We start from the raw sequence: 72,089 nt of genomic DNA on the forward strand, positions 1-72,089 counted from the left end.
GTGCAAGATTATTAGTATGTGTGCGTGTGGAAAACCACGTTTCTAAAACTCAACTGTATACACATAAGCAGCTATGTTACCAAACACTCTATTGGCCGTTATGTCATGCATTAGCTCCTTTAGTTTTGCATGGAATACCCTCGCCACCAAATCGGGCCTGTCGTTTGCCTTCAACCAACATGGAATGTTGTCTACTATTTCTGGCCACTTGGGGTTACATGTAAACGTTATGAATATATCAGGTTTTCCATACTTACGCACAATAGCCATTGCGTCGTGGTAACATTGTTTCATGTACCGAGGACCACCTACAAACGTCGATGGTAAAATCGTCCTGCGGCCTACAGGGTTGATTTCGTCAACGTGGAGCTGTTGGTTTATGTGGTCCACAAGGCCCCGATATGCATCAGCAAAAATCGCTCTCTGATTGTCTCGAGTGTAGCGCAGATTGTTCGCTTCCATTCGGACGTATTGATCACACACAAACTGCTGCAATAAAAAACCACCTGCATGCAATAAACTAAATGTATTACCTTCATTCCCATTGCTATTGTTTCCAGTGTATCTAATGGCCAGACGGTAACATACAAACTCCCTCATGGTGTTACGAACCCGAACCGTGTTTCGGCGGTTGCCCTCTTGTAGTAAGTTGTAATGCCATCCGGTTTCTCCGTACGGGAAGAACAGTGGATACAACATTGGATCCGCATGAGACGAACCTGCTGATATGCTTTGCATCCGGTGATTTGGGTTAACCGGGTTGGAGTCATAGATAACCAGATCTAGGTTCCCTGGTGGTTGACCATCTTCACCAACAAAGACGACAGCTACCTCGTTCACATGAGCAGCTGGTTGATTGTATCGCCGTGGATCATTGTTTGGGTCGGCAATTATGTGCATGGTCACCCTTCTCTGTTGTAACATGGGATTGGCAGCAGCAGCATCTTGTTCCCTCTGCCATACTTGTCGCATGTTTCTGTAACAAAATAATATTAAAGCATGTGTGTATCTTGTATATATATTCACGTAATATGTGTACAGTATATATATGAACATTTTCATGTAAATAATTAATAATATAATTATAGTTATTATCTGTATGCTTGGTTGTATTGTATGTATGGTGTATAGTTAAGGTTAGTTTATAGTGTACATCATGTTTTATGAAATTTGTTCAATCATACACTTGAATTTTCGGTATTTTCGCTAAATATTCTTATTAGAATTGTGGATGCAATATTAAAAATTGTAAGTATTGTAAGGTAAAGTCACTCAAAGCCATATGATGTATCACTTGCATGAAAAATAACTCAATAACACTTAATATAGTTAACCATATGCAAGTGTAACCTGAACAACAGTACAGCATAGTATTAATTATGTTATGTATCATTGTTGAATGGTAAATTTTGTTAAAAAAATATATTACTTGGTATAATAAAAAATTAAAAGTAAAAAAATAAGTATAGAGGTATTAAGTCAAAGTTTTTTTTTTGGTACAACACACACTGTATATATATAATAATAAAAGTAAAATAAAATAAACAAAATATTAATCAACTACATTACACAAGTGTATTAAGTCTTGTTACGATATCATAATATGATATGGGAATAGTTTGAAATAATTAAATTAAAACTTAAAAAATTGGTTTCTTAATGAGTGGTAATGTAAACTACAAATATATATAAAATGTTACACTACAATTTACACGAATGTTGTGTTTTCAATGAAATATTAACTACACATGACTACAATAATTATTAATATTATTACTTATTAATTAATTAATTAATGTGATATGTGTTTATTTAACTAAATATATATTATTAATATATTACTCAAAAGCCACTGCGAATGGATTGATTTGCCGTAATAGACTGTAATTTTAATATATTATATAACTTTTACATTTACTTATTAAAAAATAATTCAAATATAGTATAATATATTGTAATATACTATTATACTTAAAAAAAAATTAAAATGTGTAATTACTAAATGATAAATAAAAATTATTATCAACATAACATAATATATGATGTTATATATGCATCAAATTGCTAAACCTACTATTTGAATGTAAAATAAAAACCTATTATTTAATAAAATTCTGTTATAATAAAACTATAATAGAACCATATAATAAAAATATAAACTTTATATAATATATTATTATAGTGTAAAGTGTAATGTATAATTTATTGTTGTCTTGCATAACATTTAAAGTGTTATTGGAACTGTTCATAATAACAGCTAACACACACACACACACACATATATATCTATCTTAATATATATAAATCTCGTGTCACAATGTTTGTCCTCAATGGACTCCTAAACCACTTAACCGATTTTGATGAAATTTTTTACACCGCGTGTAATTTGGTCCAACTTAAAAGATAGGATAGTTTTTTTTCAATATGTATTATTAATAATATATTAATATGTGCTCAAACAGGAATATTGAGATTTAAGATAGAAATTTTTGTTTATAAATGGTTGCTATGGGGGTTATAAGATTTGAGAATAATATTTATTTATTTGTGGTTGCTATGGTAATATATAAAATTAATATAATGAATTACGGATTTTGATAACATTTGGTAACCATTTAATAGGTAATATGAATATAATATAATATAATATAATATAATCCTCTTATTGGTCGCAGGAAAATGTGCTTATGTAATACAATTTTAGGAAAATACACCAGAAAAGTTCAGAATCTAGGTGTTAAAAAAACAACAACAACTGTCACTGCAGTTGTTCAGCAAGAAAATAAACTATATTAAGGTCGCTATTGATTATGATTGAATATAATAGTTATAGACCTGATGTTATATTTTGTTAAAACCATAACAACAAAAATAAGAATTAGCGAAATAAGTCAATGGCCACAGTAAATTTAAAATTCACAGCAATAGTTAAATTTAAATTAAATTAAACTTGCCAATCGCGTGAATGCACGTTGTGACTACAATAACCTTGATTATTTTTTTTCCAGACGCATCATCGGCGAGCTGGACGCTCTCATCGGATTTTAGTGCGTTAAGGTTGGGTTAGGATTATGTATTAATTGATTAATATAATCCACCGTACTATGTCAAACTTGGTATAACTTTGATATTTATTAGAGTTAAATCATACACTTACATACAAACAGCACTAGGTCCGCGATCTACCGCAGATAGATTGCCTACCTGATAAATGATCCAACGACCCGGCAGGGTCGCGCTAAGTATAAAAAAAAAAACGCCTTAAAATGAACGCATCGGCAATCACAACGCGCGACAACTGCCGGGTATAATTACAGGAAGCATCTGAAATCACGAAAATAAATAGTTGACAATGCATACCTAATTTCTTGTACAATAATTTAGGTTGACAATGCACCAATCTTATTGGAAATGTTCCGTAGAAGTGCATGCTGCACTTTTTAATCCGATCTGAACATTATAAATGGAGTTATAGCCAAATATATTATGAATTTTTATGGCAAAAAAAGAAAATGTTATTCGATAATATTCCCTGCGGCCCGCATGAAGTTCCCCGCCCACTGAGGAGATACACATTACACACACACACTTACCATACGCGCGTGCTTTGTCACAGCGCTGGCGGTGTTTTCAGTTAATACGTAACGGCTCGCGTATATTATCATTTATCAATATTGTTCTTTCAATATATATATGTAATGCTACAAGTATTACTCTGGTCCAACAATTTCCAAAATAAAATTAATAACCTAATAATTAATCAAGTTCCAACTACAAAATTAAAAATTAATTCAATCTATTATCGAGTGCATTCAGTTATATGTCATCATGGGGAACAAATGACCGAGGGCCATTATACAAACTTAATAAGGCATCAAAATAATTGAGTAAGGTGTAATGATACTCAAATAAAGTATGAACGGTGGCCTCGGGGGGGGGGGGGGGGGGAAGATATTTACATTATATTAATGGAAAAAAATAATTAAAAACTTAAATGTTTGATATATAATAATACATATATGACATTATAATATTTAATAATAATGATTACAACAACAACAATAATAATAATAATAATAATAATAACATAAAAAAAATTAGTGATATCCCAACAAAAACACTACGCCAAACTCCGTGTAAAAAAACGCTCAGTATAAAAAAAAATCCACCTCAAAAAGTTGTGATATCATTTTATAGCTATGTATTTAAACTATATAGGAATAGATATATTATTATAATTTATGTTAAAATTCATTGCTTATAAATTGAACTTAGCTGGTGACTTTAAAATTATAACACTTAATTAGTAATTTATAACAATTAATTTATATAACACTTAATTTGTATCACTCATTTTCAAAGATAACATAATATATACTCAATACGAAATGAATTCTCATAAGTTTTAAATAATGTCACCAGCTAAGTTCAATTTATAAGCAATGAATTTTAACATAAATTATAATAATATATCTATTCCTATATAGTTTAAATACATAGCTATAAAATGATATCACAACTTTTTGAGGTGGATTTTTTTTTATACTGAGCGTTTTTTTACACGGAGTTTGGCGTAGTGTTTTTGTTGGGATAATAATATACTTCAGCAGTTCAGCGAATCAGAATTTTTATTCCAGGCAACAGAAAACTTAAGATAAATCTAGAACATAATCCACCGAATATTAAATAATGAATTGAACAAAGTTTGAGTCATATAGAGTTGGTATATTTAACGAGCAAGATAAATATTAGTTAGTAACATTATAAACATAGATCATTCTTATATTAATTATTTTGAAAATAGTGCTGGGATAATACACAATATAGTAGGGCTGGCGGTATTTCAAATTTTGATACCGGTATCCGGTATTTGTTCACTACCGGTATCTACGGTACTACCGGTTATACGGTATTTTCGGTAATAACCGAAATTACCTTATCCCGGTAAATACCGAAAATACCGTGTCCCAGTAATTACCGAAAATATCGTATCCCGGTAATTACCGAAAATTTCATACTTCGAAATACATATCGGATCATTCGGATCTCGGTGCATTTATAAGTATTCCTAAATTTCCAATCAAGGAAAATTGACCTTTAACATCTATTTTAAAAATCATGTTCATTATTGTTCAAGTTTCAAAATGTTTTGTTATACGGTGAAAAGGGGAGGGAGGAGTTTTTAGAGGTTCTAATGGTTCTACATCTACAAACAATGGGGAGGGGTCGTTAGTTCATGAGACATGAGGTGACTGATTTTATTTTAATCTATTTTGGGGGCCATGACGTTATAAAGGTTGAAAAACGCTGATTTAGATGACAGGCAAACAGTTCGCAAACTGGTAATTTAAATTGTTTTTGACTCTTGTATCTAAAAGTTATAACATGTCGCGTCATGACCCACATGTAGATATGATATGACTGATATCAGTCATCCGACATGTATAGAAAAAAATGAATAAACAAACAAATAAGAAATTTTAAATTAATTAATTTTACATAATATAAATATTTAAAAATTAAAATAGTAAAATGGAGAAAATTGCATCTGAAGATGTTTTAATAAGAGTTACTTTTATCATTGAGTTGGATTAATTTTTAAAGTCAGTAAGAAAGTAACAATAAACTATAAAGTCTAATTAAATGAAACTGTTAATTTATAATTTTATGAGCTATAATATTTATTTATGATTTAATCATGGCACAATGTATGTTCTGTCATGGGACATGGGTCATAGACTATGCCGCTATGGAGTCATGTATTAACATAATCTAAAAATCCTTAATCATAAAATACTTTTTTTAGATTCAAATTTAAAGGTATACAAATAAGAATTGTATTTATTTGTTTAAATGACTTAACATTCAACATTATTAGATAAACTTTTTTTACATAATACTTATATGTATAATTTGAAATCTTAACTTTTAATTAAAAATAATAACAATTTTAAGGTTAAAGAAACTGAGAATTTTTTGATAGAAAAATCAATTGCTCTGCATGACCTGGAGCGAGCGATGCACGATTATCGGTACATATGTTACCACCGGTACTGAAAAGTCGTTCACAGGGTACACTAGTTCCAGGTATACATAAGTATTTTTTGGCCAAAGTATCAAGTCTTGGGAATTCAGTGCCATATTTTTCCCACCAATTTTTTGGACTTGCAGACAAATATACAATTGGCATCTGCAAGTATCCTTGTATTTCTTTGTTAATACTTTCTACTTCAGATTCGGCAGTTGAAACTTCATGTGACGTTGGTAAAGAAGTTGAGTTGTCTAAAAATGCTGCTATACCTTAAAAACAAATATAATAATACAAAAATTAAATAAATTACAAAACTAATGATAATGTTTAGTCTTAGTATATTATTGTGTTAAATTAATATTTATTAAAATAAATTGAAGATAAGATAAAAGTAAATGTTTTAAATGTTTCCTAATGTTATATATTTTTAACATAACATTCAATTTTAATATGTTTTTTAAAACTTTTATTTTTAATCCATTTTAATGATTTTTACAATTTTACCTGTATATTGATGATTTTTTTTCAAGAAATTTTCATTCACTGGTTCCAAATTATTAATTTGTTCCATTTCTAATTTTATTTCGTCATGAATAACACTTATTTGGTTTTGGTCTCCAAGATGTTTGTTTCTGTACCGAGGATCTAAAAATGAAGCCTTTTGTAATAATTGCATGGTATGTTCGTTATAATAGTATCTTTTTGACAAAGTTTCTAAAATTTCTGAAACAACTAATTGTTCAACATGTTTAAGAGCTTGAGATAATGAATTTTTTTCTGAAGTTTCTTCTTCATTATCTTCACCACCTGAATCATCTTGATTTCTTGGTTGTGTGAATATTTCTGTATAGTCACTGTCATCACTATTTGGAAATAATGGAGCCGAGTATTCATTATCACTGAGATTATTACAATCAACATCATTTCTTTGACTAAGTGGCTTATACATTAAGTTCAATTTTTGATATATTGGCCATAAATCAGAAATTGTTATGTTCTTTTCAGATGCCATTGATTCACCCAACATTTTCAATGGTTCAATTATTTTTAATAAATGGTTTATAAGCTTCATTTGATTACGTGTTGGCAATGAATTATAATGCTTTGGTATGGTAAAAATTTGTAAAAGAGCCGAATATTGAGTCTTGACAAAATAAAGGCAAGGCATAACACTCCACCACCTAGTTTCTGATGATGACGGTGCAACCAATGTGGGAAGTTTCAACTCATTTTGGGCTTCTAACAACAATCTCTTCATTTTATTACTATAATGGAAAATTGAACGTATTCTTGTTGCATTTGTAATGCAAACTTTTATAGGTTGGATATTAAATGCACGAGTAACTCCTGTGTTTAACGCATGACCAAAGCAAGCAACATGATTAAAATTCATTAAACCGACTGCTTTTACAATATTTGCGCCACAATCTGTTGTAATTGCTGTAATTTTTTCATTGTCAATTTTCCATTCAAGTAGTATCTCTTTTATTGATCGTTGAAGATTCTGGGCCGTATGGTCAACATCTAATGAAGTACAGGCTAAACAAAAAGTTTCCAATTTCCACTCATTAGAAATTGCATGTGCTGTCAAACCAATAAAAGGATGCCCATTGTTAGATGTCCAGCAGTCTGTTGTAAGAGCTATGAATTTTACTGAAGAAAGTTTAGTTTGTATTATAAGCTTTATCTCACCATACATTTTTGGTATTTTATGATCTGAAAAATACTTCCGACTTGGTATCTTAAAACTTGGACATAAAGTATTCATAAGTTGTTTAAAACCTGGCTTCTCAACAGACCTTTAAGGTTGCATATCCATACACACCCAAGTTGCTATAGCATTTTTATATTTTTCTTCTGTTTGTTTGTCCAGGGGTCTTATAATTCTAAGTGTAGATTGTACTTTAGGCTTACTAATAAAATTTGATGATATAGATTTTTGATCTAGCTTTAGAACAGGACTCACTATACTAGACGTAGTAGTAGTTGATAATGTTTCTGTAGTTAGGTTAGATTCCTCTTGTATCATTTCATCAGTACTATCACTGAAAAAATACATATATAATATATATATATATAAAATATTATAATTGCTATTTTAATAAATAATAAGGCATTATTATTATCCAATGTTGGGCAAAGAGCAAGTTAATGTCTTTAGTTGAAATTTAAAAGTTAACAAAGAAAACATTTAACTCAATAAGTTGTAAGTTATATGTATATCATCTTAATAATTATATAATATTGTTGGAAATCAATAAATTATTATTATTATTATAAGTTTGAAGTTAAGATAGTAAACAAAATTAACCCAACTTAAGTAGTTAAAAATAAGTTCAACTACTAATTCAAGCTACCTATAATATTTTTAAGTCATTAAATGCACTATTTTTGATTTACACATACATTTAACAAAATAATAAAGTATTCAACATTGTGAAAACGTCAGATTATTATGATAAATTTATATTATTAGAAAATTGAAAAAGAGTTAACAAATATGTATTGTATAAGGGTTTTGCATGAAACAAAAATACTATTAACTTAATAAAAAAAGTTAATAAGTTAAAAACAAAAATAATTAACAATTAAGTTAATACCCACCTTTGTTATTATCAAATATGTGTAATGACCATGATATTTTATTATTTAATAAAACTTATCTTATAGGTGTAGGTATATTTAAATTCATATTACCTAATAATTAAAAAATTGTTCTTAATATTTTGACAAACTTTAAAGAAACATTTAAAGATTAAATATATGTAGGTATATATATTTACTTCACTTAATACTATGTACCCATTTTAATTTAATATCATTATGTGGAAACTGTACATAGGTATTAGAGATGTAGTATATACTTTAGAGTTTAGGTATACTATGTAGTGTGTACTATTGTATCACTTTCAAGTTTGTACCTAACTATAATTGTATTTTTGTATTAATTTTCATCTACTTATTTTATACCTACATTATAAATTAATATATAATAAAAAAAATTTAAAAACTTACCTATTAATCAAATTGTTCATTTTAATGAATTCATTATAAATTCCAGGATGCATAAACCGTAAATGAGCTATAAGATTACTTGTATTTCCGCCTTTACAAGTCTTAGTCTGACCACATTTTTTACAAACTCCTTCATCTTTTGATTTATTGAAAAATAACCACACTTTAGATTTTACTCTACCCATTAAACTTCCTACAAAACATATTATAAATAAAATTGTTGACACGTATTATGTAGTTATTCATATTAGAAGTACTAAGTAATGTAACTTACCTGTTACCTACGACGTTAGAATCTCAGGCCAACAGATACACAGCCACGGTACCGATATTAATTAGGGATTTTTTATTAGTATATTACAGAAGTAATAACATGTATTACAGTATAACAGTTAAACAGTATGACACTATAACTATAACAATATAATGTGACGTGATATCAATGACAAGGTACTATAACAGTATAACATGCAAGATGCAGTTCCTAACATATCGATATACTATTGAGTATTGACCATTTAAAAATAATCATAACAATATAATATCATAATCATCAGCAAATGGGAATTCTAAAAATAGTTGTTTTAACCCTATAATCGAGTAACTCTTTGGTCCCGAGTGATATGATATTAAATAACAGATAACGAAAATGACAATAATATATTATAATATCGTATCATTAATATTTATGGTTTTATAAAAATAATAAATATTTAAATATAAATGTAGGTATTTTCGGTAATTACCGTGACACTGTATTTTCGGTAATTACCGAATCACGGTATACCGGTATACTAAAATATCGAAAATACCGGATACCGGTCTAATTTAAATACCGGTAATTATAGGTATACCGAAAATACCGCCAGCCCTACAATATAGTATGGTGTATCACATAGTAGGTACATAGGTATTTAAATGCAATATTAATATAAAATTTTCATATCTCCGTGATAAACCATATTTATATGTTTTATTAAATTTTCTCACATAATAACACTAATACATGGCCTACAAAAATGCAAAAAAAACCAACTAATACGCGGGCAACGCCGTGTCGGGACAGCTTGATTATAATATATATATTTAATATACATTTTTTTACAGCAATAGACTAACATAACAAGTTATACTAAGTTTTACCAACAGGCAACAATACAAAAACCACGAGATGACACATTATTGTATTTAACCCACTGTAGTAAAAAAAAAAAATGACATAACTTTGAAACTTAAGTGTTAGAAATTATAAAATTCTTAAACACATCTCGCGGGGTCCGCAATCTACCATGTGTGGATTGCCTACATGATAATATACTGCTCTCATAATCATAACTCATAAGAGAGTCTCATGGCAACGGTAAGCAGAATGACTATAATATTATGACTTGAGTAACTCACTGACTGATAAACGTAGAGCCTGAACAATGATAGATCGATCGATGCTTACAATTTACACGGTACATTCGTAAAATCGTATCACAAATTTAGTGTGTAATAAGAAAGCATTTTACAAAATTCGCATATTAAAGTGGTGCTTTCACAAGATTTTTGAGAATCAAAACAGTCAATGAAAATGTCTAAGTTTTGAACACCGTTAAACCGAATAGTAAATAACAAATTAATCAAAATTCGAATCTATATATATAGAATTTGCATTTTTAACGGGCAACGAAGTGCACGGGGTCAGCTAGTATATATATATAATAATATATAATAAATTATTTAACTCACTAAAGATGGTACTACTCTTGGTAATAGACGGCGACGAATTCTGCCCAAAGCGTAGTCACGACCAGGGACAAAATGTCTCGAACACAGTTTTGAGTTGACAAATATCTGTTGAGCATACAAACCATTGATCTCGGCGAACAACACCCATTGACGTCTCTGCTCGTCATTCAGTGGAAACCTAATGTAATCAATTTATGAATATTCACAGTGTATGGCTAGAGTAGTAATAAAACATTATTGTTATTTATTAGTTGTCACCTGTGCACAGACACTCCATCAAGACCACTGACGTTACCACAGATCACACATATTTTCACCATGGTGATGTGACTAAAAAGTGACATTTTAATGTTAATCGAAAATGTTATAACTAATAATTAAATGTATTAATTAATATATGTATATATAAGTAGTATAGGTAGGTAGTATAAAACGTAAGTTTATACACTCGGCGTAATTATATCGTACCTATGTTATCAGTGGTGATAATAGATTAACACGGGAATCCCATTAGTTTTGTGTTATTTTTAGAAAAACTTTGAATATTAACGGTACATAATGTACATTGAAAATAATTTTTACGAAATGTCATAAATGAAACGCATAAAGAAAATGAGAAAAAAAATCAAATAGGAATACGACAAATATTCACATTGAAAAAGTGCGAGGTACGAACGTAATGAGGATGTCGTTGACCACATCGACCGACGATCCCGGAAAAGAACTTGAAAATAATAGAACACATTAAGTTGTAAATAAAAAAAAAAGCGGCATCCTCGAAATCACATCCGGACTTAGTGGGAACACGGCCTGGTAGTAATTCGCGTTGCATTCTGAATTGAACGACTATAATGCATATCCTTGTAATACTCGGGGCGAATGCGCTAATTAATTAGCTTATATGAATGATAGAAATTGTACTTACCGGTCTGTAAAACGTCCAACGAAGTTAAAAAAAAAAAATTATATATATGTACTAAAAAAAGTACAGAAAAAAGTGCAAATTTTTGTGTACGTAAAAACAAACGTGTTGCATGAACGTCAAAGAAAAGTTGCTTGATGCAGGCGCACCGGACCCAGGTCCTCAACGCTTTTCGCTCTCCACTCCGCCACAACATGGCACCAGTATTACCAAATATTAAATACCGCACATTATATAATTTAATTAATATTACAAAGGATATTATTAAATATTAATTGTCAATCGTCACTGATGGATAGACTGATGGACCAGACTTGCGGTTATTTATAGTACCAATAATACCAACCATAAATGCGTAATATGCAATGGAATAACGAATGTCTTACGGACGCCATTCAATTTGAATTGTTCATTCGAAGTGAGTACACGTATTAGTTATTATAACCTTTTCGTGTGTATTTTTTGTTTGTTTTTAGGTTAATTGAAATATGTCATTTTACTTAATTAATAATTTAAAATATTAAATGTTATAGATAATGTTCAACATTAATATCAATATTAATAAAATAGTAAACAACCTTAACGACGGCCAAAAAAGCGGTCAAAAAAGTATGAATATCAAAAATAATGAACATTTACAACGTTACCTATACACTTTTATTTTTCATGGCTGTGGCAAAAAGGGCCATTTGGCCCGTGATTGTACGTATATTTTGTAATTATATATATTATTAGTATTATTGGACGTAAGCAACAAATCTTCCTAAATTATTAATAATAAGATCTGTATTTTTGATACTTGTTGTCCAGGCAAAAAGCAGAAGAGGGATAAACGCCCGAAGACCATAAAGGGCAGTGATGGCCGGTCGGGCGGTAGTGATCGCGGGGGGGAGGGCTATAAAAAAGCACCCCGATCACCCGAACGACGGTCCGGGGCGTCGTCTCGCGAGCGGTCCGAGGTTCGTCGCTCGCGCCGCAGCTTACCAGCACCGGCACGCGAGCGGCGATCCGCGGCATCGTCTCGCGGGCGGCGATCCCCGGCGCCGTCACCACAACGGAGGCCCTGGTCCGTACCGAGAAGTCGGAGCTCGGTGGTGGCGGACCGTGTGGCCGCTATGGTCATCGACGTAAGTAGTACTTATTTATTATTATTAATTAATATTTGTTAAAAATATAATTTAAATACATTGTTTACAGGACAAAAAAGGATGTCTAAACAGTAAGCAATAATTTTTTTTTTGTTTGCATTTTTATTATTATTTTTCTAAATTCTAAATTTGTTATATTTATTTTTTCAGAATAAATAAAATATAATCAATATATTTGTATGTGTTTTTCTTTAAGAGTTTTCCTGGTGTATATATTTATATTAATATATGAGTATCTAATAATTAAATAATAGTATCAGTTGTAGAAGTGCAACTTAAATGTATCATGTTTGTAAAGGAAAGTATAAGTTCGATCAAATTACTTACATTACAATTACAGGTATTTGTGCAGCTAATAGGTTAACCTAATAATAATAATAAACATGTATTTTAAGTACCATTATTATTATGTTGAGTGTTGGCACCGTTGGTATTGTTATAGGTATTTTTATTTTTTGGTTAGTAGCTTAAATAATTAAAACATTTATGTATGCTTATTCAGCTTATTGTAATCTTAAGTATATTATATATATTAATTAATTTTAAAATATATAATGCAATAAAATATTAAAATGTAAAAAAAATAAATTAAGCAGTATAATAGGTAATAGGTATTGGTTAATCTACATGAGCTATTGCGTATAATACATTTAATTTTTTTTTTTTTAATTTCATTTTCACATAAAAATGATGAAAATAGAAGAATTTTTGTAAATTTATTTAATATTAATAAGAATATAAATAACATAATACATTTAATAAATTCATATTTACCATATTAAGTTACTATAATAACATGTCCAATGTCCATCCAACATATTATATTCAGTCATAACAATTCTGCTTTAGTATACACACACAGTAATATAAGTAAGTATATATATATATATATATATTGGTATACCTCATACCAGTGTATGTATTGAAATGTCACACTTATAATCATAATCATAACTACATATATATATATGTACCTAATTTATTTGTATATACATTAATTCATAATTTTAATTACTTTATTTATTAATTATTAATTCATACTACAATTTATATCTGGTGATATTATTATTCATTAAATTATATATTATTGATTACAAATTACAATGATAGTTAGGTACTCAATTAATAAAATTACATTTTATACTAATCCTATTATAGTTATGTCGTATAAAAAACAGTCAAACCTAAGTAGCCGATCTAAGAGAAGAAGAGTTGAAGATGAACTTAGAAACATAGCTTCATTTATTTCAAACCCCACGATTGATCATAATCTTATGCCAGTGTCCTATTCATTAAAAATCAATGTAGTCCCAGGAGGAAACTTAAATTCAAATGTGTCTACTCTTAATATTTCTAATGATAATTTTAATTTTATACTACCACAAACAAGTTCAAATGAATCAATTTTTCAAGATTTTTCAAATAATGAAGCTTTAGATTTTTTTTCAGAAATTAATAGTAATAGTAATAGTGAAAGTGAGTCTTCATCAGATGAACACAATAATGACTATACATCAAGTAATTATAAATATGGTAAAATATCAATTTTTGTATCGTTATTAGCTGAATGGGCTGTCAATTTTAAAATAACACAGTGTGCTCTTAATAGTTAACTTGTTGTTTTGAGACAACACACCTGTTTTGAAAATTTACCTAAAGATTCTAGAACAATTTTACAAACTCAAGCATTAGATACCTCAAATTTTCATACCGTAGAACCTGGTAATTATTACCATTTTGGTTTAGCTAATGGTATTCAACAAAATTTTTCATCTAGTTTACAGAATAATACTTCAGTTATTAAAATAGTAGCAGGTTTAGATGGTCTACCATTATTTAAATCAACAGCAGAAGAATTTTGGCCAATACTTGCCTATATTCGACCACATAATAATAATGTCTTTCCAATAGGAATATATTGTGGGAATAGAAAACCTTATGACAGCAATGTATTTTTAAAATATTTTGTAGATGACATAAATGAATTACATAACAATGGTATTAAGATAAATGGAAAACGGTTTCAAGTTATAATAGATGTTCTATGTTGTGATGCCCCGGCTAAGTCATTTATACTACAAACTAAGGGCCATGCCGGTTTTTCTTCTTGTTCAAGGTGTGAACATGAAGGAACATATTTATTAAATCGTATAACTTTTCCATATACATCAAGTAATCAACCCTCCAAGAGAACACATCAAAATTATATTTCTCGATCTGATGAAGAATATCATATTGGAAATACTTCCATTTTAGTTACTATACCATATTTTGATGTTGTTGCTGATTTTTCTATGGATCATCAACATTTAGTTTGTTTAGGTGTGACACGGTACGCAACGGCTGCCAGTACAAAGTACAGGCATCGCAGCGACCGGTCTGCACCTTTATCAACCGCCATCACGGACGACGACAAGACAGTTCTGTCGACTCTCCCACCAACGCCCCAAAGGCTAGGCAGGACGGGAAGACAGGTCGTGCCGAACGAGTACCGGCCGCCGGCGATCGGGCTCTCTGGCGTTAACCGTCGAACAGCGTACACCAAAAAGTTCAACCACTCACCGAAACGGTACAGCCACGTTATTGGCTTGTTTCTTGTTTTTTTTTTCTTTTTACTTTCTTTTGTTTTTTTTTTCTTTGTGCTTTGTAATAAAACACACCCCCCACACATTCGTGTAGCAGAAACCGTGTGTTATTTCTTTCTGTTTGCATTGTGTCTCTCCTACACATAACCGAGACCGGTGAACCGCGGTCGCCAACAATCGCACTACCGTCGTCACCGCGTTAGGTGTCGTTCGAAAAATGATATATTTATGGATGAAAGGCCCTGTGACTGTTCGATATCCATCTTGAAAAATAGAAGAAATATCTAAAACACTAGTAGGCTTAAGAAAAAACATACCTTGTGAAATAAATAGAAAACCTCGAAGCTTAGCTTTATTAAAAAATTGGAAAGCTACTTAGTTTAGGACATTTTTATTATATTTGGGTTCTTTTGCAACTAAGTCAATCATATCAAAGGAACATTGGAAAAACTTTTTTGACTTAAGCTTAGATATGATAATATTATAAAGTCCTGACTATGGACATTATATTGATATTGCAAGGAAAATATTGGATAACTTTATTAAACAATTTGAAATATTGTATGGACGTCGTCTTATATCACATAATGTGCATGGGTTAAACCATATATGTGATGACTATATTAAATTTGGTCCACTAGATAATTGCTCTACGTTTTCGAAAACTACATGAGTACTTTGAAAAATTTGATTAGAAAACCAGACAAGCCGCTTATCCAAGTGGTTAAGAGATGTAATGAAATAAATTTGTTGAAACCCCAATTTCAAAATGAAACACCTGCAGATTTCCATTTTTCTGGATCTCATGAACGTGGACCACTTACAGAAAATATGCAAGGATCCCAGTTCACCACATTAAAAACGAAACAGTTTACAATTAAAACAAATATAGAAGCCGACTGTTTCCTATTAACACGCAATAAAATGTTGGTTAAAGTTTTCAATATTGTTTAAGAAAAAAATGATACAGTGTGTTTAATTTGTAAGAAATTTCAAAACAACAATTTTTTATTTAATAAACCAATTGTATCTTCTGAGTTAGATATTTATACTGTTAATACATTAAGCGATGAATTTTATTGTTACTCGATTAATGAGATTAAAAATAAAATGATAGTTTTTCCTTCTAGTGATCAATTTATAGCCTTACCATTACTGCATACTTCTTGTAAGTAATTTATTTATAATTATTAATTTTGTGTATAAAAGTAATTTTATATATTTATTTGTACTTAACATTGTTTTTAGGGTAGAGTTAGAAGACAGTTATAATATTTTTTAAGTTGTAGAGAGTATAATAATATGTATTATTTTAAAATTATTATTTGATATAAATAATTTATGTTTATTTTAAGTTAATTATAATAATATGTAGTATAACGGTTAATTATTATTCAAATCATCAGTGTTATTAAGTTTGAAAATAAAATTCGATAAATGTTTAAAAATCATTTTGCATCAATCTTGATTACAATTTTTTGTCAGTTGTATTTCTTAAATAAAATTAGGTACATACATAATTAATTCTTCTTTTAGTCAATTTTTAACTATTTTATTATTGTTATTACAGTAGAATATTTTAAAATATGTGGTCAGTAGTAGAATTTGTGGATGACAAAACTGTTGAAGCTGTACCAAATTATTGGTTTAAAAACCAGAAATGTGCCTGGTCGAAAAAGAACATAAAAAAAATGATTCAAACTAGAGTTCATCCTAATGTATTGGATTTTAATTTCTATGCTGCACGTAAAATGGGTAAAGACATAGGTATATATTTATTGAAATAATATGCTATTGTGTTTACTGTAAGAGATATTTTATTAAAATTAGTTTTTATTTATAGAAAGTTATAGTACTGCTTTACAAAAAGCTATGAAGGTTTTGTACACATCAGATTTGTCTACCAATGAGTCTTCATCTCAAATAAATGAATTTGAAAATAGATGTACCAGCAATAAAACTAAAAGAAAAATTACATTCAAAGGGAAAAAAGCTGATAATACTTTATTGTGGAGTCCTGCATCTTGTGATGTTTTAAGTAAATCTTATAATTATTGCTAACATTTTAAGCATGATTTAATATCTGTTTTTGTTTTATCATTTATTAGATGATGAAATTGATGATAGTGATGAAGATCCGAATTATAGTCCACGTCATATAGAAAATATTACTCATGGTAAGTAAAACTAATATTTTATTAATAGTAAGTCGTATATCATTATATATTATATAGCGATTTTTAATTGTTTAAATATTTTGTAGAAACTCCAACTAAAACCATTGCTGAGAAAATTAATATTTCAAATTCTTGTCCACTTACATTTTTAAATGTAAAAAACGTTTGGCTTTTGATATTCCTGAGCGCCATAGTTCTGTTAGTCCAAGTGTGTTTAGTGGTGTCAAGAAATTAAAAAATACTGGTAAGTTATGTTATTATTGCAAATAAATTTTTAAAAAATAAGTTCTAAATTACTAGACGTGTTAAGACTATGTTCAAGTTTAAGGATTAAATAGATAGCATTAATAAATATTATCATAATAAGATGAATAATTTGTTATGAAAATATAAGTAATAACACTTATAAAATACCACTCTTTGTGATAAAAAAATAAAAATAAATTCTCTACTAGTCCACACAATAGTTATATTCACACATATATTTTCTTCATTAGTTCCAGATACTAGAGTTTTATCTTCAAATAAATTAATAAATAAATCTTCCGAAATAATACATACATCTCATCGCCCTTCAAAGTAACAATGGACCAACCTATAGAGTCATTTGATACAAATACTTCTTCAGCAGTTAATAATTCTGTACTAGGTAACTTTTTTTCATAATTTTCTATTCAAATAGGTCAACTTAATATCAGTATATATATTATATTTTTTTAAATTTCAGATTATCTTCAAAAAATGAACAGAACAATTTGTAACATTAAGTATGACCTGAACATGGTGTCTGATAAAATTAATAATATAGAAGGTATGTTGTTAAATGATTTCAAAAGTGGAGGTCAAAGTAGTATACATTGTGAAGATACATTTCAAACAGAGTTCAATAATCTTTTGCCTCTTGAAACAGAGGAAAACTTGCAAACCTTTGAAAATAAACTTTCAAATAATGCGTTTAGAGCTAAAATGGTAATTCATTTTAATTTTTAACAACATAAATATATTAAAATGTCGAATTTAAATTTTTTTGTAGGTTGAAGAAATTAAACGATACTCCCGAAACACATTACCGTGCACCGTACGAGCAATTATGCGTATTATTTTCAAAGATAGACTACTAGAAGAGTATAGCTATAAAGGAATAGGAAATAAAAAAGTTTTTTACACATTGGCAACATGTTCTATTATATTTGTTAACTTTGATTACCTAATTATATTAATATTATTTTGTTTTTTATTATAGGTATAATAAAATGTACCTATTCACTATTCATCTCAATTAAATATTTATTAAATTATAATGATTTACCTACCTATGTATTTAATATAATATATATATTATAAATTATATAATTTTATTACATTTTTATTTTATAACAGAGGCAATCAAGAAAATGAAAAAAATCAGCAAGTTTGATACTATAGATGTTGAAAATCCTCTAAGAATATTTATAGCTGGTGCCAAATTCAGAGATTCTACACGCAAAAATCCAAATCCTGAAACTTGTCTATCAGATAATAATGTATCAGCTGATATATAAATTAAATATTTATTATATATATTTCATAATTTTTTTTAATGTATAAAATAAAAGTTACAATAATGATACAATGAATGAATATAATACTTTTCATTATGTTTATATTTCTATTATTTCTTACAGCTCCTCTATTATGATGTTATTATGATTTTAATATTAAATATTATTAGTTATACAGTACTCATAGGTTTTTGAGGAGGATGCTTAGGATCGTAGTAAGTGGAAATTGAGGACCAGGGTGGTCGACCCCAAATAGTTGCGAGAGAAGGCGAATGACAAGAAGAAGATATAGTACTCATAGGTCATATAACAATTCAATTAATTGATATATTTTTTACTGATATTTCATAATATTGAAACATAGATTAGAAATAATAATATCAAATTGATGAAAATTAAAATTACTATCAAAATCATATTGAAAAATAACAATTTTAAGATATTTCTAAAATAATATAAAATTAATTTAAGATAAAGATCATAAAATAATAATTTGAAAAATAACCATTTAAAAATAATTCTTTTGTAACAACAAATTAATTTAAAATAAACAACATTAATTTATGGTTGAAAAGTAATATTATTAAAATGTTTCAAAAAAATGTTAATATGATATTTAAAAAAAAATCATATATTAACATTATAATTGTATTATTCATATATCGTCAAACTAGTGGCCAAACAACAATAAATAAATATTAAAATAACATAATTTTAATCAGAATATGATGAAATACTAATATTTATAAAATCATATCATTAACAAATTAATAGTTTTTTGATGTCACTAAAATATTTTTTTGCTATCTGGGTAAAGACGTCTTATTCGATGGATTAGCTACTTCCAAAGGAGATGTACCTGTGTTCTCCATAAATTGCTTTCACACTCATTTGATACGTTTTACAATCAACTATAATAATATAACTCAATAATATATGCCCTTTAATAATTCTCAATAATAATCTCAATAATTCAACAATATGCCCTCAAAAATAATTCTCAATAATAATCTCAATAATTCACAATATGCCCTCAATAATAATATAATAATTCAATAATAACTCAAATAAATCAATTGCCCTTTAATAATCAAAAAAAAAAAATCTAAATAGTTTTTTTTACGACCTACTTAAATATATTCAGTTACTTAAATGATACTTCTTAGGTTTTATATTTTTGTAACATATATCCGTGTAATAATTTAATTAACTATTCACTCACAATAATGCGATGTTCGTTGATGTTGTCATCCTGTCTGATACTTTCTGCAACGTTGAATTGAATGGTCTTCTCTTCTGGAGTTATCAACGAGGAAGGTTGTACAAGTCTTCCTTGTTGCATATAAATAAAATACATGTAACAAACAAAATAAGTGGCTGAGTGACGTGAAAGTGCTCAGTTGTTGATAGCTTTGGTACATCTGCCGTTGCTGGTCTTCGGGCTCCCTTATATATTGTGGTGCGTCTCTTGTTTACGTCGTGTTGTCGCCTTTCGGGTGAAACCAGGTGTCCTTGTAGTTGTTGTTGCAAATTCGGACACGAATTTGAGAATGTGCAATAACATCTCAAATGTATCATTAGTGCACTATAATTATTGGTGCGCTACTATCCCGACACGTGTCATGGTCATAGTAGCAACCGCATTGCCCTCGACACGAGGCATGGTCATACTAACTTAGCCTTGATATCTTGTAGATATCTTACAGATATCTCATAGCCCATAACAATTTATAAAAACATTATAAATTATTATACATAGCATACATTTATCACCAACAATTGTTTGTATTGCTTACTAATTGTGATTTTAGATCAATTATCTCAGCTGAAAAAATTTTATTTTCCATTTCAATTTGGTTATAATCCTTTTGCATTGAATGGTTTTTAGCTTGAATTTTTTTCTAAATAATTATACAATATACATATATAAGGTACCTATTTTGTTAATAATTGAAATACATTAGTCTTTAAATAATATTTGTTAAATTTCTATACTATTTTGATGTAGGGTTGGCCCTTATACAAGATGCTTGTTTTATCATAAACCAATTATTATTTTAAAAACTATTAACATTTTTAAAGCAATTAATTATATTCCCTACCTATATAAAATACAATTCCGGATTAGCATAGATCAGAATAATGTTGTATGTAAATATACATACCATTTCAATTTTAATTTCTTCAATTTCTTTATTTTTTTCATCTAAAAGACTTAAAGCATCATTCAGATCTAGATTTTTCAATTCCATCTTATTCTTAGTTGTATGTAGTTCCTAAAATATTTATTAATTTAAAATGTTAGCCCAAATGGCAGTGTTGTAAAGTATTTGAGTAAAAGTATTCAAATTTAGAATATTTTATTTAGAAGTACTTAAATGCTATTTTGACTATAAAAAATTATTTCAGAACTAAAAAGATTTTTTTTTGTATTTGAAGATTATTTCAAATATTTCTGAAAATTAGGTATTTTGAATACTTTATTTTAATTTTTTATTAATTTTTTAATTTTAATATTACTTAAATACTTTTTAAAAGTATATTTCACAACACTGCCTTATAGTAAAGAAAATAATTACCTGTTCTAAATCTTCATTGTGTTTTACAAATTTTTTGCAAACAGATTTGTAATGTAAATAAAGCGGCCCTCACACGATCAATATTACTGACAGTATAATTATTGACAGTATTTACATTACTGACAGTGTACTCCTCAAACGGTCAGTATAACGGTCAGTAAAAATTAGTGTCAATTCACAGTATTGATCTGTATTTACATTGTTCGGGTGTTCGTTTGGTCAGTAGGTTAAATTAAAGTAATAATAAAAAATTAATAAAATATTTTTTTATTTGAAAAACAATAATTTTCTTATAATGGACGAAAATCGTCGTAAAGCGTGCATAGCAATTATTTTAGCGTTTTCTATTCCAAGTAAACGGATAACTAATAGGAAGCGATGGGTAAAAGACTGGATTAGCAAACGTAAGAAGTATTGTCATTTAAATCTGTTAAAAGAAATCCAGCTTTCCGACCCAAAAGACTACCAGAATTATTTTCGAATGAACATTGACATCTATAATAAATTACTAAGCATGGTAGAACCACTTATTATTAAGAAAGATACTAATATGAGGGAAAGTATTCCTCCAAATCAAAGACTGGCTCTTACTCTGAGATACCTTGCAACTGGGAGATCGTTTGAAGACTTGAAATATTCTGCAGTCATCGCGCCAACAACCATAAGTGAAATCGTGATGGAGACTTGCAAAGCTATAATTATTGTTCTTAAGGATCGCATTCAGGTTAATAAAATTATACCTATTAATGCTTTATAATAAATAATTATTTTAATGATATAAACAGCACATTTTATTAGTTTTTACAATATCATTTCTACATAGTTATAATGATTTAGTAATTATACACAAATTATTATTGATAGGCTTGTTCATTAAAACTTGTAAAATATGTTGATAAATTTTCGGAAAGTGATATTACATTTTCTGCCGATGCACTTGTAGAATGATCCGTCCATGTTAATGGTGTTGTTGAACGACTAAAATTTCCAGTAGTACTTTGTGGGTTAATGTGAACTGAATTTCTATTCAATGTCCTAAGTTGAGCCTCAAACAAAATGTCATTTATAGCTTTTTCTGCAAATAGTTTTTGATTTGAATCCAAAGTTTTGAGTTTACTAGCCCACACTTTTGCTATGTCTAAATCACTACCTTGGTTATTGTCTTTAGCTAAATAACCACATGCCAAGGATAACAATTCGTTTTGTTGAGCCACAGTTGATGAAGTCTTTAGTTTTTTCGATTTTTGTGTTAAGAATGATGAATTATCATTTATCTCGACTGGTTCAATAATGTCATTATCAGTTCTCTAAAATCAAATAATATTAAGCAAATTAAAAATATATATATATATATATATATATATGTAAAAAAATTAATTAATTAATAAATTTAAGCTTCCGCAGAATACTGAACAATGGAAAAGTATAGCAAATGATTTTGGATGCAAATGGAACTTTGAAAATTGCGGCTCTATCGATGGTAAACACGTTAATATAAAAAAAACCTAAAAATTCGGGTTCTGTGTATTATAATTATAAAGGTACATTCAGTATCGTATTAATGGCAATAGTTAATGCAAATTACCAGTGTTGGCTCGCCTTCAGCTTTAATAATAAATAGATTAATGAGCCTTAGCGGCCGGGAGGGTAGGCAACTTATTGCACTACCGTCCCATGAGTATAATAAAAGATTTGGTTGTATTTTGGTATATTAAATAATATTACAATAAATAAATAATAAATAATTGCCTGTTTGGCTCAACAATAAAATTACAATAAATAAATAATAAATAATTGCCTGTTTGGCTCAACAATAAAATTACAATAAATAAATAATAAATAACTCATGTTGTGAATGATATTATATTAACTAAGACCCGTCGGTCATGACTAATTATACTAAATATAATATCACATACCCTTGGGGTTATGGCGTCTTGAGGTGCCGGGATCCGTAATAATAATAAGTTTAAAAACAATAAAAAGTACAATTGATCCCGCACACACTCAAGAACGCCGCTAACCTCAACACGAAGAAACAAGAACTCACAATACACACTGCTACAGCGGACACACAACTCAACAACCACGAGGAACACAATCTTCTGCTGGTAATCAATGACCGCCCTAAACTGGGGAAAACAATTAATGATGGGCAATAATGCGCGAACGATAGTTACCAGACAGAAGAAATCACAAAACACAAGAAAAACGTGGTTTGACAGCTGCAGCAGGAACAAGAAACACAGTATGGCACGGGGCACGGCTTGCTGGATCGTGGGCAGCGGACCAAAGTAAAGTGCACGAATTCACATAACGGACAGGAGAACGAAGAAACTCAAAAGAACGGTCTTTCAGTGTCACCACACTAACACAATGAACAATGGAAAAACTAGAAACCTTGTGACACTGAAAGCATGACTAGATGAAAAACTTAAAGTTTTGAACATAACCGAATAACTAAGAAAACATTGATAATGATTCCACAGCTGGCCGGTCGCACACTAACGCCTGATAAGCGTCAGCCGACGAAGGCTGCAACTGTGGAACGCACCGTTACGTGCACATGAAAACGATAACAGAAGAAAACATAGATAACACAAACATAATAACAAAAAAAGGCCATATTGGCACAAACATTTTCCCCCCCTTGAAAGGACATAGGCCTTTCAAAGATAAATATACAAATTAGATATGAAAAATTCAGACTACAATTACTAGAATAATAACAAATTGGTACAATTTAACAATAAGGAAATACATAATAATAATAGTAAGGTAATACAAAATAATAATAGTAAGGTAATACAAAATAATAATAGAAGATCGGTTAGGCTGCATCCTCTTCCTCCTTAATACTTGGCAAGATTGCAATTTTTGATGTTGGACGTTGAAACTCCCTTCCAACTGAATTAACAACAGTGACCACACGAACAATTCCATCAATTCCTGGATGGACCTTGGTGATTCTGACCATCTTCCATTTCATCGAAGGCATATTATCTTCCCTTAGAATAGCTAGTGAACCAACTTTAACGTTATCCTTTTTAGACAACCAGCAACCTCTTTTATGAAGTTGGGGCAGATATTCTGTGCTCCACCTCTTCCAAAACGTTTGGGCTTGTACATTAACCAGACCCCATCTTTTGATTCTATTTAATGGTATCCCTGTGCTGTCAGGTTCAGCTGGTAGTGTTAAGCTTCCTCCAACTAAGAAATGGCCTGGGGTCAATGCGTTCAAATCGGATGGATCATCGGAAACTGGGGATATTGGGCGAGAGTTTAATACGGCCTCTACACGGCAGAGTAAGGTATTCATCTCTTCGAACGTTAGAAGACCCATTGTGTTTATCTTTAATAAATGCTTTTTTGCTGACTTCACAGCCGCCTCCCACAGACCACCAAAGTGGGGTGCGGAAGGGGGTATGAAGTGCCATTGAATTTTGAGATCCGAAAGTGACTCTTCGATTGTGCGTTGTCCCTTAACTTGTTGGAAGTATGAGTGCAAAATCTTGTTGGCTCCCACGAAGTTCGTGCCGTTATCACTATAGATATGACTACAATAGCCTCGACGGGACAAAAATCGCATAAGGGATGCTAGGAACGCCTCGGTGGTAAGTCCACTGACCAATTCCAGGTGGATAGCGCGAGTCACAAAACAAACGAACACAGCAATATAGCATTTAATGCTGACCACTTTACGTATGCCACTACGAATTAGAATCGGTCCACAAAAATCAACTCCAGTCTTGGCGAAGGGACGTTCAATATTGACTCTTTCACGTGGAAGAGGTGCCATGAATGGAACAGTTAGAGATGGGCTGGAGCGAAAGCAAATTATACAGCGCCTGACAGTTTGATTAGCAATAATTCGACCACGAATTGGCCAGTACCGAAGGTGAATGTTAGCCAATAATCCTTGAGGGCCAATGTGAATTAAACGTTTGTGTTCATACTCAAATATCAATCGTGTTACTGCACACTTAGCTGGTAACACAATTGGACATTTGCTAGTGTAGGCAATATCAGCATTAATGAGGCGGCCTCCTACACGCACTAGACCATCTTCATCCATAAATGGGTTTAAAGCACGCAGTGCACTACGACGTCCAACATGCCTACCGGCCTTGAGTTCAACAATCTCTGACACGAATGAAGTGGATTGTGCTTTTCGAATTAATACCATAGCAGCATAGGTTAATTCAATTACACTTAGTGAATTCAATCGCCGTTCAGGAATAATTTTGATACGAGCATTGTGACAAAACCTTAGAACATATGCAGCAATACGGTTCATTCTGGACCAAGAAGAGTACCTCTCCTCGAATTGGCACTCTAGTGGTTGAATTCCTAGCAGGACGGGACGCATGTTTTTGACTTCAGGTAGCTCTGTAAGGGTGGCATTATTGGATGGCCACAAATCTTCGGAATGGGCCAACCATTTAGGACCATTCCACCAGAGTTCATTTGACAACAGTGATTCAGCGGAGCAACCTCTTGTAATTACATCTGCAGGGTTACTTGTAGTTGGTACATGATGCCATTGAGAAGGCTGGGTTAAGTCTAATATCTGTGCTACTCTGTTGGAGACATAAGACTTGAGCGGTTTGTCAGTATTAATCCAGGAAATTACAATGGATGAATCTGACCATAATATTACATTAGCAGGGTCACAGTATATTTTGATACGTTCCAGTTCCCTTGTAACCATGTTGATCAGCTCCGCCAATAGAAGTGCCCCGCAGAACTCCAACCGTGGAATGGTAGTAGGCTTTAATGGAGCTACTCTTGATTTGGAACAATATAGATGACACTGAGATGTAATTAGTGAACGGAAGTAAATACAGGCACCAAAGGCATTTTGTGACGCGTCACAAAAGTCATGCAATTGCACTGATGTAACATTATCAAACGGAACTCGACGTGGAATTGATAGTTGTTCAAGAGACTGGAGACTCTGATAGAAATTTGTCCATTTGGTTTGCAGATCAGGGGATAGTGGTGTGTCCCAGTTTAACTTTGAAGACCACAATTGTTGCATGAATATCTTACCTCGAATCAAGGCTGGTGTTAGAAATCCCACCGGATCATATACACTATTTATGTTAGAGAGTAATGTCCTTTTAGTCATGTGCAACGGCCTTGACAAATCCTTAAAGACAAACTTAAAAGAATCATTACTTGGCTGCCAAGTGAGACCTAGCGTGCTAACAGTATCTTCATCATTAATTGGCAGCAGGTAAGTAGGATCACTTTCAGGAATGGAAATCTTTGACATTACTAATTTTGAATTAGAACACCATTTTCGAAGAGGTAGATTGGCTTTGTTGAGCTCGTTTGATAGATCTTGAAATAATTCATAACACTCAGCTTCATCCTGACCACCACTCAGCAAATCATCAACATAGAAGTCTTGTTGGATAGCACGCTGTGTTGCATGATTGGTGACACTGTAACTCAGCTCAAGCAAACACCTGGTGGCCAAGAAAGAAGCGGCTCTAGTACCGTAAGTTACTGTTAGTAGCCTATAGTCCTTCAATGGATCAGCAGGGCTCTCCCTATAACATATTCGTTGCATGTCACAATCATCTGGCGAAACCCGTATCTGTCTGTACATTTTGGCTATGTCAGCGGTAAGAACAACCTTGTGAATACGAAATCTTAAAATAATAGATATTAGATCAGGTTGAACATTCGGTCCACATAATAAAATATCATTGAGACTCTGACCGGACTTAGTGGCAGCAGACCCATCAAAAACAACGCGCATTTTGGTAGTTAAACTGTTTGATTTAAACACAGAATGATGCGGAAGGTAATAAGTAGGACCATCAGTTTTTTGAGCCAACTCCATGTGTCCCAATTCAAGATATTCGTTCATAAACATTTTGTAATCTGAAGCCAGCGTTGGGTTTTTTGACAGCTTGCGCTCAAGATTATAAAATCGTTGCTGAGCCATGAATCTTGAATCGCCTAATACTGATGGGTCTCGAACAAATGGTAATTTTACAACAAATCGCCCAAGATCGTCTCGAGACACATTACATTTAAAGTGATCTTCGGCCTTGATCTCAGATGAGAACTTATTCGAGCTTGACTGGGTGAACAACGCTATAGCTGAGTGATTGCAATTACTTACAAATAAACTAGTTGGAGGTGATAGCATTGTGTCAATTTGAACTGATCCGGTGAAAATCCAACCGAGACTAGTGTTGTGAAGAGTAACACGCTGACTGACCTTCATTTTTTCTCCAGTAAATAATTCAAAAAATATCTCTGCTCCAAGTAGAATATCAACCAAAGCTGGTTCACTAAAATGAGGGTCAGCTAAACAACTACTAATAGTGTGTGGAATATTTAATGGTTCTATGTTGATGCACTGACTGGGCACTCTGTTGGTGATAGAATTGATGACATGGAAGTTAATAAATGCTTTAAAATCATTTATTCTGGAACACATTGTAGTACTAATCATGGTGCCCGTCTTGGCAGTGATTGACCCTATGCCTGCTATAGATATTGAGTTATTGACAACATTTATTTTTAATTTGGATGCACACTCTCTGGATATTAGGCAGACTTGAGAACCAGAGTCTAGAATTGCACGACACTGAACTTGATTCCCAGCTGCATTTTCTAAATTAACTAGGGCAGTAGCTAATATTATCTGCTTGGCAACATTGGATTTGTTATTTTGTTCGACGTAGGTTACAATAGACTGGTCCTGTGACAATGATGACGGCTCATCCGCCATGTTAGGAAGATTCAATGGTGCATCGTTATGTAGTTTAGTGTTGTGCCGTTTTCCACATTTATTGCAGTTACCACCACGGCACTGACGGACTTGATGACCAGGAAATAGACAATTATAACATAGCCTGTTCTTAAAAACTGTATCTTGGCGCTCAGGCAGAGACATTTTACTAAATCTGTCACAACTTGATAAGCGATGCTGCTCAGAACACACCAAACATTTTCTATCTTTAAAGGGTGCACTATCAGTTTGCTTGGTAAATAGAACTCTTTTTTGGATTGGACGAGTACCAATAGACGACTGTTTATGCTGGGTTGACTGGTTGCCTGCTTCACCAACTTCATAGGCAGACACACGATTTGATAAGAACTTTTCTAAATCACTAAATTTGGGAAGATTCTTGGTTGACTGTAATAGTTGCCATTCGCCGACGGTGGTTGGGTCTAATCTGCAACACAACAAGGTTACCAGCCACGCGTCCCACTGCTCCACCGGCTGATCAAGTGCCCTCAGAGCATTGACTTGTGATACAACATGGTGATGTAGTTGCCGCAACTCATTTGCAGCAGGCTTATGCACTTGCGGCGTTTGGAATAATGAACGAATATGCGACTGGATAATAAGCGATTTGTTCTCATATCTTTCAACTAGAGCATTGTAGGCTGTGGAATAATTTACATCAGTCGTAGGAATGGTACGCACTACTTCAGCAGCAGGACCGACCAGACAAGATTTCAAATAGTGTAAACGCTGTACATCAGATAATCCTTGGTTGTGGTGAAACATAGCATTAAATGCATCGAGGAATGAAACCCAATTTTGTAGATCACCATCAAAGGTAGGGGCAGGAATGAACGGTAGTTTCATAGAATCCCGAATGATAGGCTGCGATGGTGCACTTGAGGTGTTGGATGGTGCCTTGGAATAGCGCTCAACTAAATCTAAAATTTCAGCCTTAAGCGTACAGAAAAAATCATCAACACAAGTCCTGTGATCTAGCATTTCAACCGTAACTGCTGTATGATTTTCAATATCGTCTTGACAGGCTTCATATTTGGACATGTATTGCATTAGACTGTCCAGTCTAGTTTGAAGTTGGTTCAGAGATTTGGTAGCAGGGTCAAACTTGTCTATGAATGTTTTAATTGAATCCATGGACCTTTTGGCGGAATCTCTTTTGTTGATCATCTTTGCTAACTCAGGAGGAAGTCGTTCGTCGTTGATTCCCATCTTGATAGAAGAGTGAAGATTTTACAATTGTATAATAATATAAAATGACACACTAGTGATAGAATTAATTAACATATAATAATCCAAAAACAATTTACTATTAATGTATAATAAACAATTGAGACCTAATTGAGCGGCCACTATGACACTGAAAGTAATTTAATTGTTTGTATACATGAATGGCGCACATATATAAGGCTTAACTAAACTTAATAACAAAAATGAGCAGTGCAATTAGAAGTCTCAAAATATTGGTAAGATAGATTACTGAATAACAATATTATAAAAATAAATATAGAAAATACAAAGTTTGAATAGATATAAAAATTACAACATGAAATAAAATAATAATACCAATACAACCAAAAATCACGTCGAGGTCACCAAATGTTGGCTCGCCTTCAGCTTTAATAATAAATAGATTAATGAGCCTTAGCGGCCGGGAGGGTAGGCAACTTATTGCACTACCGTCCCATGAGTATAATAAAAGATTGGTTGTATTTTTGGTATATTAAATAATATTACAATAAATAAATAATAAATAATTGCCTGTTTGGCTCAACAATAAAATTACAATAAATAAATAATAAATAATTGCCTGTTTGGCTCAACAATAAAATTACAATAAATAAATAATAAATAACTCATGTTGTGAATGATATTATATTAACTAAGACCCGTCGGTCATGACTAATTATACTAAATATAATATCACATACCCTTGGGGTTATGGCGTCTTGAGGTGCCGGGATCCGTATAATAATAATAAGTTTAAAATACAATAAAAAGTACAAGATTGATCCCGCACACACTCAAGAACGCCGCTAACCTCAACACGAAGAAACAAGAACTCACAATACACACTGCTACAGCGGACACACAACTCAACAACCACGAGGAACACAATCTTCTGCTGGTAATCAATGACCGCCCTAAACTAGGGGAAAAACAATTAATGATGGGCAATAAATGCGCGAACGATAGTTACCAGACAGAAGAAATCACAAAACACAAGAAAAACGTGGTTTGACAGCTGCAGCAGGAACAAGAAACACAGTATGGCACGGGGCACGGCTTGCTGGATCGTGGGCAGCGGACCAAAGTAAAGTGCACGAATTCACATAACGGACAGGAGAACGAAGAAACTCAAAAGAACGGTCTTTCAGTGTCACCACACTAACACAATGAACAATGGAAAAACTAGAAACCTTGTGACACTGAAAGCATGACTAGATGAAAAACTTAAAGTTTTGAACATAACCGAATAACTAAGAAAACATTGATAATGATTCCACAGCTGGCCGGTCGCACACTAACGCCTGATAAGCGTCAGCCGACGAAGGCTGCAACTGTGGAACGCACCGTTACGTGCACATGAAAACGATAACAGAAGAAAACATAGATAACACAAACATAATAACAAAAAAAGGCCATATTGGCACAAACAACCAGTTTATTATGGTTGACGTTGGCGCAAATGGGCGAATTTCGGATAGAGGAGTAGGTACTGTATTATACCAAATTTTGGGAAAAATTTGAAAACCATACTTTAAACATTCCACCACCGTCATGTTTAACAAATACTATTGAAAAATACCCGTATGTATTTCTTGGCGACGAGGCATTTTCATTAAAGACGAATCTTATGAAACCATATAGTCGACATGATTTGACAAATAAGCGCCGTATTTTTTATTACCGCCTTTCGCGTGCCCGTCGTGTGGTAGAAAACGCTTTCGGAATACTAGCCAGTCGGTTTGGAGTTTTTCAAAAACCAATAAACCTCGAACCAGACAAAGCGTCTACAATTACATTAGCCTGCTGTTATTTGCATAATTTCTTAATAGAAAATAATAAACATCTTTATTGTTCAAGAAATGTCCTCATAACAGAAAATTTGGAGACAGGCGAACTTCAAATTGGCGATGAAATAACCGAAAATGTGTTAACTCCTTTGCAAAAAAATCCTATTCGAAATAAAAGTGCGAATGCGGAAATTGTAAGAGATAAATATTGCGATTACTTCAGTAAAGAAGGTCAAGTCCCATGGCAGTTTAATATTAATAATATACATTAACTAATTTATATTTGTATTATTCTTTTATTATATTTTTAAAAATAAAATAATATATCTTAGTGATCTTACCTTGTCATTATTTGTATCGTCGTTTATCGATGAAATACTATCTACTGGTTTTTCCAAATCGGCCAAAAACGCCAGTTCTTCAAATAACCAACTCGAAGGTTGATAAATGTCGTCAGCTCCAGCGCCACTTCTTTTAGAATCATGAATTTTTTTGAATTTTTTACGGAAATTACTTCGTAAAGTATTAATTTTCTTTTTTACATCATCTATAGAAGCTTCAGGCTTAATTAACTTATAAACAACTAATAATTCACTATAAGCATCTTTTTTTTTGTCTCTATTACTATAGTCTTTGCAACGAATATCCTATAAACATTTCAAATCTTTATACTTGGAAACAAAATCACGTAATTGTTGTTCACGGCATTCATTCGGCGTTTGGAAATTCATCACGTGCGTCATCCATCGCTGCGATGTCAATACTGACGAAATGTCAATATCGACCTCACACTATCAATATAATCATCAGTAACCAAATACTGACGACTCGATATCCGAATTTTTCATCAGTCATCAGTATCGTTTTATCATACTGACAGTACATCAGTACTCACATCACACGATCAATAATACTGTCATTATCCAAAATACTGTCAGTAATATTGATCGTGTGAGGGCCGCTTAACGTGACAATATATAATCATTATCCGTTAACTTACTTTCCGTTGATGTGACAGACATATTTTCGAAAACAATTCTTTAGGTGCTTACGGTAAAAGCCAAAAGCTAACAATATTTGTTATAAATAAAATGTTTAAAACAACTCTCGAGGTAAAAGCCAAATGGTGACAATATTCCTGGTATACAGATATCTTTATTACCAAACTATAAAGGTACAATCATGTACAATTATGATACATACAGAATGTTCTTAGTAACATAAATTAAAGTTTACTTGATGGCTAATCCTCATTATAATTTGTTTTTTTTCTTACCAAAAGAAACCTCAATTACTTTTTAAATTTGTATTTAAAGAAATAACTAATAATTGATTTAATTATACATATATTTATAATTTAAAATGTTGTCTAGTGTTATAATACACTATGTATACAATGAACCGACAAACAATTAGGAAAATCCAAGATACATGGGTAAAAGTACAAGATTAATCTTTAAGTGTAGAAACATACAAATATATTATGTGTAGTACAGTTATTAGGAAAATCCAAAATATAAATGTGTATAATACAATAAAAAAAAATTACAATAAGTACCTACCGGTTCCCCCTCAAAATATCCCATGCATCAAAATATATATATAATGTTAATAGTGTACTGTGTTGAAACCGAAATAACGTTTAATGTCAAATATTCGACAGACCGCGATATTACGTTATCTTATTATTATATATTTTATTATCATTATCTGAATCTTCGCACGGTCGGGTCAGTGACCTAAGTTGTATGTTGACCGTTTGTAAATAATGACGTTATAATATTATATCAATTATTACATTTATTATATTTATAGTTAATTATTCAGTTGTTAAGTAGATATTTATGTTTTACACCAATAAAATTATACTTTTACCGAAGTACAAGTCATTAGTAATTTAATACAAACCCCCCTTTGGCCCATTTAAATAAAAAAAATATAAATATGAATTAAGGGATATTATTGGAGATATTTTGGATTGGGATATTTGTAACGGGGATATTTTCAACGTAGGATAATTGTAACGGGGATATTTTGATGCATGGGATATTTTAAGGATGCACCGTACCTACCTACCTACTCATGATTTTGATAACAAAAAACAGATTTTTATAATATTAAATCTTATATATAAAAATGAATCGCAAAATGTGTTGGTAAGCGCATAACTCAACAACCCCTGGACCGATTTGGCGGAATTTTTTTTTAAATTGAAGAGCTCATTGCGGAGAAGGTTCTTACGGACGAAAAGTTTGAAAAAGTTATCAGGTTTGAGAAATATGACGAGATGGTGATGAAATTACAGAGGCGCCATCTGTCCAGCAAATAGTAAACTAAATTATTTTTGGTAGTCAATGGCAACCATTTAAATAAAATAAATAATTTATTTAAAATGTTATAGCAAGGTTGTTTTTAATAATGCAAGTAAATAGACATACAAACTAAAATCGTTGTCATAGTAAAAAAGAAATTAAAAATCTATGTATATAAAAATGGAGACAAAAATGTATAAGACAATGTATAACTATCACTGCAGTTCAGCAAGAAAATAAACTATATTAATGTCGCTATTGATTATGATTGAATATAATAGTTACAGATCTGTTGTTATATTTTGTTAAAACCATATCAACAAAAAAAAAGAATTAGCGAAATAAGTCAATGTCCACAGTAAATTTCAAATTCACAGCAATAGACTAACATAACAAGTTATACTAAGTTTTATTGTTTTACCAATAGGCAAAAATACAAAAACCACGAGATGGCACATTATTGTATTTTACCCACTGTAGTAAAAAAAAAAAATGATATAACTTTGAAACTTAAGTGTTAGAAATTATAAACTTCTTTTACACATCTCGCGGGGTCCGCAATCCACCACGTGTGAATTGCCTACATGATAATATACTGCTCTCATAATCATAAGAGAGTCTCACGGCAACGGTAAGCAGAATTACTATAATATTATGACTTGAGTAACTCACTGACTGATAAACGTAGAGCCTGAACAATGATAGATCGATCGATGCTTACAATTTACACGGTACATTCGTAAAATCGTATCACAAATTTAGTGTGTAATAAGAAAGCATTTTACAAAATTCGCATATTAAAGTGGTGCTTTCACAAGATTTTTGAGAATCAAAACAGTCAATGAAAATGTCTAAGTTTTGAACACCGTTAAACCGAATAGTAAATAACAAATTAATCAAAATTCGAATCATATTATATAGAATTTGCATTTTTAACGGGCAACGAAGTGCACGGGGTCAGCTAGTATAATATAAAATTACTTTAATACCAATATTGTATTTAAACTTAAAATTATATACAAGATAAGTTGTATTAAGATCTCTGCAGTCACAATGTTCTATACGTCAAATGAAAAATTGGACATGTGGGAATGTTTTTTGGAAAGTGGAAAAAACAAAAGAAAAGCTGTTTTATTATACAGTCAACGATATGAGCTTGAGAGATATGTCCCAAATTCAAGCATATTTTCAAGATTAAAACAAAACTTAAAATTTAATGGGAGTTTTAATAATCAAAAAAAAAAGAAAATTAACAAAAACTACAGAAGGATATTTAAAAATTGTTTTACAGGTGTTTGAGGAAAATCCAAATATATCTTTAAGATTATTATCGAGTAAGTAAATAAAATAAATACAAAAAAAAACATAGACACATACAATTATTTTGGTTTATTATTGTTTATTTAGAACAAATAGGAATTTCTTATAGTTCAGTTCAGAGAATTGCAAAGAAAAATAAATATTATCCATATAAACGGCGCACTGTACAGCATTTGAGATTTGATGATTGTGAGCGTCGCTTGGTTTGGGTTGCCAAGGTACATATTATTTAATTTTAATTTTTAAAAATTTTCTTATTAACCTATGTTGTATAAAACACAAGGTACTTGTTGAAATTGAAGATAATCCTCAATTCTTGGAAAGGATATGTTGGACCGATGAAGCAAAGTTTCACAATAATGGCAATGTGAATCGTCAGAATATGCGTTACTGGTCAAATGGTAACCTTCACTAGCATATAGAGAAGAATTTCCAAGAACGTTATGGCATTAACGTTTGGTGTGGTATTTTTTATGACAGATTGATTGGCCCATTTTTTTTTTCTGGAAATTTAAATGCTGATAAATATTTAAATTTTTTAAAAAATGATCTCCCTATTCTTTTGGAGGATGTACCTTTATCACGGCGAAAAGATTTACTTTGGCAGTAGGATGGTGCTCCAGCTCATATTAAAGGCACTGTTATTCAGTATTTAAATTCAACATTTGGATCAAAATGGATGGGAACATACAGTCCAGAAATATGTTGGCCACCTCGTAGTCCTGATTTGACTTCACCTGATTATTTCCTTTAGGGATGTCTTCAAAGTGTAGTTTGTAAGGAAATGCCATCTAATGTAGAAGATCTGAAACAGAAAATTAAAGATGCTTGTTCAAACGGCTGCCTACGAATTGCGTCCCCGATAAAAAATTGCGATTTGTGACATACTAATTGCGTCCCGGGTTTTCTATACCACTATACTAACTGCGTCTCAACGCAATCTGATATACTCTGATAATCTCAATCAATAATCGATATGAGTAGGTAGATACTTATGAAATAAATGTAATCGGTTAATATGTCTTTCGATTCCGTCTCGTTGACAAAATTCTGCACTTTTCTATTTAAAAATATGAGCTTAATTGTGAGTGAGGTAATGACAAGTGAAAAAAATAATACATTGATTTTTATAAACGGTTTTAAATTTTGTTTTAATAAACTATTGAAAAATGATATACAACGTTGGAAGTGTTTCAAAAAAACATGTAAGTCATACACTAAATTAAACGATAAAAATGAAATATTGGAACCTCCTACTGAACATAACCATGAAAACGACTCTGTAGAAATATTAAACAGACAAAAATTAAATAATAATTTAAAACGAAAAGCAATAGACGATCTCTATGATAAGCCCACAAAACTCATTCATAGGGAATTGTCAAATGACGTATCAACATTGACCAGTGTAGTAACCAGTGATAGTTACTGCACGCTTCTTTTACGACGAATGCACGTTCCGTCGTAGGTTGGAGAGTTGAGGTATATATAAGTTAACAATAAATTAATAAGACAATTGATACGTTTATTAACTTGTTAAAACAATAATGAAAAGGCTTTCGTTAGCGTAAGCACAAGTACTTAGCTACCGGAGAGCAAGTGACAACACTGACTTGGTCTAACTGACTCTTAACTAACTCTAACTAACTCTAATTAAATCTATGATGAGGACTCATATTTATATGGAACATGCCGTGATGAAGAATCGGATGATCTACGTCTATGAAGTGGCGTGATGTGTCTAATCCAATCAGGAAACGGCATTAGTGGTCCGACTCGGTGGCGTGATATAGTTATAGGCCACTGGACTTCGGAACTACGTTTTTATACTAAAAACGTCGGTTTACTACACCAGTTATGATTTAACTTTAATTCGCAAAAATATGCACCACGCCCGAGCATCTGTAATTCCTAAGCTACCAAATAATTTATTATATTTACATAATTCATTGAAAGAAAACATAAAAAGTAACCGAGATGAAAATTTTCTATTAGTTAACGACTATGAAAATAATATATTAGTTTTTTCAACAATAACTAATTTGAAGTTTTTAAGTCAAGTAGACACAATATTGGTTGACGGAACTTTTAAAAGTTGTCCTAAGTTATTTACACAATTTTTCACAATTCACGGTTTTTCAAATGGAAATTACATACCATTAGTTTTTTTCTTATTAATTGACAAAAGTGTAGAAACTTACAAGAAAGCATTTCTTCATCTAAATTCAGAATGTATAAAAATAATATTAATTTTTTACCAAAAATGTTGTTTGTTAATTTTGAAAAAGCAATTCACTCGGCAGTATTATTTGTTTGGCCATCTGTCGAGTTAAAAGGATGTAGATTCCATTTAGGCCAGAGTTGGTGGAGAAAAATCCAAGCTCTAGGTTTAAGAGGACGCTATACCAAAAGTGAAACGTATACAACGCTCCAGAGATGGCGTTCTGCGCCGTATCGCCGCCGACTCGGCAGACCGTAACCACGCCCATTGTCTACGTGACGGGGTCTGCGCGTCGTAGTCGCGGGAGAGGCACATTATTATCTCACAGACGGTCGTATGTAACGTTTAGCGTCAATGCAGTCGATCGTTGCGTAAATATTATCACCCATATACTTCTTATGAATCCTGTACCGTCTTAATTAGCATGCGGCGCCGCTTGCTCCTAGCGCAAATCACAAACCATTTTTTAAATAAAGCTCCTGTTTACTTAAATAATATTTTCATTACATAAAGCATATAATCTGTTAGACAACTTAGCTCGAATTATATTTATAATCTAATTACCTTTTAAAATACATGTAAAATAATAAATTTAATACGATTAAAATCATTTTTTAATAAACTTATTGCGTCTAATATCCACGTGGGCCCTTCAACCAATTTATAATTAATATTGTCTAATTAAATATATACCTACAGAAATAATCAGACACAAAAATACTAATAATATATTACCTGTGCATGTGAAATTTGAAAGAATATCACTCCTAACTTTGCACTCACAACTTACTAATTGATTTAAGTTCCTCTCAACTTTTTTAATGCGTACTAATATAAAAACCGGTGATACACGACTGCGGACGGTTCTTATCGGGGCGACCTTTTTAATAACACGATTGCGGACACATGTTGCCAAATTTATAAATAATACTTCGATAATGTGAGATTGTGGAAATTCTGTATGTATTATAGTTACAAGTCACTTTTGTTAAATACTACAGAAATAGAGTTGTAGTGACTAGTGTTATAGTGTGGTTATAGTGTTCTTTTAATTTTATAAAACTATGAAAAATTGTCAAATTATTTTATCAGAACGTGGCAAAGAGTTAATTCTACATAAAACAAACAAATATCGATTTAGGCGACAGAGGAAAGATGGAATTTTGAAATGGTTGTGTACAAATAAAGACTGTAGTGCAAGTATTTTGACGACATAAAAACCACAACAGCGTTTGAATACATATGAAAGCAACTTAGGTATATACCTAATAGGTTAAGTATACTTTTTACTCTTTTTAGGGTATACTTGTCAACAACACAAATTAATCATAATTTAATATGATATTATATAGTAAATACTTAGTTTACTTACTAGAAGAGCAAACATTAATATTGTAGGCTCAGTATGATACTCATTATTTTACGTTACAATACACAACGCATAATACTTATTATTTTATTATATTATTATCAACAAATATATGATAGATATTAGAACTTACAAATTTAAATTTATAATAATATATTTTTAAAATTTAATTTTTAGTACAAAATTGTAAAAATAGCAAAAAAATTTTTTTTTTTTCGTTTTTTTATTCAACTCATCTTGAATTCTTTTAGGTTCTAATATATCTGATCTTAACAACCTTTTACCATATTTAGGATCAATAATTTCCGGAAGGAGACAATCTAAATAAAACCTATAAAAATCATTTTTTAGACATAGTTAATTTTTGAATGTTATTTCACTTGTATTGGTACCTACTTACAATTTCAGTTGGTTTTTCATTTTATTATTCCAAAATAAATTCAGAGTGAACCAGGGCTTATTCTAAAGCGCAGTTGGGCTTATATTGAGAATTTGGAAAAGCTAGATGCGCACTTGATAAACAATTTTTGCGTAGTTTATTTAGCATAATTTATTGTTATATTTATAAGATAAGACAAGCAAATAGTAGTTCTGTGATTTCTATATGTATGTATAAGAAATTATTTGCAATAATAAAATCCTACCTACTTAGTACATTAATGATAAAAAATGTGAATTTAAAAATGAAAAATTTAAACTAATAACGACCATTGATTATAAATCAATGAGTCTACTTAACTATGTTTGTTATTAGAAATCGTAGGCAAAAGCCAACTCTTTAGTTTGGATTTTTTAAGAATACTTAATACCGAATACCGATAAAAAAAATCTCCTATAAACCGTTTATCGCCGCATGTTTGTATTATATCTATAATAATTATAATAATTAAGACAGAGATTTTAATCGTCTAAAAACTCTTAAAAATTCTCTAAGAAATGAATTTAAATTATATTTATTATAGCTTAGAAATAGGAAAAAAAATATATTTCATATTTTATTTTTATAGTATTGTTACTATAGTATTAGTTACTTGTTTAGTTCTGGTCCTAATGATCTAAATACGGAGTACCTATACAGAGATAATGGAACATAAAAGATTAGATGATTAGAAGAGATACGACAAATTCCATAGCCAAAATTAGTGCAATATTCTTAAATCAATAAATCGTCAAAGTTTGCATAATGAAACAGAAAACTAATATTTTTTTATTCATTTTAAAACTAAAAAACTATAAAGTGGACATCAATTAAAATAAAATATTTTAAACATGAATGTTTATTTTATTTCTTCAAAATAGGTTTTAAATTTTAAATTATTCCACCTTTAAGCTAAAAATGTCATAATTTTTAACTATGATTTGATATTTATATTTCAAGATTATTATAGTTCTATTTTTATAGGGTTATTAAAAAAAAAAAAAAAAATGCGTTGTTGAAAAAAATCCTTACAATAAACCCTGGAGTGAACAAAAGAGCAATGAAATCCTTTAATATGATTTTGGTTTTTACTTAGTATTTGGTCGAAAACAAACTTTATGTCCACTATTCGACGACCAAGCAGAACACTGTAAATATACAAAAAAAATACATTACAATTTTAGGTAAAATAAATTTTATAAGTACATAAAGTTCAAGTTATTACGAAATATGTTAAAATCGTGAAAATATGCAAGTAATTTTATAGTTAAAAATTCATATTTTTTTTTTATACCTAAGGTTAAAAACTTCAACACAAGGTTACTCATATGGTTTTCTTCAAGTAATTAAAAAAAAACTCGAGCGTAATTTAAGAAATTTTTTTTACAAAATTGCGTAAAATAACGATTTATCCAAATATGATTTTATAGATATTTGTTGTTATTCAAAAAAATATAAGTTGTAGAAACTTGAAACTTTTACCAGTTGTTAAGATTGACATTGCCATATAGTTTTGTTTTCAAAATATTTTACTAATTAATCTGTTTATAGGTATTTGAAATATTCGATTTTTTAAATTTTTATATTTTGATAAAAATATAATAAATATAATTTTGCTGGGAAAAAATACTTAAAAATTTAATAGAAGATGACGACAGTTGTTCTGAAATTCAAAAATTATTAAAAATCCTAGGCACAATCAATCAGTTTTCATTTTATTGATTTAACCAACTAGATCCAATTTTTTTAGACACTACCCAAATTTGTAAAATGATTTGTATTATTTATTCCCTTACTCAGAAACGTTTATATCCGATGTTTCATGAATCGTTTGTAATACATGACCAGTTACTTGTGTTTCGTGTTTACTAAAAAAATAAGTAATTTTTTTTTAATGAAATATTTGATTTTTTATTTAATAAATAAATTAGTGAATTCACCTCGATGTTGACGGTGAGCTCCAAATAAAAGATGTATCGTTGTCCTTGTCTTCGATATTAAAAGTTAAATTCGACTCACTAAAACGTATTTATTATTTTCAGAAACAATTATATTTTAATATATCTGTAATAAAATATTGTATACTCGAAATTAGAAGATTCCGCAGTTTTTTCTAAATTGTCTGTGGCAGGATTTTCTGCAGTTGTGTCATCCAATACGGATGTATCATAAACACTCGTATCGTTGACTTTGACATGAAAATTTAAATTTGACTCGCTAAAACGTATTTATTATTTTCAGAAAACAATTATATTATAATGTATTTGTAATAAAATAATGTATACTCGAAATTAGAAGATTCTGGAGTTTTGTCCATGGCAGAATTTTCACTATTTACAGTTGAGTCACCTAATACATTAGCTGGTAGTAGTAACAGACCTTCACTAAAATAAATACTTCTAACAATCATTTAAATATAACAAAAATAATAAACTATAAATAAAATAAGTACCTACCTAATACATAAGTCAAATAATTAATTAAGTTATAGGAACACATACATATACATAGGAAAATATTTTGACTTTTTTTAAGCTATTTATAGACAACTGAAATTTTAGATTTTTCTGAGTATTTGAAGTGTTTGTTTGTATGTTTGTGTGTGACGTGTGTGTATTTGTTTTCTGAGTATTTTTTTTACTTTGGGGGTTCAATTGTTCAAAAGTAATACTATTCGATCTCGATGGCCAGTCTATTAAAATAAAATAAGAATAGTGGCACATTCAAACATTTCATCCCCCCCTCAAACATGACCAAATTACGCCACTGGCACCCTTCTCCTGCTCGGTATGGTCGACAAACTTGAATAATATTGCTCCGCGCGGCAGTAGTGTGGCGCGTATACGTATAAACGTAAAATCGCAAACTTTGGAAGGCTATAAATTCCGAAATAAGTTCGTATGGTTTTTTTTTTAGAGTATCATCAAATTAAGCATGCAAAAACACATTTTGAAAAAAAAAATCCAAAACATCGCTCGGGAGCTAAACTGCATTAATTATTCCCTGAATTTATACCTTTAGATATCTAAAGTTATGTCTTATTATTATTAATTTAAATGTCATACTTACTTTTTCTTGGGGTTATTATTTGCTTTCTTGAGGTGTATATTTCTCATACGCTTTGTAATAGCTTTTTTCCCAGTATAACGTTTTTTTGTACGTAATTTTTTGGGTGACATCGTAAATATTAGATAATAGCCGCCAAATACAAAAAAAGAAATAAAACAGAACGCATCAAAACTGTTCAGGTCTTGCAATGCGCATCATAGATTTTTTCTATAGTCGTAAAGTACGAGAAAAATTTTATAATAATATCAGTTAAATAACTAAAAGTTTATTTAATAATTTGTGTTCTTTTCTTGAAATAATTATTTCAGTAGGTGAACAATATATGTGTTAACATCGTATTGTGTTACATGGTAAATCTGAGTTAGCGTAACATTTTAATAAAAAAAATTTGAAATTTTTTTTTTTTTTTTTTGTTACACAGTGAACGTGTGTAGAAATCTTTTTGTAAAAAAGGTGCTCAGAACATACATAATGGTTTTTGAAAATCAGTGTTTTTAACTGGTACAGCGGAGAAAAAAAAGTTTGAGGGGAAAAGTCTCCCTTAAAATTTTGAAATCTCCGTAGTCAAAAGGTGCTCAGAACATACAAATATATACTACTTATAAGCTAAATTCAGAAATAAGTAATTACCTAAAAATATTTTTTGGTCTCCCTTTTTTTGAAACCTGAAGATGTAGTAAACTGTTTTACCGATGATATAGTATCAATTTTACGACGAAATGAAAAAGTAGAAGCATTTACAGATTATATTTTAAATACATATACATATAACCCCCGATTGTGACTATCCTCCTTCTTTATGAGCAATGTATTCAGGTTCAATTATTACACGGACAACAAATATCTGTGAAGCTTTCCATTCAAAATTTAACGGTATGTTTTATTCTGCTCATCCAAATATCTACAAGTTTATTGATGTACTTAAAAACGTACAAAAAGATACTTACATAAAAATTCGCAGTAGTAGTCATAAAAAAAAATAAGACGTGAAATATGTGAAAAACAAGAATTTTTAAGAAGAGAAATGATTAAATACGACGTGAACGAAATAACACGTTTTGATTTTGTCAAAACTGTATCGTTCAAATTTTTACCATCCCATAAATAATATTATAACTTATACATATTACTATTTTTTTTACTTATTTTTTTATTTTTATATTTAACGACGAAAACAATATTTTTGATGTACATAATTACGAAACGATAAAAAACAATATTTTTAACCTACCTTTAGCAAATTTAATATTTGTAATTAGGGAACGGACTTTGATGCAAAATACATTTTTTAGTGAGTAGCATAGGCCAATTGTATATAATTCAATTCATACATTAGAAAATTTTAAAATAAAACTTTTATTTTGCATTTTTTCAATTTTTTTTAGATTTTAAAAGTATTTTTTGACATTTTTAGAGCATTTTTCCATTTTTATATATATTTGTAAATTGTTTTAAATGTTTCATTTTGTCTCATACATTAGTTATTTTTACGAAGACCAGCTGATTGTATATCTATCTATACGGCTGGGCGTAATTTCCATCAAATAATCTCGATTACGTTACATCCGTTACGATACGAGATATAACACTAATTGGTGTCCAATTATAACAATGTCGATTACGTGAGTATATACAATTTTTATAAGTTTTAAGTTATAACAATATTATACATAGGTACACATGACTGTTCAAAATTGTGTTTTCATCGAATTAAATAAAAAAATTAATGTTTTTTAATGCATTAGGTCGTATTTTTTAGGACATTTTTCTTATATTTTAAAACATTTAATTCCGTTCCCTATTTATAATATTGCTATTGACAGTCCTAAGTCTGTATTAAATGGGAAGGAAAATAATGTATTTACATCGGACGCAATTAGTATAATTGTTAAATATTATTGGGACGCAATTAGTGTAGTTGTTAAATTTTACTGGGACGCAATTCGTTTGCACCAGTTCAAACATCCCAAGTCATGTGTTAGTAAAAGCTACTATAGTCGGGAGAATGAAAAGTGGCCGCTGGCTAATATGACAGCAACGATTTTTTTTGCTAAAAACAGGGGTTCTCATAATGAAAATCGAGGAGCGCGATACATCGTCAGACCGGTTCACCTTGAACTAGCTAGCTGTACGGGCGGTTTTGGTTTTATAGACCTTTTTTCCCTATTTACCCTCGGTTATTGTAGTTTTATTATATGGTAGGGTCTCCTCCCTACACACCACATACCATATAATATAATATAATGTGTTATATATATTATTATATAAAAAAAAGAATGTGTATTGTATACACAACATTTGCTTCCCTGTTCTGATATTTGTCATTCGGCAACGATTATTCCACGTGTTAAGTGTTGTGTCGTGTTATATTGGCCTTCAGAAACTAAATTACATAATTTTGTTTATTAGTTATTACTGTTTTCAGTTAAATATTTTTTAAATATAATGTCTAGTAAAAATGGTAGTGATACCCGGAGTCAAACAAAAAAAATGGTTTTTAATGTTTATAAATTTATAAAAGACCTATCTAAACAAGATATAATTCTTCCGTCGATGTTCGCACAGTCTCTCAAAGTCACTGCTGAAGCTTGTGGTTTATCTGAGAGAACTGTGAGACGCATATGCAAGGAGGGCAAAGATGGTTTAACACTCGAAGATGCAGTACAAGTACAAGGCCCTACGTTCAAGTCTCCGCGGAAAACATATAGACGTTCAAAACCATTAACCGAGTTGGACGATTTTGATGCTGACATTGTACGAAGAACGGTCCATGAATTTTATGACAGGGGTGAGTACCCGACAGCTTTAACAATTTTAACCGAAGTGAGAAAAAAGTGCGCTTGGGAAGGATCTATGTGGTCGATGCGTTCGCTATTAAAAAATTTGAAATTTTCTTTTAAAAAGTGCAACGATGGTCGGAAATTCCTTATGGAAAGAAACGACATAGTTGCACTGCGTTGTACTTTTTTAAGAAAAATATGCACACTACGTGAACAAAAAGACACCCGTCCTATCGTGTATTTAGATGAAACGTGGATTAACCAAAACCACAGCAGATCACGCATATGGCAAAATGCTGAAGAGACCGCCGGACTAAAAGTTCCTACGGGCAAAGGAGGGCGTCTCATTATTTGCCACGCTGGATCTGCGAAGTATGGTTTTGTTAACGATTCAAAATTAATTTTTCGAGCTAATGTTAGCAACTTTGAAAGCGACTACCATACTTCTATGAATGCTGAAGTATTTAAAAATTGGTTTATTTCAATGTTGAACCACCTCGAAGAGCCGTCAGTCATCGTCATGGACAATGCGTCGTACCACTCAATGCTGATGGACAATTTTCCCAAAAGCAATAGCCGGAAAGCCGTTGTTGAAGAGTGGCTGAAAAATAAAAATGTTGATTTTTCACCACAAGAACGGCTGTCCGAATTACGTGAACGAGTAAAAAAACTGATTCCAAAGTATAAACGGTACGAGCTGGACGAGATAGCACTTCAAATGGGTCACGAAGTCATAAGGTTACCTCCCTACCATTGCCAGTACAACCCTATTGAGTTGATTTGGGCACAGGTTAAAGCGGAGGTAGCCAAAAATAACAATACTTTTAAGATGGCAGATGTCGAAAAATTGGCGCACGCGGCTATTGATGCAGTGACACAAAATGACTGGAAAAAGTGTGTTGAACACGCGGAAAAAATTCAGAATGAAGACAACGAAAAGGAAATATTGAGGGATATCTCATTGGAGCCAATTATCATCACATTAGAAGAGGACGACAGCGATTGGGGCGATGAAGAAAATGACGACGACATAATTGATGAAGAATGTTAGTTTAAATTGTTTAAATTATGTACATATTTTATATTATTATTTTGTAAATATTTTTAATAATTTGTATTTTATATGACTTGTACATACATTGTAATGAATTTTTATTAAATGACAAAATCATCATATTTTTATGAAAATATGTAAATACATTGCATTTAATAATTCAAAATACGCGCCTTTTTTTCACATTAGTTTGGAAACCAATTACTGAAATTTGCCACCGGGGGCGTTCGCATCAGCGGCCACTTTTCATTCTCCCGACTATACAAATGAATTACTTAGAAGACTGGCAATTTGTTTAGAAGTGGATGGTCATCAATTTGAACATTTATTAAAATAATATTATTGTAAATAAACTTAATGAACAGCTTATATGCATTGTATTTTAATTTAATTTCTTATTCTAATAATAATTAGACAGAAAAAGTAACCAATAATTAAATAAGACCATATTTAAAAAGAATATTTTACTAATGAACCAATAGGTATTAATTCAGTATGCATGTGTACACATAGGTGTCCTACATTAATAAAATAAATCGACTTCCTACTTAGTTTGATTTAACTTACCTTTGATATATCAATTTACTTATTGAACAACAAAATAAAATTATTATTATTAATAGTAACATTATTTCAAAAATATATATGATTGTTGATTAATTTAACCAATAAATCGATTTAAAAATACAAAATATATGACAATATTGTCTATAAGGGATATACGCAAATTTTCATGTTGTTAATTCCCGCTTATCAAAGGCTTAACGAATCACAATTAATACCTATTCGGTAGTGAGAATTTTACATTAAACACTTGTTTTCAGAAATAGTTTACAAATTACAACAACTGATACCTACAAAAATTACTGATGAATGTTGATCACGATTTAAGATGATCGTGCAATCGTGCTGTTAAATGTTGACATTATGTTAATTCAAGGCTTATAGATAATAATCCTATACTATAAGACCGTGGTGTTGATTAACCGTTAATTCTCGTTTATCTACAAACGTAATAAGTGATAAGACCGTATACCAAGAATCAGTAACCAGTGTTTTATTATGTAACCATTTTGGTAAATTGTATAATGTTAAATTTATACGTTGTTCACTCGACACTCGATGTTCGGCTGAGAGTGGGGATAGGATAGGATAGGATAGGTAGGTCCAATTCGTACGACCTTTGTACATGGTACTTAAACCTACTATTAACTTATTGCTATTATCGATTATGACTGTTATGGGTATCATTAAATTTAGATTTAATTTCGTTTTTACTTCTGGTTTTGACTGTTGGGCTTAATACATTGACCAGTAGCAGTAAATTTAACTAATTTTTAAGCATTAATAAGTCGCTAACGAATTACTCAAATTAAATTCTGTGAACAGTTTAAAGACTTAATCGGATGTCTAAACGACGGTCAACGCTAACTCGTATATCATACAACTAATGTTATAAGAAGTCAATTGTGGGGAAAAGATAATTCTGCGATGAAGGTATTTGTCACTGGACAAGCGGGAGCTGTAAAGTCAATGCTTATACGAGCATTAGCGCAATCTGTAATTCGGATAGCAAATTTTAGACGAGATATAGATGATCTGTCACTTCCTCCCGTATTGCTGACAGCACCAACAGGTAAAGCTGCATATGAAATAAAAGGATTAACACTTCATTCCGCGTTCAAACTACCATTGAATCAATTTGCCGGATTGTTACCAAGGTTAAGTTCAGATATTTCAAATACACTACGTTGTCAGTTTGCCAATGTAAAACTTTTTATAATTGATGAAATTTCCATGGTAGGCATAAAAACATTGGGATACATTGATAAACGATGAGGTCTATATTAAGAATAAATAAACCATATGGTGACATAAATGTAATAGTATTAAGCGATTTTTTTCAATTAGAACCGGTATTAGCAACACCATTGCACCATAGTTTTGAAGAAATATTGTCTAAATTTCCAAGTGCTGTAGAAATGTTATCGATTAAATCTATTTGGGAAACATTCAAGTTTTATGAGTTGACTGAAATAATGCACCAAAAAGATGACAAGCAATTTGCAATTGTTAACAAAGTTGGCCAGAGGACAGTTGGAGGAAACTGATGAAAAATATGTCCAAAATCTTATAGCCCACCTAGACATTACTTTTCAACAACAAATAATCCATCTTTGGGCTACTAATAACGAAGTCGATGAAATGAACAGGAGAGTGCTTAACTCTACAAGTTAGTTTCATATCCGAAGCCATTGATACGTCTGCGAAATGATAGGATATTGAATCTGCCAAGAAACTGCCACGACAAAAGACTATGGGTTTTTAGCTTTAAGGTTAGTTTTAAAAGAAACAGCTAAATACATGGTGATAGCAAACACTTCAACCGAAGACGGCATAGTGAACGGTGCAATCGGAGAACTCATGCAAATAAACAAAGGACAGACTGCAGGAGGTAAAGAAGTTGCAAAAGAGTTTGGATCAAGTTTGATGAGCCAGATGTGGGGTCACTAACCAGACAGAAGATAAAAAACAAACTAAAACCCGAAGGCGAACACACAGATGATATGTGCAAGTGGACACCAATTGAAATTATAAAATTAGAATTTCAACTCGGTAATGCAGAGCACCATAAAGTAACTAGAATGCAATTGCCCTTAGTGGAAGCTTTGGCATTGACGGTACACAAAAGTCAAGGTGCCACATATCAATCTGTAGCATTTCATATACCCCAAAAATTCTTGAAGTGCAATATGTTATATGTAGGATGTAGTCGAGCAACTTCTGCTCAAGGTTTGCGTATAGATTACTTTCCTGCAAAGCCACCAAAACCTTCTGCAAAAGTTGAACATGAGATGTGCAGACTCAGGACACCAAGTTGTGCTCTTTTTCCGCGTTTTTCTAGAATTATGACACACAACATACCACTCTCCTGCATGTCACACAATATAAGGTCTTTAAAAAAATATGAAGCTCACATTAATACGGATATCGTTCTTTTACAATCTAAAATAATGTTCTTCCAAAAAACTGTTTCAAAATCAACTGACACATATACCATTAAGAACCATACTGAATGCTGTAGAATAGACAGTATACATGCAAATGGTTAAAGTGGTTCAATTTGTTTTGTTGGAGAATCCATTAATCATAAAGAAATAATCTGCAGCACAACATTGCTTCAAGATCAAAAGAAAAACACACACTTAGAAGCAATTGAAGTTATCATTGAAAATATTACCTATATTGGAATATATTCATCCCCAAATTTTCCTGTACAGAAGCTTTGTGATTTCATTGAAACGGTAGCTTACGCCAAAAACAATGTTGTCTTTATTGGTGATTTCAATATAAACTTCAACAAACCGCCAAAACAACTAGTTCAAATATTAAAACATTTCAATTACAAAATATTGGTTGACGGTATTACTACAGATCACGGAACAACTACACTGAAATAAAAACCACATTCATAATAATAAAAACATAGATTAACTTGATAATAATCTTGTTGCTATTCAACTAACAATACTTTTTTGTTTGATTTATAAGATATATTATTAAGTTTTTCATGAGTTTATTTAAAAAAAAAATTAATTATCAGCTTGACAAGAATCGTGTTGCTATTCAATTGACCGTACCTTTAATTTAATTAACAATACTTTTTATCAAATTAACATGATATATTATTAGTGTTATTAGTATTATTTACTTATTTATACAAAACACATTTATTGGCTTGACAATAACTTTGTTGTCATCCAATCAATAATACTTTTTTTGTTAAATTAACAAGGTATACGAGTAGGTATTGTCGGTATTCAAGTGCTGTATTCCAGTATCTATTTGTTGATTCAATAATAATCTTGTTGGTATAAAAAAAAACTCATAGAATAAAACATTCATATAAGTATATATATTATACATATTATATAGCCATATAGGTATGCTAAAAGGCAGAATAATAATATAAAATTAAATAGTTTAAATTTGGTTTTATTGAATTTTCAATATATTACCAGATATTATTATACAATATCTGGTAAATAATAATCAGTACCTAAGTATTAGTTTGAAACTAATAAGTACAATAATGGATATAACTTATAACTTTGGTAAGTTATTAAAATAAATAATTGAACACTCATTTTGATTTAGGACCAGAAAATAAATTTATTATTACACAAAACTATTGAATATAATAAGAGATATTATAATCAGCTAATAATATGATAAATTGCTTAAAATTAAAAATGTAATATATAAATAATGAATATACTTTGATCTAGATACCAAAGAAATATATAAATGTATTCATTTTTATTTAATATAATAATATAATCAGGTAATGATATTATAATAAAATGTTTAAAATAATCAATTTAATTAAATTGTGTTTAAGTCACTTAAAATTTGTCCTAAATTATGGTATGGTTTGTCATATCTAGTAGTTAGTGAATAAAAAAATTTTTGAATAAAAAGCCAAACGTTAGATGATTGTACCGGATATTGCAAATTGAATAAATGAAATATTTTTAAACAAGTATCAACAGCCGTTTTTAAGGAGAACAGTTTGTACTTTATACAATCAAAAAATATAAGTATTTCTTGAGGGTTAATTGGTGTACCAATTAAAATGAGAAAAGGTTGTATTGGTTGATTTCCATTTCTAAGCATTAATGTATAGTCCTCAACTTCAGCTACTGTATTTTTAAAAATAATGAAACTATTAATGGAATCTTTAATGGAGTACTTAATTTGGTTCTTTTTCTCAGATTCGTCTCTTGTCACTTTTTTACTAGTCGGAACAAATACTGCATGAAGTAAACAAAATATAATTGCATGTTTTCCATCTGCGCATAATAAAAGAATATAATTAATAAAATAATAAAGAATATCAAATTTTTATGCATTTATTTATCTTTTATTTATCAATTTTACAGAAGTAAATGTTCATGCAACCCATCAAAAGTAGACCAGAAATTTAATATTGACTAACATAAAAGCTTTTAAGTAGTTTTTAAAATTCTTACTTTCACTTGTATCAGGTGTGTTCTTTAGCTGCTCAAATAATGATCTACTTGATGGATCTTTAATTTTTACTTCAAATAGTTTTAATAATTTATTGAATTTTTCATCAAATGATGAAACTAAATTACAATTTGGGTACAATGTATTGAAATCAATTTCAATCTGAAAACATACAACATATAACTTTTCCTACCATAGGTGTGTACATGGGTATGCAGGGTATGCTATTTCAATATTGCATACCCAGTGACTTCAAGAAGGTTAGGTGAAAATTAAATGTAACTCAATATTAATAAATTGAAAAAATGGTCTCGGAAATATATATTAATCATGTTATAAATAATTTAAATTAAAAAACCCTTATGCTGGAAAAAACATAGACTTGAACTTAAGGTAATATACTATAAATATTAATGTTTTTATAAAAAGTTACAAACAAAGTAAGTACAAATTATCAACTGTAAAACATAAATTGAAATTTATTACTTTACTTTTTTTTATGTTTAAGAGGAGAATGCCGCCTAATTTTATTTTTTTTTGGGGGGGGCCCAATTTTTGGTCCTCTAAATGAAATCTGTGTATATTAATGTTTCCTACACATTATTAATGACAATTGAATAGTAATAATACTTAAAAAAGAATTAGATTAATGTTTCATTATAAATGTTTTATGTTTTAAACTTTTAAATGAAATAACCAATACTTAAATTAATAAATACCTAAGTTATTTGCATTGAAAAAAATTGTAAAAATTACACTTCATTTATTTCAATACTAAATGCAATCAAGCATTTAACTCAATATTACCTAAAATACCTCTGTTGTCAGTTTTTATACTATACAACTTACTAATTTATATCCAAGTGGCACTAAATAGTTCTTCCATTTTTTGGTTATTTCATCAGTTGAAGATGCTTTTTGAATATCATCTACTCTGAACTTTGTTGTAGCCCTCCATAAAGTTAGTAACTCAGGAAATGTTATATCAGAGTCATAAAATATTTGATCCAAAATATGTTGGATATCACATTCGGGCTCTGTAAGTAGGTATACATATAAATTAAAATTAAATATTTCTATATTTATCATTTTATTTTGATTATAAAAATACATTATATACCTATTATGTTAAAAGTTAATATTTACCAAATTGTCTATGAGTATTTGTGTCTACTGCAGTTACTTTATTTTCGATAACTAAACCACTAGTTTTAAGTAACCTCATGGAGTTATAAAATTTGGCATATATCTTTCCTTTTGGATTTTTATTTAATCCGCCTCTCATAAAATATGTATCCTACAAATATGACAAGTATTTATAAATATTTATAATATATTGTAGTTTTAAAATTTAATTTACCTTGACTTCTGTAGGAAACAAATTCTCTACTTGAGTAGCAATATTTTCTGCAAGATTCACAGACATTGATAATTTCTTTGTTATTACATGATTAATAATTAATTCAACTAGCATTGTATGGATCGAATCATTTAACTTCTTGTTTGATTTAAAGTAGTTTATAATCATCATTCCTTGTGTAGAAGAATTTAAAATTTCTGATAAATCTAAATTAATCAATTGTTTCTGCAACATTAAGTTATTTGTTTGTATGTTAGTAAAATCATTGTTTTTTAATATATTTGAGTCAACAACTGAATTTTGCCATTCCTCTAGTTTATGTGTAAATATTACTTTTGTTCCAATAGAAAATGATGAAAGCAATTCATTGGCATGTTCAAATTTCATTATTTGTAAAACTTTAATATCAACTAATTGATCTAAATATGTGAATAGAAATATAACAGATATAATATTAATGTAATAAATAGTGTCATTTATTAATTATAGGAATAATATTTTCTAATAAATTCATATTACCTATACATGTTTGATACAATACTTCTAATTTCCACTCTTTTAATAATTTTTTTAAAGCCTGGTCATTATTATTTAAATACTGTTTATTTAAGTCATTATTCGTATCTACATTTAAATTTTCAGTGTAGGATAATGGGTGTAAATATTGTAAATCCTATTTAAACTTAAAAATATATTATAATTATTATTGAATATGTTTACTACATTTTTAAAAAAATATTAGCTAGGTACTGACATTATTTTAATTACTTGAGCTGCTATTAAAATTATTTTCTTTGTTAACACAAGCATTTAACGGATAACTATCAACATCAAATAAAGAAGTATTTGTGATAGCTTCTAAATTTGACACACAGGGGTCCATATTTGTTTTATTTTTTTTACATGTATTATAATATTATACGAATATTGTATACTGTACCTAGTACTAAGTATAACTAGTATTATCTGAAAATGAATGTAAATTATAGTTAATTTTAAATGTTATGCAATTTGTAGGTAGGTACCTACATAAATCAATAGAACCTGCTATTAAGTAAAAACTATGTTAATTTTGAATATTATAAAGCATAAACATAAATCTTAAAATTAAGAATAAAATTTTTTCTATTAAGTAATTAATGTACAAAATATTTGATTAAAAAAATTCTTTTAATCTAATCATTAATTTTCCAGATCATATTTTTGTAATATTAATTGGTGGACCACTGAATTCACTTATATTACAAATCATATTATTATTAGTTATTGTTAAATTATCATCAACCTCAAATGCTTCAAAGTGTGAATTGAAATGTAAAAGTTTAATTTGTTTAATTAGTATATTGATTGTTTCACTTGATTTATTAACTATCAGTTCAGAAATTTTAAATAAACACATTTCATTTAAAAACTGTGTTAAATAGTATCCTTTTTTATATTTAGTTCCATTATATTCAATTTCATCATAACAAGTAAATTGTTTAACTAGTATATTGATTGTTTCACTTGATTTATTAACTATCAGTTCAGAAATTTTAAATAAACACATTTCATTTAAAAACTGTGTTAAATAGTATCCTTTTTTATATTTAGTTCCATTATATTCAATTTCATCATAACAAGTAAATTGTGTTACTTTTATGAAAAGTATTTCACATATATAATTAATATTAGAACTATGTATTATGTGTTTATCTTTAACTGAAAGATTACTAACTCTTTGTTTTATTAGAAGATTAGAGAATTTCAGTTGGGATTTTTTTGTCAAAGTTAATGTAATGTTTTTTCTAGAAGAAGTAGTGCGAGCATATATTTTCATTTCTCTATGTTTAGCTTCAAATCGAAAGCACCAAAAATGTCTTGGAGGACCTGAGTATTGGATAATAGTAGGATAGTGAACTAAAAAGTGATGTTTGGGCTTCAATGTGTCATTGAAGAGAGAAATGTATAAAGAATTATGTTGCATTATTAAATTTTTCAGGTGCAATATTGCACTCTGATTAAATGTATTTGATTAAAGAATATCGATTAGTTTAATTAATATCAAAAAAATTGCCAAACTTCATCACCTTCTATTATCAAATCTCCAATCATTAAGGGGAAAAAATGTATAAATGTCATCATTTCCCTAGCTGACATTTTTAAGTGACATTTATTTAAATGGATATCTTTAATTGGAGGCGAAATATTTCCTACTTCTAAAGATCCATAATTGAAATTACTTTTTCTATTATTTAATGTATTTAATGAAAATAATTGTACTGTATAGACATACTATTTATTAATATGGCACATGTCATAGTGACACACACTTTCAAAAACATCATGCATTACATCTACGCAAAAATTGATAGTAACATGAAAGGAAAATATTTTATTTAAAATGGATTCTTTATACAATCCAGTGCTACTAAAATTATTTTTTGCTATATCCTCAGTATAGTTTTCAATATTGCGCATCATAGTATTATCTTCTTCGCAAAGAGTTCTCATAATTGATTTTTCAATTTTACAAAAACGACAATAATAATTTGATGAAAATGATCGACTAAACTCTAGTATACTATTCAACCCTAAATTGTCTCCAAGCACTAGACCAAGTAAAAAATATACTTGAAAACTACCATTTTTTGTGGATATACATATTCCTTCTTTTTCCAAAATATTTATCTCATTAATCAAACTATTTAAACATGAATCATTACCAAATTTTTTCAAATCAATTGATTTTACTAATGCTGCCACAAAAATATTAATTAACTGAGAATTATTTTTGGCTAATGGAAAACTGTAGTAAATTGCTGTAATGGTCTGGAAATTAGCATGTGATCCTAAAGGGTTATTAATCTCTACATCATCACCCACACAGCATTACAATATTATATAGATATATAATCAATATTGCTAACAACACCAAAATATTTCAAATTTGTGTTTTAAAAATGTGATTTAACTGTTAACAATAATGATGCAATATTGTGACAACATTTCGTGGCAGAAAATTCCATATTCTGTAAACGTGTTCTGTTAGATATTTTAACAATATGTGATACAACACATTTCTAAAATATATAGTTTAATAGTATTGCTAAAATATTTATTCTAAATGTGCCTCAAATATTTAACTGAATATATTGTATAAACACTCAATAATTCTTCCAAAATATATTTTTTACCAAATTAAAGAAATAATATGCTTAGTATACATTTTAATTTAGATTACACACAAGTATCATCAGATCGCCCAAAACGTACATGTATTACACCCAAGACCATAACTGAAAAAATATGGAGGGGGCAACATTTTTTTTTTAATACAGCTACTAAAATTTTATAGTTAATAAACTATATTCACAACTATATATTGATTATACGTACATACCATACTGATTCAGGGTCCACTGGATACAGTAGTCAGTAATATATACCCTTTAACCTACAATGACTGTCAGGTATGGGATGCAGGTTAATTTTATCTGTTTTCCAGACCATTTGAAAAAATACTTTTTAGTTTGAGGTAATTAATAAAACCAAATATTGTTCATAATTATTATTATATAACTAATTATTGAGTATTTTAAAACAATAAAATTTAAATTCGATTTTATATTATTATTTTTTTTTTACTGACCAACAACTATTTTAAGGGGATTCGAACCGTGATTTTCTGTTTTTGTCTAATGCACGCGCAACATAGGATTTTAAACGCATCTTTTGCCAATCATACCAATTGATCCAATGAAGCGATGAGAATTCTAAAAACAGATTTGAATTTGTCATTGAGTCTACTTGACAAAAACAGAACATCACGGTATCGAATGCCCTTAATGTCTATATATCTACAATCAATTCTTATTTACTATTAATTATTACACATTAAATTTAAAATCTACAGAAATTAATAATAATTTTTATTTATGTTCTTAAAAATATTTTTATTTTGCATTGAAAGTTTTATTATTTTATTTTTAAATCAATTTGGTTCCTATCGATATTTATTATATAGTTTATTATCACTTAACTGTTTACACTGATACATTATAATACTACACATCTACTAACATAAAAATATATCAAATTGAAAAACTACCTGAGAATTCTGGTGCTGTATTTGTTTCTTTAGATACACATTTTTTTGATATTATATTTTTGAATTTCTTAACTTTTTGACTAGTATCTTCAGCTGAAGACAGGTCTGAAGTGCTTTGTGCTTTCAAAGCTTTAAGTCTAGCTTCGACATAAGATGCTAAAAATATTCAAAATATTTAAAGAATACAAAATAATTTTAAAATTTTACATAATATACAATTTTTATATAATTAATACATTACTCACCAATTGGTTTTTCAGATAGTACCTAGTCTTGCTTTAAAATAATCAAATTGTGATTTTCCTGGTTTTATTTTATTTTCAATAAATTTATTTTTATTTTTTATAAATGGTTTTGGCCATGCACAATACCCTTTCTTTAACCAAGTTGTTGGCACTGCTGAGACTGAATTGTCACTTAAAAAATGAACAATCAGCCACATATTGTTTTCTATGAATATAAAAGAATGTATACAGGGTGATTTTTTTATCAAACAACATTCATTATTTCCAAAAGTATTAATTTTTTTGAAAATATTTTTTTATATAGTTTCTAATTGTTAAAAAAACAACGTTTTTATAAAAAAATTATATTTTTAAATATTTTTTATCCTTATAATTTTTTAAGTTTTTCACTTTTTTGAACTACAACATAGATTTTTAATTTCATATTCCAAAGCAGAATAATTTTCTGAGTAATTCGATACATAAAAATCAAATTTAGGGTGAGTAGTTTATGAATTATACGTATTTAAAGTTTAGTTGCGCGGAGTGGAGTGGTACGGGGTTACCCCGCAAAATGTTTGTCCACTACTCCGCTTGTCTAAACTTTGAATAAGTATAACTTGTAAACTACTCACCCTAAATTCGATTTTTATGTATCAAAATACTCAAAAAATTATTCTACTTTGGAATATGAAATTAGATTTATGTTGTCATTCAAAAAAGTAAAAAACTTAAAAAATTAGAAGGATAAAAAATATTTAAAAATATAATTCTTTTATAAAAATGTTGTTTTTTTAACAATTTGAAACTATGTAAAAAAATATTTTCAAAAACATGAATTCTTTTGGAAATAATGAGTGTTGTTTGATAAAAGAATCACCCTGTATTATTTTACTTTTGCAGTATAATATAATAAGTGTAAAAAAAAGAAAAAAATATTCTATTTTATATTTTAGTATTGATAAATTAATAAATAATTATTTTATTATTTAAAGCACAAAAAATACTAAGTAAATAATTATATTAGATCAAGGTAAAGCCATACCTAGCCCATGGGTATATTTAAATGTGTCCAATGTTGTTGTCTACATTTAATTATTTTATCATATTATTTATTCAATACTATAGACTTGTATAATTTATATGTACTATTTAATGAAGTTAACATTTATATTTAAAAATATAATAATATATACAAACTAAAACTAATTAATAATACTTAAACTAAAATGAATGTAAAATAGGAAAGGCAATACATCTTTCCTTCACAAAAAATAAAATCATTTTACTTTTAATATCTGTAATTTTCCAATATTTTAAATTTTTTGATACATTTTGTGCAATGAATATGCTCAATTTTCTGGATTTAATTGGCTTATCATAAAATGGGCGCTTATTTAAAAATTCAAATCCAATAATAAGAAGTTCTTTTGTAGAACAATTATGCGCAAAGTTTCTAATTTGAACAATTTCTCCAGTATTTGTAAGAATATAAGAATCCGATAATGAACGTATATTTATGTTTATCTTGTTATGAAGAATTAATTTCAAATATTGAGGGCCACATGTATTTTTTATTAAAGGGCCATTACTATGTTCATAATTTAAAACTATAGCAATAGGTTGGTTATTATTATGGTTAACAATTTCATTTGTACTTTTCTCTTGATATCGTTTAATGACTTGTTCAAGTGGCTTTTCGTGTTTCCTTAACATCTGTTTAAGAGTTTTCATGTAGTTTTCAAAAACAAAACAACTACATGTATCAAGTTGACCATACCGTTCATAATCTGAACAAATATGTGTAAGGCCATGAATATTATGAGAAACCATGTGCTTACCATAAATATTTTCAAAATCACTTACAAAAAAATTTAAAAGTGAGTTTGCATACTTTAAAAGATTATTTGGAATATTTGAACTCAGTAAAATGGTCATAGAAATATTTAAAAACATAAAGTTGTTATACATTCTTTCAGAAAGAATGTTTCTTAAAGCAAGTGGGCCTGTATAAATCAAAAATGTACGTAGTTCAGTAGCTTTCCATCGGCTAACCTCTTCAATTTTTCTCGGTGCTCTAACAAAATCATTTGTTATTGATGATTTGAATGATAGCAAGTTATTTGAAATTTTTTTAACTTGCCAACTAGGTAAACGAACAGTTAGAGGTCCGTGTATCCACAAGTTAATAAGTTTTCTCATTGCTCCCAATGTTACTAGATGCATATAATCTAAAGGGAAAGAGTTGACCATATCAAAACCAGGGATTCTCATGAGGCCTGATAAAGAATTGCCAACATGATGTTCTTCTTGTACTTAAGTAATATATCCTTCATGACTTCTTTCTTTAGTTTAATTTCTTGGTATGGAAAGCAAGTACGTTTATTTAAATATTCGCCCTCTACAAAACATCTAGTACAAGAATGATATCCGGTATGACCTTTAATTTTCATTACAAAAGATTTTGCTGGAGCATCGGCACACATAGCAAAAATAGAAACATTTTGAATACCATTATTAATATCAATTCCATTTTTCACTAAATGTTCAGCTTCATCGATAAAATCTTTTAAAAAATCGTTGCTATCGGCAGGCTTCTCAAATCCATGATAAAGGCCGATAAGAAACACATATTCTTTGAAAGGCTGTACATATGCCAAAATAGGCCAAAATTGGCTAGAACTACTTTTTGTCAAAGGCAGTCCATCAATCCCAACAACTATTTTTATTTCATCCTTAATATTATAACGTTTAGAACATTTAACTATTCCATCTTTTAATCCAAAATGAAAATAGTAGCCAGGATTAACAAGTCTTAAATTTGTAATTTTAGTATTAGAATGTAATAATGTTCTACAATCAAGTGGCAATGAATTATGACATTCATGTTGTTTCAAAATTGGTAAAAGTTTGTTAACTGTTGAATTAGGTACATTACATTGAACTACCCAATTGGCTAATTGTGATTTAAAAGTTTCAGAACTGTCAACAATTTTGTTTAGATCAGTATAATTATAGGTATAAGTATTAGAATGATCTGAAATTTCATTATTTGGTCCCAGTGTTGATATTAAATTAACAATATCATTGTTTTTAGCTAATTCAGAATTTTTTTGAATAATATTTTCTGAAATATTTAACTCCTCAGAAGTAGATATTATAGCAGTATTTAGTTTAAAATTGTTTGATGTTTGATTTAATTTATGGAAGGAATGAACAATCTTGAGTTCTTCTTGAATTTTTCTTCTTTTACTGCGATAACTACGTATCATTTTAAAATCTATTTGAAATATAGAACAATTGAAAAATAAAATATCTATTTAAAAATGTATTAGGTACTTTGATTTAACTAATAGTAATAATAATTTACAGGAAAAACTTTGAATTTAATTAATATTATAAAAAAATAAAAAATAAATGTTGAATGCAGGGTTATAAATTATGATGTATATAATTTATATACCTAGATATATGATACAAGTCATAGTTTGTAAAAAGTAATTATTATGTATTTTAGTGATAAGTAGTTTTATAATAATAATTTGTGATATTATCTTCATTTAGGTATAACTAGGTAGTTATATTTTATACATAGGACATATACATAATATAAATTTCCCTTACATTTGGATTTGTAGAATTAGGTACTTACATGTATGATAAAGAAAAGAGGTATGTCAGCAACATATCAATTTTCGTAAAATCAGCGCAGGCCGCCATATTGCTTTTCTCCGTTATTATCATTTGTTTTTATATTTATATTATCAGTGTTAATATGACAAAACAATTAACATTTTAAATTTAAAATTTAAATAATTTGACTTGCGCATTTTTTTTTAGCAAATTATATAAAAATTTTTTAGTAAGGATGCCTTTGTGTATTTTTGAGGGTTGTAATAGTGGCAGTAGAAGCAAAAAGTTCGTGAAGGACAATACTGTTCATTTGCATAAATTTCCTAAAGATGAAACCTTAAGAGCTAAGTGGATTTCACAAATTACTCAAGGAACAAATGTTCAAAACATAAATTGTGATACAGGTATAATTAATAAGATATAATAGTTAACTAAAATTGAACATGTATTTTGTTCAAATTATATTTAGGAAAATGCTTTATTTTTTTGAGCATGTTAATTTTTACCTAAAGTAATTTGTTAGAAATTGATAAGATTAGTGTTAAATGTCTTTATATATATTTAGCTGTTGTATGTTCAAAACACTTTGCTAAAACCGATATGGTTGAAAAAACTGAGTTGCAAAAAGTTGTTGGATATTCACCTGAACGAGCTAGAAGGTTAAAAGAACATGCAATACCCTTGAGGTAGGTAATTAAGATATACTAATTAATATTTATTTATTTCCTCTTTTGGTTTGTTTTCTCTCATTTAAGCATACTTGGATTACCTTATTTGTGTTCACCTAATTCTGCAGTAAGTAAAACACCAGTAAAGGTTTTAACTCCAAGTGGTACATTTATAATAACTGAAGAAGTCAGTGAAGAAAGGTAATAAAATAATTTGACAGCACTAAGATAGATATTTTACTAAAAGCATAAAATATAAAGAGTTATTGTGAATTTATACTATACATTTTAAATTTAACAGCCAACCCAAGTCCAATAAAAAATGCTGCCGAAATTTATTTACACAAACTAGTGCAACTGATATTATACCTCTTTCTGATGGAGATATTTCTGTTGAGAAGTAAATTCATGCTATTATTTACTATTTATGTTTGCATGCAATTTATGTTTAGTTTCAGTGTTGAAAGAGCAATTTCAAAGGCAAAAACATTTCAATGAGTCTGTGAAACTTTTCTATTACCTACAGTAACAGGAGAATGTATATTTAATGCAGAATATTAATTCATTTTCATACAGGAGTGTATAAATACAGGCATCAATCAGTCATATTTATATCATATAAACATCCTGTTTGATATAGAATTTATGTTTGGCATTAATACTCTAACAATCAATAATACAATAACATAATAATTATGTTAGTTAGATTTTTATTGTTTTTATTGCTAAGTTTATTTGTAAACAGTATGTAGATTAAATAAGCTGTGTTAATAACTTATTTTTACTAACTTTATTATCATGTATAATACATATATTATAACTTATAAGTATTAGATACAGATAAAATTATAAATGCTTTTTGTGTTGTACATAATTAGAATATATATATTTTGTAGAATTATGTTATTAAATTAAATTAATAGTACTTGTTTGTGAACAATAAACAATTTTATATTATTGAACAATTTTTTTTGTTATTCTTAACAATATTTATTAGATTGAAATATGAGTTAGAGATATTGAAAAATGAAAATAATGAATTGAAGTTAAAAAATATTGAACCAACAAATGTAATTATTAGTCAAAAAAAATGGTCTGAGCAAGAAAATGAACGATTTGAATATCGTTTTACAAAAATATTGTCAAATTTATTCACAAAGACTCAAATAGATATGCTTTTAAATCCTAAAAAGAAGGTATATAAATGGCAACCTGAAGATATTTCTTCTGCAATAACATTGAGAAGTATATCACCTAAAGCATATAGATACTTACGAGAAGAAAAACATTTTCCTTTAGTTGGTTTGTATTTTTATCTATATAAATTAATTTAATAGATGGTAACATTAGTAAAAAAAAATTTAGGATTATCAACACTTCGAACACGAGCAGTTCAATTTCCAATGGAACCAGGCATTCTTTCAGGTGTAATGACATTAATGAAAGCCAAAGGTATCTATTTTAAAAATATATTATTATTTAGTTTACTTTAAATAAAAACATTATGTGAATTAAAATTTAAAATAAAAAACCTAAGGAGAAACATTGGACATGAAAGATAAACTTACTGTAGTATCTTTTGATGAGACATATGTGTCAAGAAGAATTTGTTTTGATAAAAAGTATGAACAAATGGTCGGTCCATACAAATGTGTTCAAATTGTTGTTGTTCGAGGTATAAAAACACAAAAAGTATTATGTATTGGATACTTCAAGTAAATTTTTTTTTAGGTCTTGTTGCTTCCTGGAAACAACCTGTTTATTATAGCTATGATACACCAATGACCAAGCAAATCCTAACAAACATAATTTGCAATTTATATGAAATTATGTACAATGTAGTGGCCATTGTTAGTGACATGGGCCCATCAAATGTTGGATTATGGCGTGATTTAGGTATTTCAATGGACAAAACATATTTTGAACATCCAGCAACAAAACAAAATATTTATGTTTTTGCGGATGCACCTCATTTACTTAAATTAGCAAGAAATCATTTTCTGGACAAGTAATTATTTTAATAATTTCAAATAATTTATAAATTAGTTTATTTTATGGTACAAATACTACAATTTTTACAGAGGATTTGTTTTACCTAATGGTAAATATATTGGTAAAACTATTTTACACGAACTGTTAAATGTAAACTCTAACAAAGAATATAGATTTGCTCATAAATTATCAGAACGACATTTATCAGTAGAAGGTGCTAATAGAATGAACGTTAAATTAGCAGCTCATGTATTTTCAAATAGTGTTGCCAAATCAATTAGCTATTTAGGAAATAAAAATAAAATAAACAATCATAACTGGAAAGAGGTGGGTATATGCTAATTACAATGGTATAAGCTTATGAAATATAACTATATAAGCTAAACAGAACAAAACAATAAATTAAAATATTTATTATAAAAATGATTTATAACTAAGTTATGTTATTTCATTTATAGGCCTCAGAAGTTATTCAACTTTTTAATGATTGGTTCGATCTGTTGAACACGCAGCAAAAATTTGATAAAAATGCAGCAGCTTATGGATTATTTGAAGATACTCAAAATGAATTACTCGACAAAATGAATGACTTTATAGTTCATATGGAAGTACATTCAAAAAAATCATTGTTACCATTCCAGAAAGGTGACCAATGTTGATATTGTTAATGATATATTCTGAAAAATATTAATTAATCTCATAAATATTGTACAATTGTAGGTATTATTATATCCAATAAATCGTTAAAAGGTTTACTTCAGAATGTAAAACAATATGATGTAAGCTATATTATAATGACCAGAAAAGTTAACCAGGACGTGGTTGAAAACCTATTTAGTTTTCTAAAAGGAATGTGTGGTTCTGCATTTAATAGTATAACTACTTTACAATTTAAATATGCGTGTGTAAAAAATAATTACATATATTTTACAATAATAATAACAATAGATGATTATATTATTAATGTAATATACAATTTTAGTTTAAGGTGGTATATTCTTGGAAAGCATTCAAGATCGGTGCTTACAGAAAATAAAAACACTGATGATGGACTGGAAATGAGTTTAATTAGCGGTGAAGAATGTCTAACAGGATCCCTAATAACATATTTGGAATCCAATGACAGTGAATTTGCTCAAATTGAAACAGAATGTGGGAAAACAAAAGTTGAAACTAATAGGAGTAATTTTGAAATGTTGGATGAATTTGAATTAGAGGTATGAAGTAACTTTGCATAATATAATGAGAAATTTATATCATTTATTTGTTTTAGATGGTAGAAAACGTACCTTTCAATGAAATTGAAAATGATAATGTTGAATATGTGGCAGGATACGTTGCATACCGTTTTAAACATAAATATCCTTATTTGAAAAGTGATGAACAAGGTGACACAGACTCTTGGATCAATTATGTGTCAAAAGGAAACCTTTTGATACCATCAAAAACATTGGTAAACATGGCATATTAACTGGAACCAATCTTCAAAAATTTGCATGGAGAAGGTTTATCTAATAAACAATATATAATAAAAGAATTGTCAACAAAACTTGAAGAGATATTTAAAGACATACCTACAGAAGTCATAAGTTGCTTAGTACGCACAAGAACATTTATTCGTATGAATAAACTGAACAATGAATTACTCTACAATCACCAGACACTCAAGACAACTAACAAAAATAAAAAGCAAAAATTTATTAAATAAATTTAAATGCTAATTAGTTTAATTTTTTTATTTTTGTCAACTACTGGGCACTGGCCAATAATTTAAAGCTTTAAGAGCTACATTTCTCAGTTCCTAAATATAAAATAAAATATCATAAACTTATAGTTGAATAAACCACAATAAAATTATAAAATAATTACCTATTGATGATTCAATTCATCATTACTGGATGTTCATGGACAATTTCACTCTTGATTGTCTTTAAAACTACCTAGTAAGTAATGAACTAGTAACTAAATAACTAAATGTGTGAATACTAAACAAAACTAAATACTAATTACTAATTATTAAATTTAAAATGCATACCTAATTAATATTTCACTAAATTTAATTGTTAATTGTACTTTTCTTTGTCGTGCGGTTTGCCCGAACGCCCATTTGGCATTTTTTATCATGCTTGCCGGTTCGTGATAAATTGATTCTGATAACTTTTAGAGAAAAGCAATATGGCGGACATGCGTATCACAGAGTTGCTGACATACCTCTTTTCTTTATCATGCTTACATGATTATTATAATTATAGAAGAACTAATATGCTGATTAGGTATTAATTATTAAATATTAAAACTAAAACTATATAATTTTTTGTTTTAGAAATAATTAAAAATTTAATTTATAATATTAATAAATAAATAAACTATGTCAATGTTACAAGAAACTAATTTTTTATAATCAAAGTTATTTGATAGATATAAATTTACTGTTATTTAATTTATCATAAAATTTTACATACATGTAAATTCATATTCTGGTAGGTACTTCATTATTTTTTCTCATATATTTCAGCAATAATTAGGTACCGAATTTATTAATTGGATATAGGTACACAGTATATTATAGGTTTATACAGAGTGCAAAATAATAATTATAATAACGTGGAATCTAATAACATAGTAAAATATGGTACTTACCAGTATGTATGCACGTAAACGGTTGTAAAGCAAATTACACAACAATTAACAATATAGAAGTAATTGTGTATAATATACAGTATTATACTATTTTGTTTAAAATTTGTAATGCTGAAGTTGCATAATCGCAAATTAACAAATTAACAAAAATAACACAGTTAAACGGAAACGAGGAAACAAAAACAAAATATCAACTTTATATTATAATAATATAGCGTAAAGAAATAATTTGTGCAGTGGGACTGGCCACTGGTGGGAGACCGTGCATGCTGATGCCGAAACTTATCGGCGATTGTTATCCACAACGGCGTTGCGTCGTAGGCTTATCTTGGGAAAACCGAAATTCAAACATTTGTAGGATGAAAATAATAACGTTATCGTGGCAATGTAATTGTTTCGCGGCTCAACAGTCACCACCACATCGGTTATTTAATGGTAGTATGGTACGCGACAACGCTGTAGACACGAATACTCAATAATCAATACACGCAATACCGGGACTTAGTCGATTGACGAATATCAATCATAATAATAATAGTATTCTTTCTTCACGAAAGATTGGAAAATATTTTTCACTTTATGGTATGGCGTATGGGTCAATTTACTACTTTAGTATGGCCACAACTATAGAACTTTTTTAGTAGATGCGTCCGCTTGGTTATAATACACTATTTTCGTATGTAAACATTGTAAATTTGTAAACATAACCATAATCAAATTATAACAATATATAGTGAGGTATAGTAGTGAACTAGTGTGTAATATATTATATTAACTAAAATTAGAATCCAATTTTTTTATAATTGAAACATTCATAGCTATAATCAAACAGAATAAAGTGGTCTATAATAAAACCACACTTAATAAATTATAAATATATGAATATATGATTATTATTCGTGATTGACACAATACCCACATAACACAACTCATCCACTGGATTACTGGATACATATTAGATTAGACATCCTGGATATCCATTTTAAGTCTAGTACATTTGTAGATATATATTATAGGTATTCAGAGAAAGTAACTGGTAGATAAACAATAGTGGATTTTTATGGATACCCATTAGACATTGATATTTTGTAATTAGTGAACTTCCCATTATTATGGTTGTTGGTTGTTAGTATAATATTATGTTCATTTGATATCCAAAAGAAGTTCAAAACATAATGTATTTACAAAAAGTTTTTATTTTTATAATTATAAAAAATAAAACATAATTATACATTATGGTCATTATGTTATACGCAATTTAATTATTATTGTGGATACATGATATTTCAAAATTTACGTCCAGCCATTACAATATTGTGATATTAACTTAAATAGATGCATATTATATATTTATGTATATTAGTCATTACAGTAAATTGGCCTATTATTATATAGGCTTTAATATTTTATTCTTATATAATATTCCATTTTTATCTATCGATTTACCTTAATAAATAATGGGGTTCACACCTACTAAATACGAACAAAAAGTTCAAAATAATTATTACTTACAATGTTAAACGGACATATACCATAAGGAAACGTATGATTAAACAAAAAATCACGTAATGTGTTTTTCAATTTTTTGCTACACCAATTACGGAAGAAATAATGGTCGTACGTACTTTGACCATAGACCTTTTTTGAATCGTCGTACGCCAAAAAACCAGAATCTCGAATTTCGTAGTGATCAAACGAAAACCAAAAATCCAAAAACCACGTAACTATATAATTTTCTATGTACAAAAAACACACGAAAAATCATAACTCCCGAACTAAAATTCGGATAATTTCAATTTCGGTACCTATTGATCCGGCGCAAAGTCCTCTATAACATACGTCTACAAAAACGGCTCGCCACGTCAAAATCTAAGTCTCCATGCCAAAAGACCCATAAAAACGCAAATTTTAAACTTTCGAAGCCCCAAAAGACGGAGAAAAACGGCTCCTATGGTGTCTATAGAAGACACAGAATTTGATCACCGACTTCCAAACTACCTAAATCTCGAGTTTCAGAAACGTCGTACAAAAAATAAACGTTTTTCAAAATACAACTAGAGGGGGGTGGGAGGTTTGAGGATCCCCCAACGCCGGGAATACATTTTAGAAGGACTTAAATCGAAACGTTTGGTGAAGAAACGGTTCTTCTAAGGTAAAACCCAGACGAGAAATACGTAATTAAAAAAGGGGGAAATGTCGAATTGCGCTTACGCTTTGCGTGTCAATCCCAATAATAACAACCGAGCATGTAGATAAATTGGTAGGTATTATATAATAAATTAATAAATAATAATTATGTAATTATAATTATAATTATTATATACTATTATACTATATTATCAATAATTATAAATGTATATGGTCTCAATATTTTTACTTGATGTTACTCAAAATATTTTCCTATTCATTAAATAAAAATATTGTTATGATATCTACCAAACCATGTTTTATCAACGATATACAGAAATACATTATCACAATATTTTTACTTAATATTTCTTAAAATATTTACTTCATCATTAAATAAACATATTGTAATGACATATACCGGAACATATGTTATCAATCATTTAAATAAAACATTGTTAAGATATATTTTTATTATGTTTCCTACAATATTTTCTTCGATACATGGAAAACATACTGCTACAATATGTTTTAGATATTTATTTGCAGTGCCGTAGCAACTAAATATTGTACCCGGGGCGAAACTCAAAAATGCGCCTTTATATATATATATATATTTTTTATTTATTAAAAACTCAAAATTGAATATTGTTTATATATACTATTTAAATAATGTTATTTCCTTATAATTATATGAGCTTTTTTTAATTTTATTAAAACCAATAACTTTTTAAAATATAAATGCACTTAAAAATAATAAGCTTAACATAATAACACTCATAAGTATAATATTAATACATATATAATAAAATATAATATAATACAGCATAAGTAAATATATAAATACATAATATTGGTTATTGCTTTTACTTATAACTAACATTTAAATTGAAATTTTTCTAGCTTTTTTCCCAGCAAAGTCTTCAATTAGTTCGTTTATATCCAAAGTATTTACCAACGTATGTTCAATGGATAAAATAGCCATATCGGATATTCGTTCTTGTCCCATTGTAGACCTTAAATAGTTTTTTATGAGCTTTAACTTACTGAATGATCTTTCACACGTCGCCACAGTTATTGGTAAAGTCAAGAATATGCGTAAAGCTGTTTCCACATTTGGATATTCAGCACGTAAAGAATATGTTGTAATTAATTGAAGTAAGGCTAATGGTGTTGCGGCTCTTAAGTCAGGTAAAAGAGAAAATGCTTGACATTTAAAATCTTTTATTTCAGAGATAAAATCGGAAGAATTTAAGTCAGTTTCATATTTTAAAGATAAGTCAGCTGCACATTTTTGTATATATTCCATAGAGTGGTCCATTAGGCTACTACCATACAAAAATCCAAAATTTTCATTAATTTCAGACATATTTTCAAATCGATTATATAATTCTGCAAGAATTCGATCATACACTTCAAAAATATCTTTTTTGAATTCGTTCTGTTGAGATAAAACTTGCAATTCATCTTCAATTAATTCAAAATCTAATTTTTTTACTTTTCTCTTTCGTTTATCAGAAAAATTTGCTTTAACACCGAGATCATTAGCAATAATTTGACCAAATTCGATTGCCTTATCAATTCCTTCATTTCGCATTATTTGTATTGATAAAATTAAACCTTTAACCATTTTGGTTGCGCTATCAATCATTAAACTTTTCTTCTGTAAAGCTAAATTAACGTGATTAATTGTTGTCAATATTTCATTCCATAAATTCAGTAAGCAAAAAAAATTAAAATCAAGATGTTTCAAAAGATTTGTTGCTCCAAGAATTACCTCTTTAGGTAAATTTGAGTTTTTTGACATTTCCATTAGAACATTATATACATCTTTTAAATTACGTTTAAGTGCTGATACAGAATCTTGTTTTGCGGACCACCGAATAGAACTAGTACATTTTAATGAAATTTTAATACTTTTCATCAAAGTAGTCCATCTACTCGTTGAAGACGAAAAAAAGTTAAAAATTTGTTGGACTGTATCAAAAAACGTTATCATACGTATACATACTTTAGCGGCGTCATTGCCAACTAAATTTAAACTATGCGCATTGCACGGTACATACATAGCTAAATTGTTTATTTGCAAAATACGTGTTTTTACACCCTTATACTTTCCGGACATGTTAGCAGCATTATCGTAACTCTGTCCTCTACAATTACTTAGTTTTAAATCATCTTTTTTTAATTTTTCTGTTATTTCTAAAGCTAATCCTTCGCCAGTTTTTTCATGACTTTCGATAAAGTCTATAAACGTTTCTTCAATTGAAACAGTGCCGTTAGAAATATATACATATCTTAAAACCTGAGACATTTGCTCTTTGTGAGACACATCAGGTGTACAATCAAACATAATTGAATAATATTTTGATTCTTTTATACGATTTAACCCCTTTTCCCTAGTTGATTTTCCAAGAATTGAAATTATTTCGTTTTGGATTTGTGGAGAAAAATAGCTTATAACATTATTCTTACTGTTAACTTTTTCAATATGATTTAATGCTAAAATTGGATTATAATGACTTAACAATTCAAGTGTGTTCAAAAATATACCGCAATTAGGTTTTCCAATTCGTTCATCAGTACCTCTAAGAGCAAGATTATTTTTCGCACAAAATAAAATAACGTCAAATAAAATTTTTAAAATATCTTTCCACTTCTTTTTTTCGGATGTTATTGCGTTCTGTAAAGTGCAATCAATAGTCTTACCACCACGAAGTCTTTTTTCAAATTCCTTCCATTTAAATACACATTCTCTATGCGAAGTACTTTTCTCGTGATCCGAAATTTTCGGGTTTAATTTTTTCCAATTGTTAAACCCCAAAGAAATGCTCGAAAAATATTGATTTTTTCAGTAGAAAAAAGAACACACGAAAAACAAAACAATACATTTTTTTGTTTACTATAAAGTAACCAAGGGCGTCTTACTTCTTCTCCATTTGGTAAAGTCCTGAAAAGCCATTTTTCATGAAAATGTCTACCAGTATCATCAATTGGAAAATTGTAGTTTTTGTAATTTTCTAACTTAGGACCGTGTTCTACTATGAATATACGGAATTTATCGCTAATTAATGGCCAAGTAACTGGATCTTCGAAATCAAAATTTTCTGACAGTTTAATTTCAAATGATGATTCTAGAAGTGAATTAAGAGGAGTAAATTCAGATTCAAATATTGGTTTAGAACGTTTAGATAAAGATTGAATGTCATCAATATCATCAGTTGGTTTAATTGGGGAACTTAGAATTTTAACTGGAGACGTTTTGTTTTGAACTTCGATTTCCGAGTCTATTTTTTTTCTGCTTTATTTGTTTCTAGTTCTACTAGTTTAGAAGAGATAGGTAAAGAAATATGATTATCCGAGTTTAATGGTTGATTAATTTTAGATGTTGATAGCCAGGAATTCAATGTTTTTGCAAGTGATTCCTGATTTTCTTTTTTTTTCTCTTAATTTTTTGAAAGCCGAACCTGATAATTTTGGAGCCATGTTTTTGGACTGTATTTAAAAAAAAATAAAAGATTATGTATAGCTATAATTTCTTAATTATAAAAACCTAACAAATTGTCGTCAAAAAGAAAAAAAATGCTGATAACATAGGTATTGGTGATAAAAAAAAGTTATTTTCCTTAGGATGAATAAATTTGTTAAATTTTGTTTTGGGCCACTATTACTAAATGAAAAAGTGATTACACATATAAAAATATATCAATAATACATTCTTATATACAGTCCGGCGGAAGGCATGTGCGACCTGTGCAGTCGCACTGGGTGTCATTTTTTTTTTGAATTTTAGGGGCGTAATTGTTTAAAAATAAAAAATATATATATTTCACTATTACTTATAAATTGGTAGTTATTTAAATTTAAATTGTTTATTGAAAATAAAAAATAATGCATTTTGTATTATTTTAACCGGTACTCTGTTATAATATCAGCTTATATAGTAGTATCAAATAAGTAGGTACCTATTAATAAAAAATATAATGTGAACTTGCCGCTAGTATTGTTATTCACCGCGATTCGCGATTATCTTCATGATTTCCTAATTTTCGTATATTGTGTTATATAAATATATTTCTATCATTATTCATTACGGATTAACGATACTACGAACTTAAATAATATTGAATATATAAACGCCTAAAAATTATACTGTACTACACTCACTTATTTTAATGACTTAATCCTTTATAAAATAATAATAATAATAATAATTTTCATTTAATATAATATTCAATATTCATGAATTCTAGCATTTAT

At 29.3% G+C, this 72,089-nt stretch overlaps 7 protein-coding genes across 7 annotated transcripts; 2 read left to right on the top strand and 5 right to left on the bottom strand.

Annotated features, from left to right (window-relative positions):
• Positions 1-80: 80 nt before the first annotated feature.
• On the bottom strand, positions 81-2,249 carry LOC126553541 (uncharacterized; the record flags this gene model as incomplete). Its single annotated transcript, XM_050208690.1, has 3 exons — positions 2,218-2,249; positions 1,843-1,881; positions 81-976 (listed from the first exon to the last, which is right to left on the bottom strand). Coding segments are annotated over exons 1-3 (967 nt in total), but the record flags the coding sequence as incomplete, so codon positions are not given.
• Positions 2,250-5,956: 3,707 nt separating this feature from the next.
• LOC126553544 (E3 SUMO-protein ligase ZBED1-like) lies at positions 5,957-7,730 on the bottom strand. Its single transcript, XM_050208692.1, has 2 exons — positions 6,632-7,730; positions 5,957-6,300 (listed from the first exon to the last, which is right to left on the bottom strand). Exons 1-2 carry the CDS (start codon positions 7,728-7,730, stop codon positions 5,957-5,959), a joined length of 1,443 nt encoding a protein of 480 aa, XP_050064649.1.
• Positions 7,731-16,962: 9,232 nt separating this feature from the next.
• LOC126553543 (uncharacterized) lies at positions 16,963-18,799 on the top strand. The gene is made up of 7 exons (XM_050208691.1): positions 16,963-17,202; positions 17,279-17,473; positions 17,544-17,612; positions 17,699-17,856; positions 18,110-18,261; positions 18,340-18,581; positions 18,646-18,799. Exons 1-4 carry the CDS (start codon positions 17,022-17,024, stop codon positions 17,845-17,847), a joined length of 594 nt encoding a protein of 197 aa, XP_050064648.1. The 5' UTR covers positions 16,963-17,021; the 3' UTR covers positions 17,848-17,856; positions 18,110-18,261; positions 18,340-18,581; positions 18,646-18,799.
• Positions 18,800-24,562: 5,763 nt separating this feature from the next.
• On the bottom strand, positions 24,563-29,716 carry LOC114126429 (uncharacterized). The gene has a single exon (XM_027990372.2). It carries the CDS (start codon positions 29,714-29,716, stop codon positions 24,563-24,565), a length of 5,154 nt encoding a protein of 1,717 aa, XP_027846173.2.
• A 14,959-nt stretch (positions 29,717-44,675) lies between these two features.
• On the top strand, positions 44,676-46,061 carry LOC126553545 (uncharacterized). Its single transcript, XM_050208693.1, has one exon. It carries the CDS (start codon positions 44,676-44,678, stop codon positions 46,059-46,061), a length of 1,386 nt encoding a protein of 461 aa, XP_050064650.1.
• A 22,597-nt stretch (positions 46,062-68,658) lies between these two features.
• Positions 68,659-69,255, bottom strand: LOC126553540 (zinc finger MYM-type protein 1-like). Its single transcript, XM_050208689.1, has one exon. The coding sequence runs from the start codon at positions 69,196-69,198 to the stop codon at positions 68,713-68,715; it is 486 nt and encodes a 161-aa protein (XP_050064646.1). The 5' UTR covers positions 69,199-69,255; the 3' UTR covers positions 68,659-68,712.
• LOC126553546 (zinc finger MYM-type protein 1-like) lies at positions 69,212-71,315 on the bottom strand. Its single transcript, XM_050208694.1, has 4 exons — positions 71,297-71,315; positions 70,758-71,116; positions 69,290-70,563; positions 69,212-69,221 (listed from the first exon to the last, which is right to left on the bottom strand). The coding sequence occupies exons 1-4, from the start codon at positions 71,313-71,315 to the stop codon at positions 69,212-69,214; spliced, it is 1,662 nt and encodes a 553-aa protein (XP_050064651.1).
• Positions 71,316-72,089: the final 774 nt, after the last annotated feature.

This window comes from Aphis gossypii, unplaced genomic scaffold (genome assembly GCF_020184175.1).
Source record: "Aphis gossypii isolate Hap1 unplaced genomic scaffold, ASM2018417v2 Contig00257_ERROPOS125673+, whole genome shotgun sequence".
Taxonomy (NCBI): domain Eukaryota; kingdom Metazoa; phylum Arthropoda; class Insecta; order Hemiptera; family Aphididae; genus Aphis; species Aphis gossypii.

Bases quoted from the DNA above. Each gene is read 5' to 3' on its own strand.
- LOC126553545 (XM_050208693.1), top strand. From the start codon at position 44,676: ATGTCTAGTAAAAATGGTAGTGATACCCGGAGTCAAACAAAAAAAATG.
- LOC126553540 (XM_050208689.1), bottom strand. From the start codon at position 69,198: ATGTCTGAAATTAATGAAAATTTTGGATTTTTGTATGGTAGTAGCCTA.
- LOC126553544 (XM_050208692.1), bottom strand. From the start codon at position 7,730: ATGTATGGTGAGATAAAGCTTATAATACAAACTAAACTTTCTTCAGTA. The intron at 6,301-6,631 runs GTGTTATTCATG...TTTGTTTTTAAG, and splicing joins TGGAGACCAAAACCAAATAA to GTATAGCAGCATTTTTAGAC.
- LOC126553546 (XM_050208694.1), bottom strand. The intron at 70,564-70,757 runs GTAAGACGCCCT...TTTAAATGGAAG, and splicing joins CTTTACCAAATGGAGAAGAA to GAATTTGAAAAAAGACTTCG.
- LOC114126429 (XM_027990372.2), bottom strand. From the start codon at position 29,716: ATGGGAATCAACGACGAACGACTTCCTCCTGAGTTAGCAAAGATGATC.
- LOC126553543 (XM_050208691.1), top strand. From the start codon at position 17,022: ATGTGGTCAGTAGTAGAATTTGTGGATGACAAAACTGTTGAAGCTGTA. The intron at 17,203-17,278 runs GTATATATTTAT...TTTTATTTATAG, and splicing joins TAAAATGGGTAAAGACATAG to AAAGTTATAGTACTGCTTTA. The intron at 17,613-17,698 runs GTAAGTAAAACT...AATATTTTGTAG, and splicing joins TATAGAAAATATTACTCATG to AAACTCCAACTAAAACCATT.